This window comes from Nicotiana tomentosiformis, chromosome 6, assembly GCF_000390325.3.
Source record: "Nicotiana tomentosiformis chromosome 6, ASM39032v3, whole genome shotgun sequence".
NCBI classification, from domain to species: Eukaryota; Viridiplantae; Streptophyta; class Magnoliopsida; order Solanales; family Solanaceae; genus Nicotiana; species Nicotiana tomentosiformis.
The window spans coordinates 107,768,418-107,840,506 of NC_090817.1; positions in this window are offsets into that span (position 1 = coordinate 107,768,418).

Here is a 72,089-nt window from a genome sequence, read left to right on the forward strand (position 1 = left end):
AGCTTCCTACCTGAGGACTTCTGCTTCCAATTACTCTCCCAAACTTACGAAGATATAGCCATTGGGCTATTCTTCATAAACTGTTTGGCGAATCAAATGGCCCACATGTTCAGGTTTGACTAAGGTACTGCTGGCAGTCTCATCCAAACAAAGTCAAAAGTCATTTTTTCTTGAGAATGTATATTAACAGCAATAGGAAGAAAAGAAAAGGCAATACAAATGGTCAATCCAAGCAAAACAACTTAAACAACATTTAGAACTAACAAACCAGACATACAAGGCTGAAACACGCAACATGTCACTATGAACGAACTAAATCTGCTCTCAAAAAAAAATATCAGCAATAAGAAACTATTTAAATACATTAGGATTTAAGTCAATACATCGAAAACACAGTGATAAGTCAACAAAGAGAAAATTAGCAATCCCTTTTGAAGCATAACCAATGTATAGAATTGTGATAAATACCTAACAACAAATAGACCAGCTGAAGAGCCAAATAAAGGCCAAGAGAGAAATAAACAACCAGCAGAACTGAGTAGCAACCAAGAAAACCAAGCAACAATCCTAGCCTTAAAGCTGAGCCTCAAAAACAGCTAGTCAACAGCAGCAGCAAACAAAAGAAAAACAGCCTTAAATCTGGGAATTTCCAGTATTCTCTAGAAGAAATCCATCTCAGAAAATGAGAAGAAGATTCAATTTCAAAGAATTCTCCCTAAAATCTGTCTATTCCCGATTGTATTTGAGAGGAATAAAACTCAGTCTAAAAAAATCCACCCTTCGTCTCTGTGTGAAGGGTGTATATATAGGCTATCTAAAACCAGAGAAGGTCTGTTGGGGGGAAGGAATATGTCAGCGTGAATTCAGGGAAGAATAGACAAGGGGAGGGAATCTTTTTCTAACTGAAAAATGCCAACTGTCCCTTCTAGAAACAGACTATCTGCTTAGGCTTGGGCCAAATGTTATGACCTAAATGGCCCAAGACCAAGCCTAGATCCGACATTAAAGAAAACAACCCACAAAAGAAATAAAACAACAAATGCCATATTTCAAATAAAATCAGAGATTTGACTAAGTACTTAACCTTTGATTAATCAGTTTATTAGTTGAACAAATTGAACATGCAATTAACGACGAAGCTTAATCAACCAACTGGAAAAAAAGAAAAAAAAGGAAAAACAACAAAACAAGAAAAACACAGAGCCAGAACAAATGAGGAAAAAGAATACTAATTTAAACGCTAAAGAAATGAGTAAACGAAACAATCCGACGGGCAACGGGAACGATGAACTCTAGCCACGAATCGATGAAAGGACCGGACTCCGGTAACTTCAAAACGGGTCGAGACTAGCCTAGAATAAATGCTCTCAACAAGATTACTCGATGCATATGAGTCTTGAACTAAAATAAACAGAAACACCAAAGTCATTTAGACTAAATTAAAAACCAAACACCAAAGTCACTTACAAATCGGATAACAATTAAATTTGTAAGTGGCTTTAAGGATACGCGGATTAACTTGACATGAAGCGATAAATTATGTTGCTATTGCATAAATAAAGATAAAATAAATTCAAACCACACGCGTTGGATAGTTTCAGCTTTGCTGGAATAATAGCTTTCGAGTCGGGCTCACCACAACCGGTGCCGATCAAAAAGAATAAGAGCTTAAAGACAGAGAAAATATTAATGTATTGCTTTTTAGTGCGTGTTACAGTATGTCAAATAATTTGTTAGACCTCCTTTATATAGTAGGGGAGTCTTATTTTAGGTACAACTCTATAAAAGGTAAAAAGAATCTTCTGATTCGCTGATCGCCGATTCCTTATCGATACGTGTCGAGATTCCCGCCGTAATATTTAGCCGATCACTGATATTTCGGCCTTCTGTTGTCTATGTTGGATCGTCTGACAATATTCTTTGAAGTCGTTCGAGGCTAGGATAGATTCTAAGATTACGGCCTTGATATCTTCGAAGGCAGGCATCATGCCCCCCGGGTTCTAACCCGGTGGAACTTAGGCTCAGTTACGGTCCCTTATTGCCATATCTCGAGCCTGACTTATCTTGTCGAAGGCTAGGATGCACCATGAGCTCGATTTTACGCGTATACAGACTTATTACTAATTTAAATGGAAATGAAACTATATATTACTAATTTAAGGAAGTGAGTATACAACAACAACATACTTATTATAATCCCACAAAGTGGGATCTGAGGGTATTAGAGCTAGATTATCCTTAAAGAGGCTAACACCTTAGGAGAAGATCAAGATGAGTGCACCGCCTGAAAACTAGGAAGGGCAATCCATTGCTAGGCCACCACTCTTTAATGGCCAGTACTACTCTTGGTGAAAAAATAATATCAGAGATCACATTATAGGAGAGGACTATGAGCTATGGGAGATTGTCACCGATGGTCCACTGGCTACCTTGAAGATAAATGCTGAAGGAGTAAACGTGCCAAACACAAGAGCGGATTGCATTGCTGAGGACTTGAAGAAATAGGAGAAGAATGCTAAAGCCAAGAAATGGCTTGTTTGTTTACTTGGTCCAGATGAGTACAGCAGAATCCAAAGTTGTACCACTGCTAAGAAAATTTGGGACACATTGCAAGTGGCTCATGAAGGAACACCTTAGGTGAAGAGATTGATAAGTGGGAATTTTCACTACTTATTAGCTCATTTTATCTTTTGTTTTAGTCTCATACTGAGCAATAATAAATCAGCTCTGGTCTCAAAAAAACTGATAACAATTAAACACGACCGATACACACGGTCCACAACAATAGATTCACCGACGGGTGTAGATATATAAACAGAAGAACTCAAGGCATCACGTGATACGCCCAAATACGGGGCAAAATAAGATGACACATAAGAATAAGTGGATCCTGGATCAAATAAGACTGACGCATCTCTATGAAAGACCAGAATAATACATGTGATAACAGAATTGGATGCCATAGCATCTGTCCTAGCAGGAAGGGCATAATATCTGGCCTGGCCTCCCCCTCTAGGGTGACCTCTACCTGCCCGACCTCCACCTCTAGCTCGATGTGCAGGTGGAGTGGCAACTGGTGCATTAATCATGGCTTGAGAAGCCTGAGGACCCTGTGGAATAGGTGGGGCCTGAGAAATCCGTGGAGGTGCACCCCTCCTAAATCTGGGGCAATACCTCATGATATTACGAGTGTCACCACACTCAAAATAAGCCCTCGGAGTACGTGGCTTCTGGGACTGGCTCGGGCCTGATCGACTAGACTGCCCGCTGAAAGCACCCCGTACCGGAGGTACAGAAGACATTGGTTGTGCATAATATGGAACCTGAGGTCTGGGAGTAGCCGAAATACCACTGGAAGCTAGAAGTGTTGAATGAATAGGACAGCTCACATAACCTCTACCATAACGGGATGTAACTGGGGCACGAGAATTATTATATGTGCCAGAATCTCGGGGTCTCTTAGCTTCTATCTCTTCCCTCTCCCGAGTCTGCATACCTTCCAATCTCCTAGCAATTGACACCACCTGTTGGTATGTGATATCCATCTCTAGCTAGGGCTGCTTATCGAGCGGATTGGGCGGTTAATTAGTCTTAACGATTTGGCTTAACGGTTATCGGCTATTAAATATATTAATCCGCTAGCCACCCGATAAGATATCGGGCGGATTGGTATCGGTTTAGCTCTTATCGGGCGGTTATTGGGCGGTTTATCGGCCTAATTAAATCTATATTGCGTGCATTAATTGTTTGTTGACCGCCTAGCATACAAATTCATAATAGGAAATTACACATTGAGTCCCGACAAATATGTCTGCCAACGCCTACATAAGAATAATGTAGTGTGTCATGTGTTATAGATTGAAAAAAGTAGAACACATTGTAGACTAGATTACATCCCAAAGCAGACTACATATGAGTCCAGACATACATGTATGTTAACGCCTACCATTAAATCCCCAAGCAGACTACATTACATGAGTCCAGACATACATATGTTTGTTAACGCCTAGCATACAAATTCAGAATAGGAAATTCCAGTCTATATTCAAAGTGAGTCCAGGATACATATTTCAAAATGATTAATCCATAAGTGAGCAGAATACACAGAAATGTTTGGCCTGCAACTAACGCCTAACAGAGCTTGAATTTATGTAGCTTCAAAGTTCAAACAACAACTTCAAATTTCTAACTTAAACTCTCAACCAAGCATTTCACGCTATATCATTAACCATACAAACAGCACCGAGCAAAAGGCAGTTATGTATAGAAATAGGTATGGATTATAAGTAGTAAACAATTTACAGGAAACGCAGATGCACTATTTCCCCAGAACATAAGTCAAGACAGTACTATCGTCAATATTGTGGGATAAAAGTTGTGGCAACAACACTGTTGTTCTTCTATTAAACATAGACAACAGATATTAGTTTTAAAAAACAAAAGCAGAGGTGAACCATAGACAGCAGCTTAAACAATCTTACAGTAGGGTGGGAGAATAAACTAAGCAAATAGCTAGAAGAAGTGGAAGAGTTTTTGATATTTAATATATATATGGATAAAAACAAATATTATATATATATATATATATATATATATATATTCTTAACGGGTTAACGGATTATCCGTTAAGAAAATTGAATAATCCGCCCCCAAACCGATAAGCCGTTAATAAAAAAATTTCAATCTGTTCCCCGTCCGTTAAACCGTTAACCCGATACCAATAGGCCATTAAGCTTCGGTTTCGGTTCGGTTTTCGGTTTCGGTTTGGTTTTGAACACCCCTATCTCTAGCTCTCGGGCTATACTGTATCTGATACTAGGGTGGAGACCCTCAATAAATCTGCGAACCCGCTCTCGAACAGTAGCAACTAAGGCTGGTGCATACCTAGCCAAATCACTCAATCGGACCGCATATTCTGACACGGTCATAGAACCCTGGCGCAGCTGCTCAAACTCTGTGCGCCATGTATCTCTAAGACTTTGAGGAACATACTCCCTTAAGAACATATCAGAAAATTGAGTCCAAGTAAGTGAAGCTGCCTCAGCCGGACTATCCAACTCGTATGCCCGCCACCACTAGTAGGCTGCTCCTCTAAACTGGAATGCCGTGAAAGAAACCCCATTGGAATCCACAATACCTATAGTATGAAGGATACGGTGACATTTCTCTAGAAAATCCTGAGGATCCTCTAAAGCTAAACCGCTAAAAGTGGGAGGGTGGTATTTCTTATACCTCTCAAGGATGAGCTGCTCCCTCTCTAAAACTGTTGTCCTAATCTCAGGACGAACTGGGACAACTGGCTACACTGGTATAACCTCTAGGGCACGGTCAACTTAGGCCCGTGGTTCTGGAGTACGAGCGGCGGGAGTCTGTGCTCCTCCCCCGGCTTGAGATGTGGCAGTATGTAACGACCTGGCCAGTCTTTTCGAGAGTTATAACCCCATTTTCCCCATTCCTACTTTTTTTTTGTGTTATTCAGCTATATTAAGTTATATGGGGTTATTTGGTTCGAGTCCGGAAGGAACTCGGAGTAAAATGAGACACTTAGTCTTATAATTGAAAATTTTAAGTTAGAAAAGTGGACCGGATATGGACCTATATGTAAACTACCTCGGATTTGAATTTTGATTATTCTAATAGCTCCGTATGGTGATTTTGGACTTAGGAGCGTGTCTGGAATATTATTTGGAAGTCCGTAGAGGAATTAGACTTGAAATGCCGAAAGTTTTATTTTTGAGAAGTTTGACCGGGGGTTGACTTTTTGATATAGGGGTCAGAATCCGATTCTGAAAATTAGAATACCTCTGTTATGTAATTTAGGACTTGTCTGCAAAATTTGAGGTCAATCAGACGTGATTTGATAGGTTCCGGAGTTGTTTGTAGAAATTAGAAATTTCAAAGTTCATTAGGCTTGAATTGGGGCGTAATTCATGGTTTTAGCATTGTTTGAGGTGAATTGAGGATTTTACTAAGTTCGTATGATGTTTTAGGACTTGTTGGTATATTTGGTTGAGGTCTCGAGGGCCTCGGGTGAGTTCGGATGGTTAACGGATCAAAAATTGAACTAGAACAGCTGCTGCAATGTCCTTCTGTTGGAAATTGCTTCTACCCAGATCGAGCTCAGGGTCGAGGGCCACGACCGAAGCCCAGATCGAGCTCAGGGTCGAGGGCCACGATCGGAGCCCAGATTGAGCTCAAGGTCGAGGGCCATGATCGAGCCCAGAGTCAAGGGCCACGATCAAAGCCATGATCGAGCCCAGAGTCGAGGGCCACGATCGAAGGCATGATCGAGCCCAGAATCGAGGGCCACGAACGAAGGCATGATCGAGCCCAGAGTCGAGGGTCACGGTTGAAGGCTGGGTCAAAGACATAATCGAGGGCCAGGACCAAGAACCAGGATCGAGGACCTCGATCGAAGGCCAAGATCGAGGCAGAACCGAGGATGTCTAGGCAGAATTATAAAAATAGGGACTTCGTCCTATTTCCCATTTTTGACAAATTGGAGCTTGAGAAAAGGCGATTTTTGATATATTTTCAAGAAAAACTTGAGGTAAGTCCCTTGTGATCCTTTCTACTCCATAATATTGAATTATTATCGAATAATCCCACTAGATTACATAATTTTGAGGTGTAAATCGGAGATTGGAACTTAGAAATTTGGAAATAAGATTTGTAGATTTGAGGGTTGAGTTGAGGTCGGATTTTGGTAAAATTGGTATGGGTAGACTCGTGGTTGAATGGGCTTTCGGATTTTGTAACTTTTGTCGAGTTCCGAGACATGGGCCCCACAAGTAATTTTTGAGCCAATTTCGGGTTTGGTCTAATTTTGAAGCTTTTCTTGTGGAATTCATTCCATTAACGTATATTGATCGTATTATACTGATTGTGAATAGATTTGGAGCATTTGGAGGCCGAGTCCAGAGGCAAGATCATTGCGGGTTAGAGATTTGACCGGTTTGAGGTAAGTAACGATTGTAAATCTAGTCCTGAGGGTATGAAACCCCGGATTTTGTATCATTCTACTATTTTTAGTGATGCACATGCTAGGTGACAAGCGTGTGGGCGTGCACTGTTGGGGATTTGTGACTTGGTCCGCCCCATAGAAATTGTAAAGTTGCATACTCTGTTGAAACCATTGATACTTATATGTTTTAGAAAGATTTTTTGTAAATTGGGCTGAATGCCATGTTTGGGCCTTGCGCCAATGCTGTTTGGACCCTTAGGGGTTGTTTCTAACCATCCTCTCACTGTTTTCGATTGAAAATCTATACTCAGTCATATTTATACTTGTTTACCGCTTAACTTAGTTTTATCACTTTATTTTAATGCATATAAATATTTTGGGCCGAATGCCATGTTTTACTGAAATGCCTGAGTGGCCTGATTTGTGAGGATGAGTGTGGATCGGGGCTGCCCGCCTGCAGCATACTTTATGACTGAGTGAGGCCGAGGGCTAGATTTGTGAGGATGAGTGTGGATCGGGGCTTCCCGCCTGCAGCATACTTTATTATTATCGCACGTGAGTTGTCCGTGCAGATTATAGCGCTTGGGCTGAAGGAGCCCCTCCAGAGTCTGTACACACCCTCAGTGAGCGCAGGTACCTACTGAGTGCAAGTGCCGAGTGATGAGTGACTGGGAGGTATGAATGATTGTGAGGTATGCCCGAGTGGCAAGAGTGATTGTGAGGTATGCCCGAGTGGCACGAGAGACTGTGAGGTTTGCCCAAGGGGCTGTATATGAGTGATGTTTTGCCCGAGGGGCTATTTATGATTTCATCATTTTTGCTCACTTTTGCATTGAGCCTTTGTTTGAAAAAACAACTGTTGGAAAAAAATATCTTTAAATGATTTTTACTAGAACTGGGTTTAAACTAGATAATTTGATTCAAATCCTGATTTTTAAAGCATGTGGTATTTTACTGAGATTTCCTTATATGAACGTTATATGCTTTATTGCTCGTCACTACTGCTCAGTCTTTATTTATTGTTGTTACTTACTGAGTTGGCGTACTCACATTATTCCCTGCACCTTGTGTACAGATTCAGATATAGCTGGACACGGTATCGGTTATTGAGTGTTCTGGTTGCAGATTTTCTTGGAGATAGCAAGGTAGCTGTTTGGCAATCACAGCCCCTGCTCTTCTCCCTCTTATCTTCCTCTAGTTGTATTTAGCTCTTTTCCAGGCTGAATTAGCCTTGATATTGTTAGACAGATTGTAGCAGATGCTCATGACTAGTGACACCCCGATGTCGGGCTTTTCTTTTCCGCACTTCTATTTTTCTTTGATTTGAACTCTTAAAATGGAGGTTTTATGTTAAATAACCTTGAAATTATCTTTGAAATGAAAATATCGATTTGTTTTGGAAATGAGTCGGCTTGCCTAGTTCCACGATAGGTGCCATCACGACAGGGGTTAGTTTTGGGTCGTGACACAGGAGCAAGTGGAATTAACCCTGCCTGAGCTCGAGTGTCAAACATGCTAAAAAACTGGGCAAGAGTCTCCTGAAGTGCAGGAGTAGTAACAGGCGCCTCATGTGCCTGTTCTCCAACTAGAGCTACTGGTGGCTCTGGTGCAGCAGCTCATGCAAGTGCTCTGGCTGTACCACGTGGTCTTCCTCGACCTCTGGCTCGGCCTCTGCCCCGACCACGGCCTCTTGCAGCTCTAACAGGGGGCGCGGGTGTCTGATCATCAGATCCAGTTATGCGTGTCCTTACCATCTGTGAGAGAATAGAAAGACAATTGTTTAGAACTTTGAAATCAACAAAGGCGCATGATAAGGAATCAAAGAAGTGAATATTTCCTAACACTTCCATAGCCTCTCGAAGATAAGTACAGACGTCTCTGTACCGATCCGCAAGACTCTATTAAACCTGCTTGTGACTCATAACACCTATGAACCTAGTGCTCTGATACCAACTTGTCACGACCCCAAATTCCCTCCGTATGAGTTCGTGATGGCACCTAGTCTCTAAGACTAGGTAAGCCTATCAAAGCGGAATAATCATAAATATTTAAAATAAATAAACTACAATTCAAATAATTACAACTCCCAAAACCTGGTAGAAATAAGTCACAAGCTTCTAAAATTTTATTCTCAATATTTCTATGTATCAAGGTCTAAAGAAAAATAAGGAAGCAACATAAAAATGATAGAAGGGGACTCCGGAGTCTGCGGACGCTGGTAGATATACCTCGAAGTCTCCGTGCGCAGGTAACTCACTAACGTCTAGACTGGTAAGATGTACTTGGATCTGTACAAAAGATGTGCAGAAGCGTAGTATGAGTACACCACAGCGGTACCCAGTAAGTGCCAAGCCTAACCTCGGTAGAATAGTGACGAGGTCAGGTCAGGCCCTACTGGAGAATAGATAATGACATGGAAAAATGTTTAAATAATTTAATAAGATAAAATGACTATGTAATGAGTTAACTAGTATGTCACATTTAATGACACCAAATAATTGCAAAACAATATCTCGTGGAATCAAAACAAAATTCCTTTCAACTTTATGAAAATTACAACAATTAATCAAAGGCAACTATGACCATAATCAATATCAACAAGGGCATTATCGAGGTACCACCTCGTAGTTCCAAATCATAAATAAATTCACAATATCTCATTTTCTTATCTCACCGCGGAGCCTTCACAATTTATTTGAAAGAAAATATTTTTCTCGAAATAGCATCCCGCGTTTTAGCCATCCTTATCATACCGCATGACTTTTAGTAGTTCGCCCTACTAGCCACACGTATCAAGCCACCCTTATCTCACCGCATGTGTTTCAATACCCAGACCTTATACCACCGCATGCGTATCAATATCACAACATATCACAATTTACACCTCAAGTGCTCAAATAATGTAACTTGCCAAAATAATTCAACAATAATATTTTTCCACAATAAAGAGCTCACGGCTCATGCTAAAATAAATCATCAATAATAAGTTTCCACAATAAAGAGCTCACGGCTCATGCCAAAATAAATCATCAATAATATTTTTCCACAATAAAGAGCTCGCGGCTCCATCACAATGAGTACAAAAATCTTACAAAATATTCAAGAATAAATAATTCAGAAAAATAATATTTCAAAATCTTTAATACGTTGTTTCAATATCAAATTTAAAATATCAAATACTTCATATTAATAATGTTTAATTTAAAGAAAATCACCCTTCAAATAATGCACAGAATAAAAGAAACTAAGTTCCAACTAAACGGGTATAACAATTAGCAGGAAAAGGTCAAACAAATTTAAGGTATATATCTCAGATCAATGATGAAGAATATAACAAGATAAAATAATTTAATAAATGTGCAACAATGATCTACACAATTTTTAAAAAATATAGTCTTTCACATTTACACACTCGTCACCTCGTGTACATGACTTTCAACATATTTTAATAATCACATTAATATCAATTCTTGGGGAAAGTTTCCCCACACAAGGTTAGACAAGTCTCTTATCTCGACTTGCTCCAATTTAACCAAGTATTATATTTTTTTCTCGATTTTCCGATTCCGACCGACTCGTATCTATTTATAATTAATTCGATACAGTTAACAAAAATTATAGAATCAACTCCTTATGAAAATACTATATTTTTCAACAAAAACCGAAATTAACTCAAAACTGGCCCGCGTCTCAGAATCCGATGAAAGTTATGAAATATGAACGCCCATTCAACTACGAGTCCAACTATACCATTTTTACAAAAATTCGACATCAGCTTGACCTCCAAATCTCAGATTCTCATTTTAAAATTCCTAGGCCCAAATCCTCTAATTTCACCTCAAAAACATGTAATCTATTCGAAATATTCAATGATAATCCAATATAATTGACTAACAATGATCACATGTGATTTACCTCAAGTTTTCCCATGAATTCTTTCTGAAAAATCGCCCAAAACCGTGTTGAAAATGTCCAAATGACAAAAATATTGGAACCCCTATGTTTTTGTAATCTGGTCAGTGCTTTCGTACCTGCGGACAAAATTCTCTCACATGCGGTCTCGCATCTGTGGTAAAATACCGTATCTACGAAAATTGATCAACCCACCTGCCTTCGCTTCTGCGAGCTTTGGACAGCATCTGCGCCTATGTAGGTGCGGAAAATTCCATCGCACCTGCAGACCTGCCCGCATCTGTGCCCTTCCTCTCGCTTCTGCGAAACATGAGCCGTATCTGCGGCTCCAACTGGGCAGCCCTTTGTCCGCTTCTGCGAGCCACAACTCGCTTGTGCGAGTCCGCATCTACGGTCAGTCCCTCCGCAGGTGCGATGATACCAGAAGCTGCAAATTTCAGAATTTGCCTAAGTCCAAAAATTGATCCGATGTCGATCCGGATCGCACTCAGGGTACTCGGGACCCCGTCCGAAAATACCAACAAGTCCTAAATCATCATACGAACTTAGTCGAGTCTTCAAATCGCATCCAACAACACTAAAATACGAATCACACATGGATTCAAGCCTAATGAACTTTCAAATTTCTAATTTCTACAAATGACTCTGGAACCTACCAATTCATGTCCGATTTATCTCAAATTTTGCGCATAAGTTATAAATGACATAACGGAGGCACTCAAATTTTCAGAATCGGATTTCGACCCCGATATCAAAAAGTCCACCCCTCGGTCAAACTTTCCAAAAATTCAACTTTCGGCATTTCAAGCCTAATTCAACTACGGACTTCCAAATAAATTTCGATTATGCTCCTAAGTCCAAAATTACCATACGGAGCTGTTGGGATCATCAAAATTTTATTCCGGGGTCGTTTGTACATAATTCGACATCTGGTCACTATTTGAACTTAAACTTTTAATTTTTTATCAAAATTTCATATCTCGGGCTAGGGACCTCGTAATTTGATTCCGAACATACGCCCAAGTCCCAATTTATGATACGGACCTACCGAAACTGTCAAAATACTAATCCGAGTCTGTTTGCTCAAAATGTTGACCAAAGTCAACTCAGTTTAGTTTTAAAGCTCTAATTCATATTTTAATCCATTTTTCACATAATAACTTTCTAGAAAATTTTACGGACTGCGCACGCAAGTCGAGAAATAATAAATAGTACTTTTCGAGGTCTTAGATCATAGAATTAATTATTAAATTTAAAGATAACATTTTGGGTCATCACACTATAGGCTAGAAGAGATAAATGAGACTGTGTTAATTGAAATTATTTTACTCAGTAAAATGTTGGAGAATTATATTTGGGATCCAGGCCCAGTTACCAAGTGGATAAAAAGGAATATGAGGTTTGAAAGAAGGATTATGCGAATTATGTTAAAACTTCGGCTCAAGTGTGTACTTCTCATCTCCTCTTCTGAATCTGTATTTTATCCTTTTTCTTCTTAGTTTCCTATTGCAGTTTCTTTTCTCATCTCATCTCTATTTCCCTCAGTGCTCTTTTATATTCTTCTGTGGACATTTGGTTATTGTAATTCCGTTTGGTGAGTTAATACAAGCAGTTGGTTCGGGTATAATCTCTGGTTCGTTACATATTCCATCTGTTTTAGTTTAAATAATACACTTTATTTATTAGTCCGTTCCATAAAGAATGACATATTTTTATATTTAAAAATGATTTAACTTTAAACTTTTTATTTTACCATCTTACCCTTAATGAGAAGTTTTTATAGTCACACAAATATCATGACCCAACAAAGCTTTTGCCCATTTAGCATTTAGGACCACATATTTCAAAAATCATCTTTTTTTTCTTAAACTTTATGTCAAGTCAAACTACATCACCTAAATTGAAACGGAGGGAGTAGTATGTATCTTTAATCTTTTAGCTTATGAGATAGGAAAATGGACAAAAAAATCCTCAAATCAAACATGTGAAGTTGTCAATATTCGAATCCATCGCTCAAATGGGAAATCTTGGTCCTCGACCAGGAGAGCTGCGGAGCTCTTTTGCCAAGTAGTGTCATTTTAACATTTATTTTGTTTTTGCCGAGATCAAATGGGAAATCTTGGCTCTTTTGATTTTCTTATATCATTACTCTCAGTAAGTCATTGGTTAGCATCTTCAGAGAGCTCATCAAAAATCGCAACAATCTCTTCTGGAGTTTTCTTTATTAAAGGACCTCAAACTGCAGTATTCAGAGTCATCGTGAGGAAGGTTTCACTCCATCCCAAAAGTTCTGAAGTTGTATCCGCAATTCGATTCCATTATGCTGACACTTTCTCACTATTTTCTTGAATCTTTCCCAAGCTTCGAAGACTATTTCAGTGTCCTTCTGGCAGAAGTTGTGAATTTCCGTTATGAATTTCACTGTTTTTGCAACTGAGAAGTACTTGTCAAGAAACTTTTAGTCATATCTTCCCATGTCCTGATCGACCCAGTTGGCCGGGCTGCCATCTAAATGGGCCTTAAAATAGCCAGCCCAACCCAACCCTAAGAGCGTCGCGGGCTAGGGCGGGTCGACCATTCAATTATTTTAGAAAAATATTTCTTTAAATCTTTTAAAAAAAAATCGTGACATAATCTCTTAATCATTTGAATGACTTCTGTTTGTTTAGAGCGTACAAGAATCTTGACAAGGAATCTCGTAATTGAAATGCAAATTCTCTATATCTCTTGCTCTCTTTTTTTAACGTTACATGAATATTTTTTAATACTTTTCCTTCACTTTTCTCAGGTTCAGGAATTGCTTTAAGTTTATGTATTGAGGGTTTTTAATTTAGGTTTAACATCATTTGCTGATTTCATCATTATAATCCATAAAATTTTAAAATTCATGAAATTTGCTAGTGTTGTCAATTTTTTTGTTGTTGTTAAACTTGACCCTTTTCTATACTGAAGTGCAGTTAATTATTAGTAATATATTAAAGTAACCAAATTGATCATTGACCACTCAAAGTAATATTTTTTTTTTAGAAAATAATTATTATTTGCCACTTAAAACTTTCCTAGTTCATTGTTAATTAAGCAAACGAAAAAATAATCTTGTCATACTACATGCATATTAAAAATCTTAATTCTAATTGATATGGAAGAGTAAATGAGCGATCTAAGGTTGGGGAATGAGGATTATAGTTAATAGTTTTTTTAGTTTTTACTTTTTAAAATATTAAATATTTAGATTTGAATTTAATTAATTTTTGGCCCACAGGCCGGCCCAGGCCCAACCTCGATCAAGCCTCAAGAGCCAATGAGTGACTTGGGCTGGTCTTATAAGCCTCAATTTTAAATGGGCTAAAAGAATCCAAACCCAACCCTATCCAAGTAGCGGGCTAGGGGATTGGCCTCGCGGGCCAAGCCCATTTTGGCGGCTCTAATTCCAACTAAGGAGAGAATTCCATTCTTGTAGCTCCAAGTTCAACACGCGTTCATTGGAGAAATTTCCATGTGATATATTCTTCTTCTATTTTCCTTAAGTTAAATAAGTGTATATATATTTATATAATCATGTCACTTATTGAGTAATTATATGTAAATCTCTTGATAAATATTATTAAAAATCCAGTAAAAGGGGTAACTAACATACTATCACTAACTAAAATCAACTAATAATATAAAAAACATTCTTTATTTATATTATCATCGTAAATAACATGAAAGCACCTTAGGCCTCTTCCAAGAGTGCAGTTGTTGAAAATAATACAACAGGAAAGAGTGGCAAATAAGTGCTCAGTAGTATTTTTCCTACTATCACAGTACTCTTCGTCGACAAAACCAATTGTGAGCATTTGAAAAAACTCTTTGCTTCATGCTTTAAGAATAGCTTAAGGAGCTCTTTTTTCTTTTTAACTCCAGTCCAAGTTGTGAAGTACCTCATTTACAACTTATAATTTTTAACTCCAAATTGTTAATAGTTAACCTTTACAATTGTTTTTTCCTTTTATGTTCTTGATCTCTTTATCCATATAGTCTATTTCGAAAAATATTAAAAATTATAATAAATATCTAAAGGAAAATTAGCAAACCATCACAATGCAAACAATGCTCCCCTATAGGAGTATTAAAACCTGTCAAAAGAATATTTCAAAAACTATCCATAATCCAACTATTTTTCTATGAGCAAAGGAGAAGTAAAGAAGTAGTTGCCACATGCCCAATTGATCACTTTATGTAGGAAATACGTTATATTTATATTATTTTTAGAATTATATTACCGTCAAATATAAAATAACAATACAAGCTTAACATAACATAACATAACAACAACAGACCTAGTGTAGTTCCACAAGTGGGGTGTGGGGAAGATAAAGTATACGTTGACCTTACCCCTGTATTTAAAAGGCAAAGAGATTATTTTCGGTATACACTCGGTTCAGAAAGGAAAAAGGGAAGAGGCAATAGCTTTAACATACCACATGGGTAATAAAGTAATGAAATAATGATGGTAAATGCGTGAAGAGGTAAAATTTCACGTTTGAATTAAATAAATATTAAATTGAGGGACCAAAAATACAATAAATTACCAAAAAATATCAAAGACTACAATCAGAATTTAGCAATAATTGAGGGACCAAAAAATACTATTAACCTTTTACCAAATATGTTACAAAAGCAAAATATCAACGTTAAAATGATAGTGCTACTTTGACAAAAAGAGCTCTGTTCCTCTCCTGGTCAAGGGCCCTTAGATTTCCAAGTTGGGCGATGGATTCGAACACCGACAGCTGGTTTGATTTGTTTTAAAGTTTTTCTGTGACTTGTCCTATCCCAAGCGGTCATTGTTTTTCGGAGAGGGTTTTCTCTTTTTTAAATTTAGAAGAAGATCATTTTTTTAGAACGGATAAAAATAAAATAGGTTCACTCGAACGAAGATAATACACGTATTGTTAAATTTGTGGACCTGTTGGATTGTACAGGTATTCTAAACCAATAGGCTAAGAATCAAACTGTAAATTTGCTATACAATACTGTACTTCTTTTTCGATAAAGTTGATTAGACCGTTTGCATAATTGAATTAATGGTGAGCTTTTGAGAGCTTATCACTATCACTATAAGGACACATATTTTTATTAAGACTCGAAATTTTAATAATATAGTTAAAAGTACTTTTTTATTGCTAAAAATATATTTTTTCGAAGTTAAGTGGTTTGACGAAACTTTAGAAGGAAAAATATATATTTTTGAATAGAAACAGAAATAATTTTTTAGAAGTACCAAAAGTAACTTTTTTTATAGTACTTTTGAGAAAAATATACTTTAAGAATTTGATCAAACACTAATTACAACAATAACAATAACAACCCAGTATAATCCCACTAGTGTGGTTTGGGGAGAGTAGTGTATACGCAGACATTACCCCTACCATGAGGTAGAGATGCTGTTTCCAATAGACCATCGGTATCCTTCCCTCCAAGAACTCTCCACCTTGCTCTTGGGGTGACTCGAACTCACAACCTCTTGGTTGGAAGTGGAGGTTGCTTACCATCAGAGCAACCCCTCTGATGGTAAAAATATTTATTGACTAGGCAAACATAAACTCCTACTCACCAAAAATATTTATTGAAAAGCAATTAAAAAAAATAAATCAAAGTAAGCTAATTTTAGAAATACAGTCAAACAACTATTAGTATAAGTTTTAATTAGATTCTCACTATCAAGCCACTTGCTTTTATTAAGTCTCAAAATTTAAGTATTCGCCAATATGTTTCCGATTATACCGAGGCATGTATTATAAACAATAGCATTAGTTTGAGTTTAGACCCTCACTGTCAGGCTGCATCATTTTTATAAGACTCAATTTTTTGAATACAGTAGTCTTATAGCTTTGGCCAAGTTTTTCTAAGGTCAAAAATACTTCTTTTTTTTGTCTAAAAAGATTTTTTTTTCCCTAAAGTTGAAGTGTTTGATCAAACTTTTAAAATTAAAAAAAAATAAAAGTGTTTTTGAGTAGAAGTAGAAAAAAGTAGATTCTTCCAAAATTACTTTTTTGAAAGCACGTTTGAGATAAATACACTTAAATTTTTTTAAAAAGTTTTGTCAAATACTAATTACTACTCAAAAATATATTTTGAATTAATTAGCCAAACACAAACTATTTCTCACAAAAAATATTTTTGAAAAAAAATACTACTCAAAATAAGCCGATTTTAGAAACTTGGTCTATATTTCAAAGAAGCTGGTTTCTAACTATTGAACCGCATAATAAAGCTTTTAGAAATCGTCTAAAATTTCACTACGATCTTCCTTGGATTTTCATTCTTTTTTCCTTTGTATTTAACTTAACAATCACTTCACTTTGGAGTAAAGTTGGATAATGTCCAAATCTCCCCCCCAAAAAAATTACCTTGTGATCTCTATAGTATCAAAAGCATAAATAAAATATTAAAAAATAAAAAGTTTTATTGTCAACAATAAAATCACAAAAGAAGATCTCTCCTTCAATTTTCGTGACTAATGCCAAAAATATAAATAATTACATGAAAGACCAACATGTGATATTAGTCATTGTAAATAAAAATTTAATCAATCAAACTTCGTTAAAATGAAAAATCCAAAAAATAAATACGTAAATTTATATCTTCCTTACCCCCCCCCCCCCCCCGGGTTGCCCTCTTCATTTCTTCTTACCTGAATAAGTATATGTATCTCCATTCATCCACATTGTTTTTTTAAGATGGAAGACAGTAACAGTCTTTGTATTTTTTAAATATCGGAACTACAATAGTACACTACTAAAGTTTCATTTAAATTTTAGAATGAATCAGAAAAAGAGGGTAAAACTGACTCAAATTAGACAAGACTATAGATGCAAATGCAAGAAATTTGTGAGTTTCTAAGAGTTTGATGCCGTAACTCATAATAATAATAATAATAATAATAATAATAAGTATTTGACAAACCATGAATACATTTGAAAAGGCTCATTTAAAGGGAAGAAAAAAAGAAGGCCAAAGACATGTCCTCAAAATTAAACTAGTCCGCCTTTTTTCAACTTGAATTTGTTCCTATTGAATATCTATACCACCTTAAATCTGGACCCATTTTACTCAACCTTCACCAAAGATATAGCGCATGTTGCTAAACGCTGTCTACACTATCAATTTACAACCAGAGGCGGCTCAATATCATTGCTACCTAAAGCTAAACCATAAAGAAAGGCCTTAAGTTTTTGTTACAAAAAAGAAAACACTTCATATATATTTTATAATTGACATTTTTAATGTAGTAAATAATCAAATATACAATATATAGCTATGAAGTAAACTTATCAAAAATAAAATATTTTAGATAAATGTTTGAGTAAAAGTCGAATAATAGAACCTGATTTGATTGATACGTTGATACATAGTGACATTTTGATGGTTCAATATTTGAAAATCTGAAAAACTTAAAATACATGCTATAGCTTTTTATATTCAGTACTCTTCGATCGGGTCGTGCCATCAAAGTGAAGTTCTGAAAGGATTTAAAATTTTGACTCAAATTTATAACGAAAAATTCATTCATGGCCCATCGGCCCAAACATATATCATCCGATATCCCAAAATTGCAATGTGCATTTTATAACCCAAAAGTAATTCTAGTGGCTAGCCACAAGATCTGTTTCGTCGGCGACAGAATAGTCCAAATTGAATCTGATTTTAAATATAAAAAAAAAAAAATTGAATTTTCCTTCATTTCTCAAGCCCCAAACTCTAATCTCTTCTCTCTCCTCCCTCCCTCTCTCTCGCCGTCCTCTCTCCCTACGGCAGCATCACCTTAGCTCCATCACCCGCTTCCATCGACCACCGCCAAACCCCATAAAAATTATATCACAATTCTCATTTCCTCCTTCTCTTTCCATATTTACAATCCAAATCTTTCAAATCCTCACCAATCTCTCAAAATCCCAAATCTGAAAACTTAGGCCCTTTTATTACTTTTGAACTTCACGGAGTTTCAGCCATCACCACCATTCAATATCCACATGAATCGATAGATGTTGACGTTAGCCTCGACCCTATATGCCATTGGCCGGAATCCGACAAAGTCGCCGGTGACCACAGAAGAAGCAACTCCGCCAACCACGACTCTCGTGACCTTGTCTTTTTTCTCTGATTTTCTCTTATAGTTTATGTGAATATGAAGTTAATATTTTGAAGATCTTTGGCTGAAAATTTAAAATTTCGGCGATCTTGTTACCATTTTTGGCGATTGTGAGGCCATGGACCCCGGTGGTTGGTCTCTCAATGAGAGGAAGATGAGAGGAGATAAATATGCATAAAGTTGAAATATATACAAAATAGACTGTCACTATACAAAAATTATAGAGTGTCACTATACAATTTATATACAATAGAGTGTCACTATACAATTTATATACAATAGAGTGTCACTATACAAAATATATACAAAAATAAAATGTCATTATACAAAAAAATATACTAAATAGACTGTCACTATACAAAATATATACAAAATACATTGTCACTATACAAAAATATACTACTAAATAGACTGTCACTATACAATTTATATATAATAGACTGTCAGTATATAAAATATATATAAAATAGACTGTCACTATACAAAATAGACTATTACTATACAAAAGATATACAAAATAGACTATTACTATACATAAAATATACAAAATAGACTGTCACTATACAAAAAATATACAAAATAGACATTTCAGGCTACTAGATGCAATATGTTTGGGCCGAAGGGCCATTTCGTGTCAATGAGAAAAAATATGGGCTATTAAAATTTTGAGGGGCTATAGAGGGTAGTTTTCTCATTTATAACTAGCTTCTATTGTGATATAGTCATATACTCCATATTTAATATTGTAAGTAAATTTAATACGTCGTATAAATATTCTTTTTTGATCCTCCCTTAGCTGACTATCAAAATTAGTCCCAAGAACAATATATAGAGAAAAAGGAATAAGCTTGAAAATATTACGACTCGGAATTTCCACCCTCGGGGCCGTGATGGTGCCTAACATTTCACTTGCTACGCAAGCCAACGTTAGAAATAGTTTTTAGTCATTTTAACAAATCCAATTAATTGATACCAAGAAACCGAATAAAACAGAATAAAACAAGATAACAGCGATGTCTAGATACAATCCCAGAACTGGTGTCACAAGTTCACGAGCGACTAGAGTATTACAAATAATAGTCTGAATGAAAGCATAACTATCTTAAATACAATAAAAAGCTAGAGAGACATCAAAGGTGACTTCAGGGCTGCGAATGCCGAGAAGCTGTACCTTAAGTTTCCGTCAGGCAATCAATCCGATCAATCTACTGACTGTCGCTAAGACCGACTCCAAAATATGCACAAGAAGTACAAAGTCTAGTATGAGTACAACCGAACCCATGTGCTCTGTAAGTTACGAGCCTAACCTTGACGAAGTAGTGACGAGGTTAAGGCGGGTCACTTACAATAATCTGTATGCAGTATAATAATAATAATAATAGGAAAAGAAAACAAAAAATAACGGCGAAGCCGCAAACTAATGAAAACAACTCAATCCTTGAAATCAGTGAATCCAGAAATATCATCCCTCATAAGCTCATATGAAAGTACTCAAAGCTAACATAATACAACAATGAATACATTACACACAATCCGTTGCGGCGCGCAACCCGATCCCACCGTACAAACACAATCCTCCCTTATTTCACCATATAAATATCAAGAATAACAGGTAAAATCCGTTGTGGCATGCAACCCGATCCCACCATATAATCAGAATTAATATCATAATCCTCCCTTATTTCACCATATCAAAATTACATATAACATCCATTGCGGTGTGCAACCCGATCCCACCATATCAATATCAATCCTCCCTTATTCCCCCCATTGTGGCGTGCAACCCAGTCCATAAACAAAATCAATAAAGGTAATCAATTCAACAACTCAATTCACAAGAATCTCTACGATTAAGGAATATGAAAGCAAAATAATAAGGAACCACATACTAAATGAACGAATATTACGATTGATACAAAGCAACAAGACAAGCCAAATATATGACAGTTAAAGTGTACAAGTAAGACAATTAAGGCAAGTAGCAATTAATCATGGAATCATGGAAGAAATGAACATTTTAATACAAGAGTAATAAGTGACAAGTAACAAGTTAAGGCATAGGAAGCAATTAAAGCATGTAATATATAAGACACGGAATAAAATAATTAATGAAATACAGGAAAGCATGGAAACAATTACTTTGACGGTGTATATACACTCGTCACCTCGCATATACGTCGTTACACACGTATTTCACACAACATGTAGTTCACGGGTTCCTAATTTCCTCAAATCAAGGTTAGACCTAATACTTACCTCGCTCTACAAGTAAATCAAAGCTCAACTAGGGCCTTTCCTCTAAAATTCGCCTCTGAACCAACCGAATCTAACCAAAATCGACTTAATAACAACAAAAAATGCTAGAAAAATCAATTACAATACATAAAGTTAAGATCTTTACATTTTTCTCAAAAATCAACAAAAGTCAACCCCGGGCCCGCTTGGTCAAAACTCGAGATTCGTACCACAATCCGATTATCCATTCACCCCCAAGCCCGATTATGTGATTAGTTTCGAAATTCGGCCTCAATTTGAGGTCTAAATCCCAATTATATTAAAAAAAAAAAAACCCAATTATACCCAAATCCCTAACTTCTACCATGAAAATCCTAGATTTAATGTTGAAAATACTTGGAAAGTAATAATGGGTAATTGAAAAGAAATAGATTAAAGTTGCTTACCAATGTTTTAGGGAAGAAAATGCTCTTAGAAAATCGCCTCTAGGGCGTTTAGGGTTGAGGGTTTGTGAGAAATGAGCTAAATCCCGTCTTCTCAGCTTTATCGCAAATGTGACCTATGGTTCGCAAATACGAAGAAACCCACATCTTTGTTGTCATCGCAATAGCGATGATTTGTTCGCAAATGCGAACACTAAACTTCGCAAAAGCGATCAATTGATCGCAATTGTGATCTCTGTTGTTCCCAGACCCTATTCGCAATTGCGAACAAAATGTTTGCAAATGCGATCATGATAGACTTGGCCTGACGTCGCAAATGTGATCCCCCACCTCGCAATTGTGAGGTCTACAAACTACACCAGCAACAAAGGGTCATCAACTATTCTTCTATATCTAAAACAACTATGTAGCCTATCTGAAACTCACTCGAGCCCCTCGGGCTCCAAACTAGACATTAACACAAGTGTAATAACATCATACGAACTTGGTCACGCGATCAAAACATCAAAATAACACCTAGAACTATGAATCGGAATTCAAAATGAATGATGTTTTCAAAGAAACTCAAGAACATGTAACTTTACAACCGGACGTCCGAATCATGTCAAATCAACTCCGTTTTGCACCAAAATTTACAGACAAGTCATAAATACATAAATGAACCAATTCCATATTCCGAAACTGAAATCCAAACTCGGTTATAATAAAGTCAATCTACGGTAAAACTTAGAAATTCTTTTAACCTTCAAATTACCAGTTTTCAACCAAATTACGTTAAATCAAGTAGGGACTTCCGAATTTGATTTAGGGCATAAGCCCATGTCCCAAATCACGATTCGGACCCACCGGGACCGTCAAAATACCGATCCGGGTCCATTTATATAAAATATTGACCGTAGTCAACTCAAATGTGTTTTAAGGCAATATTTCACATTTTTATAAATTATTCACATATAAATTTTCCGAAAAAGGACACAGACTGTGCATGCAAATTGAGAAAGGCTAAACAGAGCTATTCGAGGTTTTGGAACACATAAATGAAGGGTAAAACTATAAATGACCTATCATATCATCACATTCTCCACCTCAAAAATAAATGTTCGTCCTCAAACAGACACAGAAAGGTACATGGACTGGTGAAAAGGTATGGATATCTACTATGCATGTTCGACTCAGACTCCCACGTGGCTATCTCGATCGGCTAACCTCTCCACTGCACTCGAACTGAAGGATAACTCTTAGACCTCATTTGCCAGACCTGTCGAACTAGAATAACCACCGACTCCTCCTCATAAGTCAAAACCTTGTCCAATTGGACTGAGCTGAAATCTAACACATGGGACAGATCACCGTGATACTTTCGAAGCATGGACACATGAAACACTAGATGGACTGTTGATAAACTAGGTGGCAATGCCATCCTGTAGGCCACCTCACCCCACTCTCTCAAGAATCTCAAAGGGTCTGATATACCTAGGGCTCAACTTGCCCTTCTTTCCGAACCTCATCACACCCTTCATGGGTGTAACCTAGAGCAATACCCTCTCTCCAACCATGAATACAACATCACAAACTCTACTATCGGCATAACTCTTCTACGTAGACTTAGAGGTGCGAAGTCGATCCTGAATAATCTTGACCTTATCCAAGGCATCCTGAACTAAATCGGTACCCAACAACCGAGCCTCTCCGGGCTCGAACCATCCAACTGGCGAACAACACCGCTTCCCATATAATGCCTCATAGGAGCCACCTGAATGCTCGACTGGTAGTTGTTGTTATACGCAAACTCTGCAAGCGGCAAGATATACTTAAGATATACTTAACGCAACCGACATGCCTAACTTATATTGTACGGCCCTCCAGAAGTGCGGGGTGAAATGCGCACATCGATCAGAAATGATAGACACGGGCACACCGTGAAGACAGTCGATCTCGCAGGTGTAAATCTTAGCTAACCGCTCTAAAGAATAGGTAACTTCCACTAGGATGAAATGTGCCGACTTGGTCAATCTATCCACAATGACCCTTATTGTGTCGAACTTCTTCTGAGTCCGTGGGAGTCCAACAACAAAATCCATAGTGATACAGGAATCTCTAGCATCTAAAGCAAACCACCAGGCCTCTAAAGCTCGTACTTTACTTGCTGACAATTGAGACACTGAGCTACATATGCAACTATATCCTTATTCATCTTCCTCTACCAATAATGATGCCGTAAGTCCTGATACATCTTGGCGGCACCTGGATGAATAGAATACCGGGAACTGTAGGCCTCTTCAAGAATCAACTCACGAAGCCCATCCACATTGGGCACACAAATACGATCATGCATCCGCAAAACCCCTTCATATCCAACAGTAACCTACTTGGAACCACCATGCCGCACTGTGTCCTTAAGGACAAGCAAATGGGGGTCATTATACTGACACTCTATGATGCGCTCATACAAGGAAGACCGAGAGACTATGCAAGCTAGAACACGATTGGTCTTCGAAATATCTAATCTCATGAACTTATTGACAAAAGCCTGAACATCTGATGCTAGTGGCCTCTCACAACTGGAATGTACGCAAGGCTACCCATACACATAACCTTTCTATTCAAGGTATTGGCCACCACATTGGCATTCCTGGGATGATACACAATGGTGATATCATAGTCTTTCAACATCTCTAACCACCTCTTCTACCTCAAGTTAAGATCCTTCTTCTTGAACAAGTACTGCAGACTCCGATGATCCGTGAATACCTCACATGACACGCCGTAAAGATAGTGCCTCCAAATCTTCAGTGTATGAACAATGGTTGCTAACTCTAAGTCATGAACATGTTAAATATTCTCATGAACCTTCAACTGTCACGATGCGTATGCAATCACCCTGCTATCCTGCATCAATACTACACCGAGCCCAATACGAGATGCATCATAATACACAGTGTAAGATCTTGAACCTGTAGGCAACACCAACACTAGCGACATAGTCAAAGCAGTTTTGAGCTTCTAAAAGCTCAGCTCACACTCATCAGACCATCTGAATATGGCACCCTTCATGGTCAATCTAGTCAATGGGGCAGCTATCGATGAAAACCCCTTCACGAATCGGCGATATTAACTCGCCAAACCTAGGAAACTCCGGATCTCTGTAGCTGAAGTAGGTCTAGGCCAGTTCTGAACTGGCTCAATCTTCTTAGGATCCCGCGTTTATTCCTGGATACTGAATCTCCGCATTTCTAGCCTTCTATCTGAAGTCTGGACTATTCACAACCTTCTGCATTTGAGTATCTCGTACGTTGTTCACCTTTACCTTACTTGCCTTAAAAATCTTACATTATATCTTCTACCTCTTTCATGACCTCCCTTCCACAGAGGTATGATTCACATCCACAACTTGAAGCTCTATTATAATACTTGTACCTCCTTACACAATCCGGTAAGAGCTTCATACTGACTTCTTATGAGGTTGGTACCCTTCTAACTGGCTTTATCGTGGGGTCATTATAGAATATGGTTGTTGTTCTCTCTTGTACCTCTAATATTAAGAGCGATTCTGCAATGTTCTTAATACGATTTCTATAACTGTTTGGGGCCAATAATCAGACTTATGATTCACTTGGTTGATGTAACTCTTTAGTTTCCTCTTCCTTTTGATCAGCCTTTATGTAGGCTTAAGCTATCTTCCGATATGCGGCTCATGGAATTTAGTTATTACTGTAGCCTTTCATGGATGCTATGGAAAACCATGATACAATCTTGTAATGATTCAATCCTTTGTCTATGACTTGGACCCAATTCCTTTTTTTTTTAAACTCATACCAGAGTCTTTTATGGTTGATCATTAATCGAATAATTCATTTCGTTCTATTTGAACTTTCTTTAAATGTAAGCAATTGCTTTTCCTGGTCTTTTTGCCCCCTTGTTGCGTGCATACTTAGCTTATCTGAGCTTAGGTTGAAGCCTTCTTCCTTACTTCCTCAACTAGTCTTTCATTGTAGTATTTAGAGAGGATCCTCTGACTCTTATAAAGCTGTGAGCTTATTCCATTGCATACTCGACGGACCTTTTGATGTCCTTCCTTGCCTATAATTATTCGTAGTTACTTACTTCCACCCCCTTGTGCTTTGGTTGCTTCTGGACTTGATATTTTGACTGACTTCCTAGTGGCACTCTCTTTTATCTCTGTAACACTCATATGGTACCTTTAACTACACCAACTCCTATCTAAATATTTCTCAATGATCACGATATCATAACTGCGAGGCTGAATTCACTATATTGGGTTTTTCTATTTTTATTTTACACGATCTGCTGACTCATCTGTAACCTCCTGTTTAGCCATAACTAGGCTCTTCCTGATCAATTACTAACTACTCGTTGGCCCATTCTCATCTCAATATTTCGCATAATATTTATCGGGTTATTTCCTTTGTCTTAACTTACGTCTCGCACTGGGTCCTTATTTATTAATAACAGCTCGGGCAGGAACCCTTACTTCTTCTCCTTGACGTCGTGCTTGCACAATATTCTGGAATCGTAGCATATCTGTAGGATTTGGGTAAGTGCCATCTCATTCCTTTTTCATTTTTATCGCATTCTTCCTTTACCATTCCATAGTCACTAGAACCACTTAATTCCGACTTAATGCCACATCACTCCATATTATTCCCCCTTTTAGGGGAGTACTAAGACCTGAAACCACGAGGATCTACCTGTAGATATTTTACCTATTCATTTTTGGCATCTTCTCACATCATCGATGACCCTTACTCGCCTTGCGGTAATCCTTCTTTATCAAAGATAATAAAATTCCTTACTCACGAGGGTGACACTTAGCATAACTGGCACATACAGTCCCTTAAGATTAACTTTGCTCATATTACTTGCTTTAGGGAAGCGTCTTCCTGAATGACCATTTTCTGAATTTCTCATGAATCGTCTTCTGTTGTCCATTCTATTATCGCCGGAACGCAAATCTGAAATTCTCATGATACTGACTATTATCAAGTCACTCAGTCCCTAATTCATGTTTAGTTTATCTTGTTCACCGACACATACTGATTTCTATTATTCTAGGGTCTAACGTTTCCTTCCGGTAGTTGTGTTGGAATCACAAACTTATTTTTCGAAGTGAGGATATGACTTTATGGCATGTACTCTTTTGTTGTCTCAAGGCCTGTCACCTCTCGTTTTTCCCTTCACTTGACAATAGACTCTGTAATACTGTCATCTTTTTGATCTATCGTTGTCATCTATGTACCACATTTTACTCATATTGCTTTATTAACTCTCTTCTTATTCTCCTGCTAATATTTCTGTCTATCACTTTATTCTAAAAACTCGAACAAAACATTCTTTTGCTTTTAGCCCCTCTTGCTCCATCCATTGGCTCCTCGAATTGCCTAACATTCTCTTTCTACTAGGGATGGGAGCCACACTAAGGTAATATTTATCCATTCCAGACTTCCAGTGCGTATCTTTGTAGTACTCATATCTAGTTGTACTATTTTAGGGTGCACTATCGAGGTGACTCATAAGGAGATCCATTACCACGTTTGCTCTATCCTTCGAAAACGTCAACTAACTCTACCAATCCATCCACTATTTTGGGTTACTCTATCTGTCACGCCCCAACCTCGGGGAGCGCGACCGGTGCTCAACCGAGTGCACTGGTTGAGCAAGTCTATTAAACCTTTCCTACCCAACTCATTCATAATACAAAAAGGGATCGGAACACCATTTGTAAAACTGGGGGGATCAGTTATATAAATATATAAACATTGCTAGTTTATTTTTCCTTATATACATTATGCCATAGTTGAGTTCCCAAAATACAACTCGATCCAACGACCACCCCAACATAAATACATGACCCACATAAATGTCTACGGAGCCTCTAAGAGTACAAAAGAGCAACATGACAATGCCGGCAACAAGGCCCCGGCTATACCTCAAAATGTGAAAACTTATACTAAAGAAGGACTACATGACCCCTGGGAGAAATGGGGCTCACCAAGACTGCTGTGAGGAGAGAAGGAGAGCAACACCTATCTGCGATGGAACCACCTATATCCATTCAAAGATTTAGTGCCCCCGGCAAAAGGGACGTTAGTTCTGTCGAATAGTACTAGTATGTAAGGCAAACACCAATCTTAGCAGAATGAACAGTGAAACAAAGAGAAGGCAGTCATAATAATCAATAAGAGTTTCATAGAAATACAAAGAAAACACCAAGTAAGGGTCACATAGTTTCCAATTCAATCTTTCCATCTTTTTAGATTAATAATCTTTAGTGCCAAAGCCACAACTCACAATGCCACTATGTTTTTACATGGAGTCCGGTCTCGGCCCAACAGGCTAAGTCATCTCAAGTGAGACATATCTATATCTACAATGAAATTCAATAATCCTAATACAAATGCCACCATGTGTATAGCATGGCGTCCGATCTCGGCCCAATCGGCTAAGCCATCTCACTTAAGACATAACCTCTTTCAACTGTCCACTCAATTCACATCTCTTTCCCATATTTCATTGCATGGCACAAACAGCCTCATTTATTAAATAGTTATTGACACTTGGGCACATTTTTCAAATAACGTCATCATTCATGTCGATAAGCACCATCACATAAGGCCTTGCACGCATAAGGGAAGGAGCTTGGAAAAATCATAGTTACGTTCTCAAATTGCATGATGGCATGGTAAATATCTAAAACAATTAGGGAACATGAATCTTTCAACCCAACACACTAAGGCAAACAATTCTAGTAAGATAAAGTCGGAACTTACACCAATTATTCGGACACCAGGAGTTCGATTCTAGGAAGAAAAGAGTTAGCCATACATACCTCAATTGCGCTTATTTAGACTCTACAATTATCCGTAACCTTTAGCAACCGCAATCTATTTTAGCAATATACAAATTGAACCAAAATTAGGAAAATGTTCATAGTTCTAGTTCACTCTTTATTTTTCCCACACTCTTTATCACATGCATGCAAGATGAACCACTCTCATACCCATGAAGTATTGCCCTAGTACCCCCATTATAGCTATGTTTGAAATTAAGAGCTGGGGTGATGAAATCTTACCTTTTTGGATGAAGAATTTGGTACTCTACTTGAGTATTTCCAAGCCTTGAGTGATGGTTGAAGATCAATTAATGAAAATTAGGCCCTCCCTCTAGAACCCTCTCTCTCTCACATTAGAAATATGAGAAATGAGCTTCAAAATGGTGCCCCGACACGGGTCTGCGGTCGCATATGCGACCGCATAAAGGTTATGCGGTCCACAAAGTGACCGCAAAAATGGCCCTCAGGGGCCTGGACTTACGGCCCTGGTATGCGACCAGTATGCGGTCCGCATACTCGTTCTGCGGTCGCATAATGCACCACAGAACTCCCTCCACAAAAACTCAAGAGGGATTATGCGATCGAGATGCAGTCCGCATATCGATTATGGGGTCACATAATCGACCGCAAAACTGACCTTAAGTTGGCCAAACTTACTGCTTCACTCTGCGACCATTATGCGGTCCGCAGAGTGATTATGCGGCCGCATAATGGGCCGCAAATATGCATTCTTCTGGTTAAAACTTTTACGGGTCCTTACATCCTCCCCCACTTAAGATCATTCATCCTCGAATGAAGATCAAGGTTCACTTAACACAGTTTCAGTTATGCCATATACCATCAACCCCAAATTTGCCTAACTTCCTGAAAATTTCGCTAGAGTTTCCCTTGTATTTAGGCCTATCCACCTGCCAGAGAGCCTCCGAAGCACATCTAAGCAACATATATAGAATTAAATGACACAAAAAATGCAAAATAACACCAACCAAAGCCTCATGGTGGACATATAGCTAGAAAGGAGTGTCTTTATATTAGCCGAACAAGCGATACAAACTTTAAGGTAAACAACTTCATAGAACTATTACATGGCTATTCAAACAAATGAGGGTACTTTTCTTTCATTTCATTCTCGGCTTCCCAAGTAGCTTCTTCGACTTGTTGGTTTCTCCATAACACCTTCACGGATGCAATTTCTTTATTTCTTAACTTTCGGACCTGCCTATCAAGAATAGCAACCGGAATTTTTTGATATGACAATTCTTCACTAACCTCGATGGTCTCAACCGACACAATAGCGGACGGATCTCCAACTACCTTCTTCAACATGGACACATGGAATACCGGGTGTACTAATGACATCTCAGGTGGTAGTTCAAGCTTGTACGCCACCTAACCTATCCTTTGAATGATTTTATACGGCCCGACATACCTCGGACTTAATTTCCCTTTTTTTCCAAACCGCACGATCCCCTTCATGGGAGATATCTTTAAGAATACCCAATCATCTTCTTTGAACTCTAAGTCTCTGCGACGAATATCCGAGTAGGATCTTTGACGACTCTGAGCAATTTTCAACCACTCTTTTATGATCTTAACATTTTCCATAGCTCTATGCACAGGGTCTGGTCCTATTAGTTCAGCTTCTCCAACCTCGAAGCACCCAACCGGCGATCTACATCTTCTACCATACAAGGCCTCAAACGTGCCATTTGAATACTAGCATGGAAGCTGTTGCTATAAGCAAATTCTATGAGGAGCAAATGATCATCCCAGCTATCTTTGAAGTCAAGCACACACGCACGCAACATGTCCTATAGCGTCTGAATAGTCCGCTCTGCTTGCCCGTCAGTTTGTGGGTGGAAGGTCATGCTAAGATTTACCTGCGTACCCAAACCTTGTTAAAATATCTTCCAGAAATTAGCTGTGAATTGGGCCCCTCGATCGGAAATGATAGAATCAGGAGTGCCATGAAGCCTGACTATTTCCTTTATATACAATTGAGCATATTGTTCTGCAGTGTCGGTGGATTTAACTGGCAAGAAGTGTGCTGATTTCGTGAGTCGATCCACGATCACCCAAATTGAGTCAAACTTATGCGGAGTGCATGGTAACCCTACCATAAAATCCATATTGATAATTTCCTATTTCTACATTGGAATTTCTATACTCTATGCTAACCCACCGGGCCTTTGATGCTCGGCCTTCACTTGTTAACAGTTTGAACATTTTTCCACAAAGTCCGCCACACTCCTCTTCATGTCATTCCACCAGTAAACTTCCTTGAGATCATGATACATTTTTGTAGAACCTGGGTGCACAGAATATCTAGAAGTATGAGCTTCTTCCATGATTCTTTCCTGAAGACCATCTACGTTTGGAACACATAGTCGTCCTTGGTACCGTAATGTACCGTCATCTATGCCAAGAGAAAAACACATAGTCTTATGTTTATGAATCCCTTCCTTCAGCTGCAACAATACTGGATCACTGTATTGCTTCTCCTTGTCCTTCGCCACAAGCGATGATTCAGCCCTATTCCGCACAATCACTCCCCCTTCACTAGAGTTCGTAAGACGAACTCCCAAACCGGCCAACTGGTGAACCTCCCGGACCAAGGGCCTTTGACATGCCTCCAAGTGAGCCAAACTACCCATAGATTTCCGACTAAGAGCATCCGCCACCACATTAGCTTTCCCTGGATGATACAAAATATTGTCATAATCTTTGAGAAACTCAAGCCACCTTCTCTGCCTTAAGTTCAATTCCTTCTGCTTAAAAATGTATTGAAGAATCTTGTGGTCCGTGAATATATCTACATGAACTCCATACAAATAATGACGCCAAAGTTTTAATGCAAAAACCACCAGTGCAAGCTCTAAATCATGAGTTGGATAGTTCTTTTCATGATTCTTAAGTTGCCTTGAAGCATATGTTATTACCTTACCATTTTGCATTAATACACACCCAAGACCGATCCTTGAAGCATCGCAATACACCACAAACCCCTCGGTACCCTCTTGTAGGGTCAATACCGGCGCCGAAGTCAATCTTGATTTTAATTCCTGGAAACTCCTTTCACAAGCATTGGACCACTGGAACTTAACCGCCTTCTGCGTCAATTTAGTTAATGGAGAGGCAAGAGTGGAGAACCCCTCCACGAACCTCCTATAATACCCGGCCAAACCCAATAAACTGTGAATCTCTGTTGGAGTAGTAGGTCTAGGCCAATCCTTCACCGCTGTAATCTTTTGAGGATCAACCTTAATTCCTTCTCCGGAGACGACATGACCCAGGAATGTGACAGATTCAAGCCAAAATTCACATTTCAAGAACTTTTCATACAATTGGTGTTGGTGAAGAGTTTGCAGAACTCCCCTGATGTGATCGGCGTGATCCTCTTGACTTCGTGAATACACAAGGATTTCATCAATGAATACTATCACAAAGGAGTTGAGGAACGGCTTGAAGACTCGATTCATAAGATTCATGAAAGCCGCCGGGGCATTTGTTAGCCCGAAAGACATTACCAAAAATTCAAAGTGCCCATACCGGGTTCTAAAAGCTATTTTCGGAATATCCTGCTCCCTCACCTTCAATTGATGGTACCCAGACCGCAAATCAATTTTGGAGAAGAACTTAGCACCTTGTAATTGATCAAACAAATCATCTATTCTAGGCAATGGGTACTTGTTTTTGATTGTGACTTTGTTGAGTTGCCGGTAATCAATACACATCCGCAGCGATCCATCTTTCTGACAAAGAGAACCAGTGCGTCCCAAGGTGACACACTCGGTTGGATGAAACCTTTCTCTAGCAAATCCCTTAGTTGTTCCTTTAACTCTTTTAATTCTGTCGGTGCCATTCTATAAGGTGGAATGGATATAGGCTATGTGCCTGGCATCACATCAATCCCAAAATCAATCTCCCTATCTGGAGGAATTCCAGGGAGCTCATCCGGAAAGACATCGGGGAATTCATTCACAATTGGTACAAATTCAAGGGTAGGCACCTCAGCAGTGGTGTCCGTAACTCGGACCAAATGATAAATATACCCCTTCTTGCTTATCTTTGTGGCCTTAAAGTAAGAAATAAACCTACCTTTTGGCATTACATTATTCCCCTCCCACTCAACAGTTGGCTCGTTAGGAAACTCAAGTCTCATGATTCTGGCTCGGCAATCGAGTTTGGCAAAACATGAATAAAGCCAATCCATTACCATTATTACATCAAAATCAATCATCCCTAGTTCAATAAGATCAGCCATGGTATCCCGACCACGCACCGTGACAACACAATCTCGATAAACCCGCGCAGCCGTAATAGACTCACCAATTGGGGTAGATACAGAGAACGAGTCATGAAGTTGTTCTGGTTCTACCCAGAAGCTCGTAGGAACATAAGGAGTAACATAGTCCAAAGAAGATCCGGGATCAATAAGGGCATACACATCATGAGATTGAACGGTCAATATACCTGTGACGACATCTGGGGAAGCCTCCGCACTCTGTCGACCACTCATAGCATAGAGTCGGCTGGGTCCTCCCGAACTCTGTGCACCACCCCTAGCTGTACCACGCCCTGCGGGTGCTAAAGAGCCTTGAGCTGGAGGGTGTGCTGAAGATGTAGCAGATGTAGGACTGGATGACTGAGTTGTGCCCCTGCCTGCACCCTGACGAAATGCACGACACTCCCTCTAAATATGACCTCTCATTCCGTATCCGTAACATACTGGCATGTCCAGGTAGCAGACTCCCGAATATATCCTCCCACACTTAGGTCATGGGGCCCTCTGCTGCTGCTGGAATCTCCCTCCCGATCGGCCCTGATGGTGGAACCCCCTGCTGCCCTGACCGGGCCTAAAGCAACTCCACTGCTGCTGACCGTGCCCCGATGGCGGGGCACTAGCAGAAGACTAAGCATAAGACTGGGACGACCCTAATGATCCTCCCCAAAAAGCTGATCTCCCACCTCTGAATGAATCCCCAAGGTTGTATGATGATCGGGCCCTACTACTACTTTCCCGTTCCATCCTGAGCTTTAAATTTCAAGCCTCCATAGCTTGGGAAAATGCCACCATACTCCCATAGTTCATGTCAAAATTTAGAGCAGTTGTGGCAGCCTCATTAATAACCAAAGGGCTAAGGCCCTGCACAAATCGACGCACTCTTGCCTCCATAGTCGGCATCATATGAACAACATACTTCGACAGGCACATGAACTCCATGTGATACTCTCATACATTCCTACTACCCTATTTAAGGGTCTCAAACTCCACAGCACGGTCTGCCTTAGTCTCGGCAGGCAAGAAATGGTCTATGAAGGCATCTGCGAACTCACTCCATCTCGCCGGAGGGCTCCCCTCCTCACGGGAATCTTCCCACATCTCAAACTAGGAATATGCCACCCCTTTCAGACGATAAGAGGCCAACTCTACTCCATCTGTCTCCGTAGCACACATAACTCGGAGAGTCTTATGCATCTCATCAATAAAATCATGAGGGTCTGCCCCGGGATCAGTACCTGTGAACACTGGAGGGTCTAACTGAAGGAACCTGTTTACCCAGGAATAAGAAGAATCCTCTTGTGAGCTAAATAAGGTGGGTGAAACATTTGACCTCTGGTCCTGAGAAGCTACTAATTGAGTCAGCATCTGCATAGCTCCCCATCAGAAATACAGGGACCTGGGGCTGGGGCTGTAGGTGGAACAGGTATATCGGCGGGAGGGATTGTGGCATACTCCGCGGGTGTAGGAACCACGGCAGTATATTCTGGAATACACGAATCAGGTAGTGTGATAGAAGGAGGATTATCCTCACCCGCATTATCAAGTAAGGGATCAACAACCACTCTTGGGGTGGTATTGGCTTCTTGGCCAACTCTCGCTCTCTTCTTAGGTGCCATTTACTGAAAGTTAGAACAATGCACGAGTTAGGGAAAAACAACCTCACATTCCCCTCTATCGCGCGATATAGAACAACAATGAAGGGTATCATTCTTAAATGTTCAAGTAGCCCCCTAATTATAGATGTGGTCGACAACACACTGATAAGAAGGGCTCTACTAGACACGGCTCCGAGACATCATAGGACACTTTAAAACCTTAGGCTCTGATACCAAGTTTGTCACGCCCCAACCTCGGGGAGCGCGATCAGTGCTCAACCGAGTAAACCCGGTCGAGCAAGCCTATTAAACTTTTCCTACCCGACGTATTAATAATCCAAAAAGGGATCGCATCACTATTTGTAAAACAGGGGGGATCAGTTATATAAATATATAAACATTGCTAGTTTATTTTTTCTTATATACATTATGCTATAGTTGAGTTCCCAAAATACAACTCGATCCAACGACCACCCCAACCTACATACATGACACACATAAACGTCTATGGAGCCTCTAAGAGTACAAAAGAGCAACATGACAATGCCGGCAACAAGGCTCCAAATACACCTCAACATATGAAAACTTATACAAAAAAAGGACTACATGACCCCTGGGAGAAATGAGTCTCACCAAGACTGCTGTGAGGAGAGAAAGAGAGCACCACCTATCTGGAATCGGCACTCTCTATGATGGAACCACCTACATCCATTCAAAGATATAGCGCCCCCGGCAAAAGGGACGTTAGTACTGTCGAATAGTACTAGTATGTAAAGCAAACACCAATCTTAGCAAAATGAATAATGAAACAAAGAGAAGGAAGTCATAATAATCAATAAGAGTTTCATAGAAATACAAAGAAAACACCAAGTAAGTGTCATATAGTTTCCAATTCAATCTTTCCATCTTCTTAGATTAATAATCTTTAGTGCCAAAGCCACAACTCACAATGCCACCGTATTTTTTCATGGAGTTCGGTCTCGGCCCGGCCGGCTAAGCCATCTCAAGTGAGACATATCCATATCCACAACGTAATTCAATAATCCCAATACAAATGCCACCACGTGTACAGCATGGCGTCCGATCTCGGCCCGATCGGCTAAGCCATCTCACTTGAGACATAACCTCTTTCAACTGTCCACTCAATTCACATATCTTTCCCATCTTTCATTATATGGCACAAACAACCTCATTTATTAAATAGTTCTTGACACTTGGGCACATTTTACAATTCAAGTCTTTCCCTTTTAATTCGTTCAAATAACGTCATCATTCATGTCGATAAGCACCATCACATAAGGCATTGCACACATAAGGGAAGGAGCTTGGAAAAATCATAGTTACGTTCTCAAATAGCATAATGGCATGGTAAGTATCTAAAACAATTAGGTAACATGAATCTTTCAACCCAACACACTAAGGCAAACTATTCTAGTAAGATCAAGTCGGAACTTATAACAATTATTCGGACACCAGGAGTTCGATTCTAGGAAGAAAAGAGTTAGCCATACATACCTCAATTGTGCTTCTTTAGACTCTACAATTATCCGGAACCTTTAGCAACCTCAATCTATTTTAGCAATATACAAATTGAACCCAAAATTAGGAAAATGTTCATAGTTCTAGTTCACTCTTTATTTTCCCCACACTCTTTATCACATGCATGCAAGATGAACCATTCTCATACCCATGAAGTATTGCCCTAGTACCCCATTATAGCTATGTTTGAAATTAAGAGCTGGGGTGATGAAATCTTACCTTTTGTGATGAAGAATTTGGTGCTCTACTTGAGTATTTCCAAGCCTTGAGTGATGGTTGAAGATCAATTGATGAAAATTAGGCCCTCCCTCTAGAACCCTCTCTCTCTCACATTAGAAATATGATAAATGAGCTTCAAAATGGACTAAATGGGTGTTTTAACGGAATGGGGGTCGGGTTTTAAATTAAGAAAAATGGTGCCCCGACACAGGTCTACGGTCGCATATGCGACCGCATAATGGTTATGCGGTACGCAATGTGACCGCAGAAATGGCCCTCAGGGGCCTGGACTTACGGCCCAGGTATGTGACCAGTATGCGGTCCACATACTCGTTCTGCGATCGCATAATGTACCGCAGAACTCCCTCCGCAAAAACTCAAGAGGGATTATGCGATCAAGATGCGGTCCGCATATCGATTATGCGGTCGTATAATCGACCGCAAAACTGACCTCAAGTTGGCCAAACTTACTGCTTCACTCTGCGGCCATTATGCGGTCCGCAGAGTGATTATGCGGCTGCATAATGGGCCGCAGAAATGCATTCTTATGTAATCTATATTGGCACCACGAAACCCCGAGTATTTTGGTTACAATTTTCATGGGTCCTTACACTATCCCCAACTGGATCCTGATAACTCGTCCTTCTCTTAAACTATGTCTGTTAGCTCCCATAGGGCATAACTGAGACCGGTGTGGCCGATTTTACATACATCTGTCACTGTTGAAGGTAACTCAAAATACTTATATCTCCCTTCCTGAATGGTAAATAATAATAATCTTTATTAACTGGATACCTCGTACCCTTTTTCATCTTGCTTCTTTCACTTCTTGAAGCTTGTATTTATCTTCTGAATCTCTCATTGCCTTTCACCATAAAGTTGGATAAATATTCTTGCCTTAAGGTTCCTTATCAAGAGGCTTACACGTCTTACTGTACATATGATCTGCTGAATACCTCATATTTATCCATCATAAGAATGATGCAAAAATTGAGTTCCTCTGACTCGACTCTTTCACAGCTATATCTCTTACCAACCGTCTTTCTGGATATAGGCATCGTTGTATTACGAATAAGATAGAGTTTAGGAAATTGAGTTCTTACAACTCAGCTCTATCACACGATCTAGAGTAGGAAGAAAGAGTGACAATCCTAAATGCCCTGTAGTCTCCTGCTTATAAGTGTGGTGCATAACACACCAATAAACAAGACTCTACTAGACACAGCTTGTAGACTCCCTAGGACAGAACTGCTCTGATACCACTTTTGTCACGACCCAAACCGATGGGCCGCGATGGGCACCCGGTACCTTACTCAACCGAGTACAAACATAACGTATCTTTCTTATTACATAATTATATACATGTGACATATGGGCCTAATAGGCCAATATGATCATTTATAAATTCAAAACATAGGTCGACAAGGCCGTACAACCTTGCACGTACACGACATGTGTCTACAAGTCTCAAAGAATACATAAATGTCATAAATGTCGGGACAGGGCCCCGCCATACTAATCAGGACATGTCCTAATCATACTGACCACATAAGCAACTTCGCAGGAAATGGAGCACACCAACACCTTCCGCTGAGCTGATAGCCTACTTGGAGGACTCTCGACCTGTCTATCAGGACCTGCGGGCATGAAACGTAGCATCCCCAGGCAAAAGGGACGTCAGTACAAATAATGTAAAGAGTGTGTAAGGCACATAAATGATTATATAATAGACATGGAAGAAATATAGAGTAAATGACTCAACCTATAAGTCTGGATAACTCTGTAAATCATGAAATAATTATAATGTCATGCATATGCCTATGAATGTCATGTCGTGCATAGGTACATGTTTCATAACATCATCAGGCCTCTGAGGGCATCCCATCATATCATCTCGGCCACTATGGGCAAAATCATCAACGTATATCAGCTGATCAGGTGGTGGTGCGTATATAACGCCGTAACCTTTTCCCATATCCCATATCCACATAATATACATATATACGCATATATAACGCCATCTGGTCATGGGTCAATGTACATGTATAAATACATAAGAAATACGTTAATAAGATTTTCTTGGAATGCCATAATTCAATATACCTTTCGGCTAAACTTTATCAAATACGTATTTTTCTAAGACCCATGAACAAAAGATATAATAATAATTCACATATAGAATCAAAAATATAGACACCCCTAGTATTTCTATGAATAGAGTCATTTATGAAAGTTGCGTATTTTACTCGTTTCATTTGTATTATTTGGATCATGCCAAAAAAAAAAAGAAGGGATAGCCTTAACATACCTGGAGTAGGGAAAATTCTGTATGATATTGTTGGAAAAGATTGCACCGTACTCCTTTAGAACCATAAAATTTTACGTTGCTACGGTTCCAACAATTCTCGTTGGAATTGTTTGGTTGCAAGAAGTTTGGTTGAAATCTCATAAGAATTGCTTGAAAGAATCACGTTGTTAAGGTAATGTTTTAGAATCTGATTGTAGAGTTTTGGTAAGGAATTTTGTAGGAATCTGATGTAGTATTTTGAGAATGAAAATGTTGTTTTTGTTATTCAAAATCCAAGAATGAAATGTGTCTTGAACTCAATGTATTAAGTTGCCACCTAATCCCAAATGACCAAGAGTCATTGGTTTGGTTAGGGTCTTGCTGCCACGTGGGGGTGGGATTGGGAAATTTTAATCTTTATGGGAAATTTTAATCTTTATCTACTTATTAGATAATTAGGTAATATCCCGTTACCCGGTAATTAACCAATTACCCGCATACTTAAGAAATGTCTCAAATTACTTAAAGTTCTACTTATTTTTAATAAACTTTTATACATCATATTATCATGGTCATATGGTACCTTATATGATACTAGTCCATAAATATCAGGTATTTTAGCTCAAGCCGTATTTTATCCCAAAATGTCAAACTTCGACGAAATTTAATTTCTTTAATTTGCTTACCCTTTCTCCTTCACGAACTTACTCATCATGTGTTTAAAATAGCATAATGCTTATAATCTCAAAATAATCCCATTCACGTACTTATGTTGATTAACTTATGACAAAACTTTAACGTACGAAAATGCGGGATGTAATATCTCATTTCCAAGCTTTCATCAATTTACTATGGCGTATTTTTACGTACGAAAACATAGGGTGTAACACCTTTCTTCTTAGTTTCTTGTTGCAGTTTCTTTTCTCATCTCGTCTCTATTTCCCTCAAGTTGTTTACTATTGTTCTGTGAACATTTGGTCATTGTAATTCCATTTTGTGAGTTAATACAATCAGTTGGTTCGGGTGTAATCTTTGGTTCCTTATATTGGTGCTTTCATTGATTCGGACTCCAATGACAGTATTATTAGATCAATTCAGCGGTGGTGACCCAACGGGTTGGTTTTATTGGGCCGAGTGGTACTTCAATTTTCGTTGCTTCTCAAAGAAGGATTGGTTATCTCTAGCTTACCTCTACCTTGATGGCGCTGCACTTTCTTGGTTTGATTGGTTGTATCGAAACAACTAGTTTTGGGATTGGAAGCATTTTACAGAGAAATTAGTAATGCGCTTCCAGAAACAGACCATTGCCAATTCAGTGGAGCGTCTAGCCTATCTTTCACAGACTCGTTTTCAATATGTACGTTTCGAGACTAGGGTTCCTCTTACACCTCAGGGCCCTATCGTTGCTCCTATACATAATAGCTTCAATTATTCTGATTTGGACGTTGGAGTAGATACGGATGCTTTGGAGGCCAAGTTGCAGGGGTCCCAGATAGATACATCTTTGGGATCGAAGGATGAGTTTGTAGCGAAGGATAAAGAGGACTCTAAGTTGTCTATAACAGCCAAATCCGTTCCTATCTATCAAGATGTCATTTCGGAGTCTGACGAGTTTGTTAAGAGCTCGTCAGCAACTTTTGTGATGACCCAAAATGTCATCTTTAATTAAACATTCATTTTTGTGCTCTAAGACCTTGAAAAGTACTATTTATGATTCCTCGACTTACGGGCGCAGTTCGCAAATTTTTCCGGAAAGTGTTTATGTGAAATATTGATTAAAATGTGAAATGGAGCTTCAAAACTCATTTAAGTTGACTTCGGTCAATGTTTTAAGAAAATGCACCCGGATCAGTATTTTGACACTCTCGGTAGGTCCGTATCGTGATTTGGGACTTAGGTATATGCCCGAAATCGAATTCGGAGGTCCCTACCTCGAATTATCGCCATTTAACGGAAACTAGAAATTTAAAGGCTAAAGATTTCCAAAGTTTGACCATGAATTTGACCTTATCGATATCGGACTCGGGTTGAGATTTCGAGAGTTGGAATAGCTCTGTTATGTCATTTATGACTTGTGCGCCAAATTTGAAATCATTCCGGATTCATTTAATACGTTTCGGCACGGGTTTAGTAATGTGAAAAGTTTGAAACTCATAAGTCTGAATCGAGAAGTGAATTATAATTTTGATGTTATTTGACATGATTTGAGACCTCGAGTAAGTCTGTATTATGTTAGGGACTTGTTGGGATATTTGGTTGAGGTCCTGAGGGCCTCGTGTGAATTTTGGATGGTTAACAGAGTTTAATTTGGATATTCTAGAATGTTTCGACGTCATTTCTTCAAGAATAAGTGGTATACCATTAATCAAATGAGCTCTAAATTTAGTTTTTATTGAAGCAATAGATCCGTATCTAATTTGGAGCCATAGCAAAAAGAATAGTCGAATTCGGACATCGTATGAGAGAGTTATGCCCATTTCCGTGTCGGGAAATATTTTCAGTCACCGTCCAGGGTAGCGTGGGGAACTATCCCTGGGGCTGGGACTTCTGGAGGTACTGGAAACGGCACTACAGGTAGCACACTAGGCCACATGTGGTGCCACAGACATAAAAACCCCATAAAACAGGAAGTTTTGCCATTTTTACTCATTTTTGAGTTTGGGGAGCTCGGTTTAGGCGATTTTTGGGCGATTTTCACGGAAAAATATTGGGGTAAGTGTTCCTTATCCTATATTGATTATATTTCATTATTCCATACTCATTTACATCATGAATCCGTGAATTTATGGAAGAAAAATCAGATTTTTATAAAATTTTCCAAAAATATAAATGAAGATTTGAAGGTCAATCCGATGTCAGAATTCGATAATTTTTCTATGGTTGAACTCGTATCGGAATGGGTGTTCGGATTTCATGAGTTTTTCCGAGATTCGAGATGTGGGTCCCACTGTCAATTTTTAAATTGAATTTCAGATTTTAACCCGAAATATTAGTAAGTTCATATGGAATTAATTCCTACGATTCATGTTGAGTATATTGAATTGTTTGTGACTAGATTTGAAGCTTTCGTACACGAATTCGCGAGGCAAAGGTTTATTGGAATCTTGAAATTGTTTGCAAAATGAGGTAAGTATCGTGGTTAATCTTGACTTGAGGGAATAGAACCCTTGAATTAATTGTTATGTGACTTTCATGTGAATGACGTATAGGCGAGGTGACGAGTGTCTATATGTTATCAAATTAATTATTTGCATAATTATTTAAAAATTATAAATTTTTTTAAATCATGAACTAATTATTATATTAATTATTTCTCTCATATTCCTTGTCTCATATTATGTCTTGAATCCATGCTATAATTGTTACATGTTTATTTGAATTATGTGTCTTAATTGCTACTTGATATTTAGCACAGAAAATATTAAATTGCCTATTTTCTCCCTGATTTCTATAATTATTGCTACTTGTCATTATGTTTCCCAAATAAATTATAATCATTGTATGTCTTGTTGCCTAATAATTTCTTATTTAATGTGATATTTATCGGAATATTTAATTTACATTTAAGAATTTTTAAATTATATTTTTGGAGCCGGTTGCACGCCGCAATAGATCTATTTTAAGTTTATATTGTTGGAGCGGGTTGCACGCCGCAACGGATTTATTAAAAGTTTATATTGTTGGAGCGGATTGCACGCCGCAATGGAATTTAATTGAAAGATTATATTGTTGGATCGGGTTGCACGCTGCAACGAAATTTATGTTAAGTTTATATTATTGGAGCGGGTTACACACCGCAACGGATTTATTGAAAGTTTATATTATTGGAGCGGGTTGCACGCTGCAACGGAATTTAATTGAAAGATTATATTGTCGGATCGGGTTGCACGCCGTAACGGAATTTATGTTAAGTTTATATTGTTGGAGCGGGTTGCACGCCGCAAAGAAATTTAATTGAAAGATTATATTGTCGGATCGGGTTGCACGCCGCAACGAAATTTATGTTACTTTTATATTGTTGGAGTGGGTTGCACGCTGCAACAGAAATTAACTGAGGGATTATGACTGTTGAATTGACTTTAATTATTGATATGATTTAACAGTCTTACTTCTATTCATGTTATTATTATTATTATTATTATTGCGTACAAGTTAATATAAGTGAATCGCCTTAGTCTCGTCACTACTTCGTCGAGGTTAGGCTCGGCACTTACTGGGTACATGGGGTCGGTTGTACTCATACTATACTCTCATATTGTTCCTAAAGGTTTTTGCACGTACTCTGATATGAAGCTAAGCAATAAAGATGAACCCAAGCCCAAAATCCAAGCTACCAACCAAATTTTGATATTGTTCCTAAAGGTTTTTGCATATCGTAGCCCGTGTGTTTATAATACTCTAAATTGCCCAACGAGATTTACTTTCTTGAACCTTGAGAACAAGGTTCTTTTTTAGGGCAGGAGTGTTGTTGTGAACCAAGTTGATTCCATAAGAGCCTATATGTCACGGCCCCAAATTTCCTCCGTAGGAGGTCGTGATGGCACCTAGTCTCTAAGATTAGGTAAGCCTATCAATGAGGAATAATCATAAATATTTGAAATAAATAAACTACAATTCAAATAATTACAACTCCCAAAACCCGGTAGAAATAAGTCACAAGCTTCTAAAAATTTATTCTCAATGTTTCTATGTATCAAAGTCTAAAGAAAAAAAAGAAAGCAACATAAAAATGATAGAAGGGGACTCCAGAGTCTACGGACGCTGGCAGATATACCTTGAAGTCTTTGTGCGCAGGTAACTCACTGATGTCTAGACTGGTAAGATGTACTTGGATCTGCACAAAATATATGAAGAAGCGTAGTATGAGTACACCACAGCGGTACCCAGTAAGTGCCAAGCCTAACCTCGGTAGAGTAGTGACGAGGTCAGGTTAGGCCCTACTAGAGAATAGATAATGAGATGGAAAAATGTTTAAATAATTTAATAAGATAAAACGACTATGGAAATGAATCAAATAGTATGTCACATTTAATGACACCAAATAATTGCAAATAATATCTCGTGGCCATAATCAATATCAACAAGGGCACTACCGAAGTACCGCCTCGTAGTCCCAAATCATAAATAAATTCACAATATCTCATTTCCTTATCTCACCGCGGGAGCCTTCACAATTTATTTGAAAGAAAATATTTTTTCCGAAATAGCATCCCGCGTTTTAGCCATCCTTATCACACTGCATGACTTCTAGTAGTTCCCCCTACTAGCCACACGTATCAAGCCACCCTTATCTCACCGCATGCATTTCAATACCCAGACCTTATACCACCGCATGCGTATAAATATCACAATATATCACAATTTGCACCTCAAGTGCTCAAATAATATAACTAGCCAAAATAATTCAACAACAATATTTTTCCACAATAAAGAGCTCACGTCTCATGCCAAAATAAATCATCAATAATATTTTTCCACAATAAAGAGCTCACGGCTCCACCACAATGAGTACAAAAATCTTACAAAATATTCAAGAATAAATAATTCAGAAAAATAATATTTTAAAATCTTTAATACATTGTATCAATATCAAATTTAAAATGTCAAATACTTCATATTAATAATGTTTAATTTAAAGAAAATCACCCTTCAAATAATGCACAGAATAAAAGAAACTAAGTTTCAACTAAACAGGTATAACAATTAGCAGGAAAAGGTCAAACAAATTTAAGGTATATATCTCAAATCAATGACGAAGATTATAACAAGATAAAATAATTTAATAAATGTGCAACAATGATCTACACAATATTTAAAAAATATAGTCTTTCATATTTAGCCCGTGTACATACTCGTCACCTCATATATACGACTTTCAACATATTTCAATAATCACATTAATATCAATTCTAGGGGAAATTTCCCCCACACAAGGTTAGATAAGTCACTTACCTCGACTTGCTCCAATTTAACCAAGTAGTATGCTTTTTCCTCGATTTTCCGATTCCGACCGACTTGTATCTATTCATAATTAATTCGATACAGTCAACAAAAATTATAGAATCAATTCCATAGGAAAATACTATCTTTTTCAATAAAATTCGAAATTAACTCAAAAAGGCATGTGGGGCCCACGTCTCGGAATCCGGTGAAAGTTACGAAATATGAAGGCCCATTCAACTACGAGTCCAACCATACCATTTTTACAAAAATGCGACATCAACTTGACCTCCAAATCTCAAATTCTCATTTTGAAATCCCTACGCCCAAATCCTCAAATTTCACCTCAAAAACATGTAATCTATTCGAAATATTCAATGATAATCCAATATAATTGACTAACAATGATCACATGTGACTTATCTCAAGTTTCCCTGTGAATTCTCTCAGAAAAATCGTCCAAAACCGGCGTTGAAAATGTCCAAATAACAAAAATATCGGAACCCCTCTGTTTTTGTAATCTGGTCAATGCTTTTGCACCTGCAGACAAAATTCTCGCACCTGCGGTCCTGCATCTGCGGTGAAATACCGCATCTGCAGAAATTGCTCAGCCCAGCTGCCTTCAATTCTGCGAGCTTTGGACCGCATCTGCACCTTCGCAGGTGCGAAAAATTCAATCGCACCTGCGGACCTGCCCGCACCTGTGCCCTTCCTCTCGCTTCTGCGCAACATGAGCCGCATCTACGGATCCAACTGGGTAGCCCTTCGTCCGCTTCTGCGAGCTACAGCTCGCTTGTGCGAGTCCGCACTTGCGGTCAGTCCCTCCGCAGGTGCGATGACACCAGAAGCTGCAAATTTCATAATTTTCCTAAGTCCAAAAATTAATCCGATGTCGATCCGGATCGCACTCAGGATACTCGGGACCCCGTCCGAAAATACCAACAAGTCCTAAATCATCATACGAACTTAGTCGAGTCTTCAAATCACATCCAAAAATACTAAAACACGAATCACACATGGATTCAAGCCTAATGAACTTTGAAATTTTTAATTTCTACAAATGACTCTGGAACCTATCAATTCATCTCCGATTTATCTCGAATTTTGCGCACAAGTCATAAATGACATAACGGAGGTACTCAAATTTTCAGAATCGGATTTCGATCCAGATATCAAAAAGTCAACCCCTCGGTCAAACTTCCCAAAAATTTAACTTTCGGCATTTAAAGCCTAATTCAACTACGGACATCCAAATAAAATTCCGATCATGCTCCTAAGTCCAAAATCACCATACGGAGCTATTGGGATCATCGAAATTCTATTCCGGGGTCGTTTGCACATAATTCGACATTCGGTCACTATTTGAACTTAAACTTTTATTTTTTCATCAAAATTTCATATCTCGGGCTAGTGACCTCGGAATTTGATTCTGGGCATACGCCAAGTCCCAATTCACGATACAGACCTATCGGAACTGTCAAAATATTGATCCGAGTCTGTTTGCTCAAAATATTGACCAAAGTCAACTCAGTTGAATTTAAAACTCTAACTCATATTTCAATCCATTTTTCTCATAATAACTTTCCAAAAAATTTTACTGACTGCGCACGCAAGTCGAGGGATGATAAATAGTGCTTTTTGAGGTCTTAGAGCACAGAATTAATTATTAAATTTAAAGATGATATTTTGGATCATCACATTCTCCACCTCTAAAACAAACGTTCGTCCTCGAACGGAGTTACAAAAAGTACCTGAGCTGGTGAATAAGTGTGGGTGACGGCTGCGTATATCATGCTCGGTCTCCCAAGTCACCTCCTCGACCGGATGACCCCTCTACTGAACCGTCACAGAAGCATTGTTCTTTGACCTCAGCTTTCGAACCTGCCTATCTAAAATAGCCACTGGTTCCTCAACATAAGATAGATCCTTGTCCAACGGAACCGAACTGAAGTCTAACACATGAGATAGATCGCTGTGATATTTTCGAAGCATAGAAACATGGAATACCGGATGAACCGCAGAAATACTAGGTGGCAGTGCAAGTCTGTAAGCCACCTCTCCAACTCTCTCAAAAATCTTAAAAGGCCCAATATACCTAGGGCTCAACTTGCCCTTCTTCCTGAACCTCATCACACCCTTCATAGGCAAAACCTAGAGCAATACCCGCTCACCAGCCATGAATGCAACATCATGAACCTTTCGATCCGCATAACTCTTCTGTCTGGATTGGGCTGTACGAAGTCGATCCTGAATCAACTTAACCTTTTCCAAGGCATCCTGAACCAAGTCTGTACCCAATAGCCTAGCCTCTCCTGGTTCGAACCAACCCACTGGAGACCGGCACCGCCTACCATACAAGGCCTCATACGGAGCCATCTGAATGCTCGACTAATAACTGTTGTTGTAAGCAAACTCTTGAAGTGGTAAGAACCGATCCCAAGCACCCCCAAAATCTATCACACACGCACGAAGCATATCCTCCAGTATCTGAATAGTGCGTTCGGACTGCCCGTCCGTCTGAGGGTGAAATGTTGTACTCAACTCTACCCGAGTACCTAACTCACGTTGTACTGCCCTCCCAAACCGTGAGGTAAACTGTGTACCCTGGTCAGATATGATAGATACTAGTACACCATGAAGTCTGACAATCTCGTGAATATATACATGAGCCAGCTGCTCTGAAGAGTAAGTAGTAATCACAGGAATGAAATGAGCTGATTTGGTCAGCCTATCCAGAATCACCCAAACTGCATCAACCTTCCGTTGAGTCCGTGGGAGCCCAACAACGAAATCCATAGTGATCTGCTCCCATTTCCATTCTGGAATCTCTAACTTCTGAAGTAATCCACTCGGTCGCTGATGCTCATATTTCACTTGTTGACAATTTAGACACCGAGATACATACCTCACTATGTTTTTCTTCATCTGCCTCCACCAATAGTGCTGTCTCAAGTCTTGATACATCTTTGCAACACCCAGATGAATGGAGTACCGCTAACTGTGAGCCTCCTGGAGAATCAACTCACACAAACCGTCCACATTAGGCACACATAGCCTACCTTGCATCTGTAATACATCGTCATCTCCAATAGTGACTTCCTTGGTATCACCGTGCAGAACTGTATCCTTAAGGACAAGCATATGGGGGTCATCATACTGACGTTCCTTGATACGATCATAAAGAGAAGACTGAGAAATCACGCAAGACAAAACTCGACTCGGCTCGAAAATATCCAATCTAACAAATTGGTTGGCCAAGTCCTGAACATCCAAGGCTAAAGGCCTCTCTGCTTACCGGTAAATATGCTAAGCTGCCTAAACTCTCTGCCTTACGACTCAAGGCATCAGCCATCACATTGGCCTTCCCAGGATGATAGAGAATGGTGATATCATAATCCTTAAGCCACTCCAACCATCTCCGCTGCCACAAATTAAGATCCTTCTATTTAAACAAATGTTGTAGACTCCGGTGATTGGTGTAGACCTCACAATGGACACCGCACAAATAATGCCGCCAAATTTTTAAGGCATGAATAATAACTGCTAACTCCAGGTCATGTACAAGATAATTCTTCTCATGCACCTTTAACTGCCTGGACGCATAGGCAATCACCCTACCATCTTGCATCAACACTACGCTGAGACCAATACGCGACGCATTACAATACATAGTATAAGATCCTGTACCTGTAGGTAATACCAATATTGGTGCTGTAGTCAAAGTTTTCTTGAGCTTTTGGAAGATCTCCTCACATTTCTTGGTTCACTTGAACGGAGCACACTTCTGGGTCAATTTGGTCATAGATGCAGCAATAGAAGAGAAACCCTTTACAAATCGGCGATAATAACTAACCAAACCAAGGAAACTCCGAATTTCCGATCTGGACCAACTCTGCACTGCTTCAATCTTCTTTGGATCTACCTTGATCCCCTCGCACAAAACTATATGACTCAAAAATCCCACTGAATCAAGCAAGAATTCACACTTTGAAAATTTTGCATATAACTTCCTTTCTCTCAAAATCTGAAGCACAATCCTCATGTGTTGTTCATGATCTTCCCGACTCCGGGAATACACCAGAATGTCGTCAAAAAACACAATGATGAAGAAATCAAGATAGGACTGAAATACACTATTCATTAACTGCATAGATGTTGCTGGGGCATTGGTCATCCCAAAAGACATCACAAGGAACTCATAATAACCGTACCGAGTCCTGAGAGCAGTCTTTGGGATACCTGACTCCCGAATCTTCAATTGATGATAGCCTGAACATAAGTCGATCTTAAAGAATACTCTGGCACCCTAAAGCTAATCAAATAGGTCATCAATACGTGGAAATGGATACCTGTTCTTCACGGTAACCTTGTTCAGCTGGCGGTAATCAATACACATCCGCATAGAGCCATCCTTCTTCTTTACAAATAAGATAGGAGCACAGCAATACACTAGGCCGAATGAAACCCTTATCAAGCAACTCCTGTAACTGTTCTTTTAATTCTTTCAACTCTCTTGGGGCTATACAGTATGATGACACATAAGAATAAGTGGAGCCTGGATCAAATAAGACTGACGCATCTCTATGACAGACCGGAATAATACATGTGATAACAAAATTGGATGACACAACATCTGTCCTAGAAGGAGGGGCATAATATCTGGCCTGACCTCCCCCTCTAGGGCGACCTCTACCTGCCCGACCTCCACCTCTAGCTTGATGTGCAGGTGGAGTGGCAACTGGTGCATTAATCATGGCTTGAGAAGCCTGAGGACCCTGTGGAATAGGTGGGGCCTGAGAAATATGTGGAGGTGTACCCTCCTAAGTCTGGGGCAATCCCTCATGATATTCCGAGTGTCACCACACTCAAAACAAGCCCTCGGAGTACGTGGCTGCTGGGACTGGTTCGGGTCTGATCGACTAGACTGCCCGTTGAAAGCACCCCGTACCGGGGGTATAGAAGACATTGGTGGTGCATAATATGGAACCTGATGTCTGGGAGTAGCCGGAATACCACTGGAAGCTGGAAGTGTTGAATGAATAGGATGGATCACATAACCTCTACCATGACGGGCTGCAACTGGGGCACGAGATCTATTATATGTGCCAGAATCTCGGGGTCTCTTAGCTTCTATCTCTTCCCTCTCCCGAATCTGCATACCTTCCAATCTCCTAGAAATTGACACCACTTGTTGGTATGTGATATCCATATCTAGCTCTCAGGCTATATTGTATCTGATACTAGGGTGGAGATCCTCAATAAATCTGCGAACCCGCTCTCGAACAGTAGCAACTAAGGCTGGTGCATAACTAACCAAATCACTAATCGGACCGCATATTCTAACACGGTCATAGAACCCTGGCGCAGCTGCTCAAACTCTGTGCACCATGCATCTCTAAGACTCTGAGGAACATACTCCCTTAAGAACATATCTGAAAATTGAGTCCAAGTAAGTGAAGCTGCCTCAGCCGGACTATCCAACTCGTATGCCCGCCACCACTGGTAGGCTGCTCCTCTAAACTGGAATGCCGTGAAAGAAACCCTACTGGAATCCACAATACCTATAGTACAAAGGATACGGTGACATTCCTCTAGAAAACACTGAGGATCCTCTAAAGCTAAACCGCTGAAAGTGGGAGGGTGGTACTTTTTATACCTCTCGAGGATGAGCTGCTCCCTCTCTGAAACTGTTGTCCTAATCTCAGGCCAAACTAGGACAACTGTCTACACTGGTATAACCTTTAGGGCACGGTCAACTTGGGCCTGTGGTTCTGGAGTACGGGCGGCGGGAGTCTGTGCTCCTCCCCCGGCCTGAGATGTGGCAGGATGTAACGACCCGGTCGGTCGTTTCGAGAGTTATAACCCTATTTTATCCATTCCTACTTCTTTTTGTGTTATTCAGCTATATTATGTTATATCGGGTTAGTTTGTTTGAGTCTGGAAGGAACTCGGAGTGAAATGAGACACTTAGTCTCATAATTGAAAGTTTTAAGTTAGAAAAATGGACCGGATATGTACCTATGTGTAAACGACCTCGGATTTGAATTTTGATGATTCCAATAGCCCCGTATGGTGATTTTGGGCTTAGGAGCGTGTCCGGAATATTATTTGAAAGTCCGTAGAGGAATTAGGCTTGAAATGCCGAAAGTTTTATTTTTGAGAAGTTTGACCGGGGGTTTGACTTTTTGATATAGGGGTCGGAATCCAATTCTGAAAATTAGAATACCTCTGTTATGTCATTTAGGACTTGTGTGCAAAATTTGAGGTCAATCGGACATGATTTGATAGGTTTCGGAGTTGTTTGTAGAAATTAGAAATTTCAAAATTCATTAGGCTTGAATTGGGGCGTAATTCGTGGTTTTAGCGTTGTTTGAGGTGAATTGAGGATTTGACTAAGTTCGTATGATAATTTAGGACTTGTTGGTATATTTGGTTGAGGTCTCGAGGGCCTCGGGTGAGTTTCGGATGGTTAATGGATCAAAAATTGAACTAGAACAGTTGCTGCAATTTCCTTCTGTTAGAAATTGCTTTTACCCAGATGTAAGCTCAGATCGAGCTCAGGGTCGAGGGCCACGACCGAACCCCATATCGAGCTCAGGGTTGAGGGCCATGATTGAAGCCATGATCGAGCCCAGAGTCGAGGGCCATAATCGAAGGCATGATCGAGCCCAGAGTCGAGGGCCACGATCGAAGGCATGATCGAGCCCAGAGTCAAGGGCCACGATCGAAGGCATGATCGAGCCTAGGGTCGAGGGTCACGGTTGAAATCCGGGTCAAAGACATAATCGAGGGCTAGGACCGAGAACCAGGATCGAGGACCTCGATCGAAGGCCAAGATCAAGGCAGAACCGAGGATGTCTGGGCAGAATTATAAAAATGGGGACTTCGTCCCATTTGCCATTTTGACAAATTGGAGCTTGAGGAGAGGCGATTTTTAATATATTTTCAAGGAAAACTTGAGGTAAGTCCCTTGTGATCATTTCTACTCCATAATATTGAATTATCATCGAATAATCCGACTAGATTACATCATTTTGAGGTGTTAATCAAAGATTGGAACTTAGAAATTTGGAAATATGATTTGTAGATTTGAGGGTCGAGTTGAGGTAGGATTTTGGTAAAATTTGTATGGGTAGACTCGTGGATGAATGGAATTTCGGATTTTGTAACTTTTGTCGGGTTTCGAGACGTGGGCCCCACAGGCGAGTTTTGAGCCAATTCCGGGTTTGGTCTAATTTTGAAGCTTTTCTTGTGGAATTCATTCCATTAACCTATATTGATTGTATTATATTGAATGTGAATAGATTTGGAGCATTTGGAGGCCGAGTCCAGAGGCAAGATCATTGCAGGTTAGATATTTGACCGGTTTGAGGTAAGTAACGGTTGTAAATCTAGTCCTCAGGGTATGAAACCCCAGATTTTGTATCATTCTACTATTTTTAATGATGCACATGCTAGGTGATGGGCGTATGGGTGTACAATGTTGGGGATTTATGACTTGGTCCGCCCCGTAGCAACTGTAAAGTTGCATACTTTGTTGAAACCATTGATAGTTATATGTTTCAGAAAGATTTTCTGTAAATTGGGCTGAATGCCATGTTTGGGCCTTGCGCCAATGCTGTTTGGACCCTTAGGGACTGTTTCTTACCATCCTCTCACTATTTTTGATTGAAAATCTATACTCAGTCATGTTTATACTTGTTTACCGCATAACTCAGTTTTATGACTCTATTTTGATGCATATAAATATTTTGGGCCGAATGCCCTGTTTTACTGAAATGCTCGAGTGGCCTGATTTGTGATGATGAGTGTGGATCGGGGCTGTCCACCTGCAGCATAATTTATGACTAAGTGAGGTCGAGGGCCTGATCTCGGAGGATAAGTGTGGATCGGGGCTGCTCGCCTACAGCATACTTTATTATTATCGCACGTGAGTTGTCCGTGCAGATTTTAGCGCTTGGCTGAAGGAGACCATCCGGATTCTGTACACACCCCCAGTAAGCGCAAGTACCTACTGAGTGCGAGTGCCGAGTGCTGAGTGACTGGGAGGCATGAGTGATTGTGAGGTATGCCCGAGTGGCAAGAGTGATATTGAGGTATGCCCGAGTGGCACGAGTGACTGTGAGGTTTTCCCGAGGGGCTGTATATGAGTGATGTTTTGCCCGAGGGGCTGTTTATGATTTCATCATTTTTGCTCACTTTTGCATTGAGCCTTCGTTTGAAAAAAAAACTGTTGGAAAAAAATATCTTTAAATGATTTTTACTGGAACTGGGTTTAACCTAGATAATTTGATTCAAATCCTGATTTTTAAAGCATGTGGTATTTTACTGAGATTTCCTAATATGAACGTTATATGCTTTATTGCTCATCACTACAACTCTGTCTTTATTTATTGTTGTTACTTACTGAGTTGGCGTACTCACATTACTCCATGCACCTTGTGTGCAGATTCAGGTATAGCTGGACACGGTAGCGGTTATTGAGTGTTCTGGTTGTAGATTTTCTTGGAGATAGCAAGGTAGCTGTTTGGCAATCGCAGCCCTTGCTCTTCTCCCTCTTATCTTCCTCTAGTTGTATTTATATATTTTCTAGGCTGAGTTAGCCTTGATATTTTTAGACATATTGTAGCAGATGCTCATGACTAGTAACACCCCGATGTCGGGCTTTTTTCTTTTCCGCACTTCTGTTTTTCTTTGATTTGACTCTTAAAATGGAGGTTTTATGTTAAATAACCTTGAAATTATCTTTGAAATAAAAATATCGATTTGTTTTGGAAATGAGTCGGCTTGTCTAGTTCCACGATATGTGCCATTACGACAGGGGTTAGTTTTGGGTCGTGACAGAATGGTATCAGAGCCTAGGTTATATAGGTCTCACGAGTCACGAGCTGATTTAGTAGAGTCTTGCGGATCGGTACAGAGACATCTATACTTATCTTCAGGAGGCTGTAGAACCTTTAGGAAACTTCACATTCTTGGATTCTTGTCGTGCGAATTTGTTGATTCTAGTAATTAAACATCTGTTGTTTCACTCTCTCATAGATGGTGAGGACTCATACTACCGGTCAGGAGGGCCAGCTACCAGTACCACCAGCCAGCGCCGTGAGAGGCCGAGGCCGCGGTAGAGGGCGTGGTAGGGGCAGAGGTGCAGCCCGTACAACAGTTGGGACAATACCTATAAATCCACCGATTGTCCCAGATCAGGACCAAGTTCCAATTGTTGATGCACCAGCTTAGGCACCACCTGTGCCTATTGTGATTCTAGGCCTTCAGGAGGCCCTAGCCTAGATTCTGACAGCGCTACCACCAGCCCAGCTGGTTACTGTTGCTCAGGATTATGTGTTTCCTGCTATGCCTGAGGATGATCAGTGCAAGTTGGAGAGGTTTGGGAGACTTCAGCCACCACCTTTCAGTGGCACAGAGAGAGATGATGCTCAGGACTTTTTGGACAGGTGTCACAGGATACTCCATACTGCTGGTATTTTGGAGACTTGTGGGGTCTCATTCACTACCTTTCAGTTTTCTGGGGCTGCACTCAGATGGTGGGAGACTTACAAGAGGCGTATGCCTATTGGCACAACACCCCTTACTTGGCAGCAGTTCTCCATGGACTTTTTGGAGAAGTTTGTGCCTTAATCTCGCAGAGAGGAGCTACGTAGACAGTTTGAGTGGCTACGCCACGGTGATATATCTATGACGCAGTATGAGATGTGGTTCTCTGAGTTGACCCGTCATGCTATCTGGTTGGTTTCTATGGACAGAGAGAGGATCATGAGGTTTATTGATGGCCTCACTTATCAGCTACAGTTGCTTATGACCTGGGAGCGGGTTTCGGGTGCTACCTTTGATGAGGTTGTCGACATTGCTCGGCAGATTGAGATGGTTCGCGGTCAGGAGAGGGTTGAGCGGGAGGCCAAGAGGCCTTGTGGTCAGGGTGGATTCAGCGGTGCTCCTTTTGGGGGTCAGTTCCAGCACGGTAGAGGTCGTCATTTCAGAAAGGCTCAGTCAGCTCGGCCATTTCATCGGGGTGCATCATCTAGCCATAGTCCTCACAATTCTCAACACGGCCACTCATCACTTAGCTCCCTTCCAGTTCAGAGTCCGTCCTGTGCCCCACCTGTTCAGGGCTCTTGCATGCCAGGTTCTTCTACTAGTCATCCCGGTTCTAGGGGCTCCCTTCAGTTTCTGCCGCCAGCACCAGGGAGTTGTTTTGAGTGTGGGGATCCTGGGCATATGTGGAGGCAGTATCCTCGTCGTCATGGAGGTGTATCTCAGCAAAGGAGTCAGCCTCCGACTACAGCACCAGCTACCTCACCACCCGCCCAGTCAGCTCGGGGTGGAGGTCAGTCAGCTAGGGGTCGCCCTAGAGGGAGAGGCATATCAGGGGGTGGTCAGGCCTGTTTCTATGATCTCCCTGCTAGACCAGATGCTATTGCTTCAGATGCTGTGATTACAGGTACTGTCTCAGTTTTCCATAGAGATGCCTCAGTATTATTTGAACTTGGTTCCACGTATTCATATATTTTCTCGTATTTCGCCCATTTTTTGGATATGCCCTGTGAGTCCTTAGTTTCATATGTAAATGTATAAACTCTTGTGGGCGATACTATTATTGTGGACCGCATATATCGGTCATGTGTGGTGACTATTGGGGGTCTGGAGACCCGAGTAGATCTATTGTTGCTCAGTATGGTTGACTTTGATGTGATATTGGGTATGGATTGGTTATCTCCATGTCATGCTATTCTAGATTGTCACGCTAAGATAGTGATGTTGGCTATGCCAGGAATTCCGAGGGTTGTGTGGAGCGGTTCTGTAGATTATGTACCAAGTAGGGTAATTTCATATTTGAAGGCTCAGCGCATGGTTGAGAAGGGTTGCCTATCTTATTTGGCTTTTGTGAGGGATGTTAGTGCAGAGACTCCTGTCATTGATTCTGTTCCGGTGGTATGTGATTTTTCGGATGTGTTTCCTGCAGACCTGCCGGGCATGCCGCCTGACAGGGATATTGACTTTGGTATTGATTTGGTGCCGGGCACTCAGCCCATTTCTATTCCATCGTATCATATGGCACCGGCGGAGTTGAAGGAATTGAAAGAACAGCTTCAGGAACTCCTTGATAAGGTGTTTATTCGGCCTAGTATGTCACCTTGGGGGTGCACCGATTCTATTTGTGAAGAAGAAAGATGGTTCCATGAGAATGTGTATTGATTACAAGCAGTTGAACAAGGTCACAGTCAAGAACAAGTATCCTTTGCCTCGCATTGATGATTTATTCGACCAGGTTCAGGGAGCGAGGGTGTTCTCCAAGATTGATTTGAGGTCCGGTTATCACCAGCTGAAGATTCGGGATTCAGATATTCTCAAGACAGCTTTTAGGACCCGATATGTCCATTATGAGTTCTTGGTTATGTCTTTTGGGCTGACCAATGCCCCAGCAGCGTTCATGCATTTGATGAACAGTGTATTCCAGCCCTATTTGGACTCATACATCGTTGTATTCATTGATGACATCCTGGTGTACTCTCGTAGCCAGGAGGAGTACGCTCTGCATTTGAAGATTGTATTACAGAGATTGAGGGAGGAGAAGCTTTATGCAAAGTTCTCCAAATGTGAGTTTTGGCTCAGTTCAGTAGCATTCTTGGGGCACGTGGTGTCCAGTGAGGGTATTCAGGTGGATCCGAAGAAGATAGAGGCGGTGCAGAGTTGGCCCAGACCATCCTCAGCCACGGAGATTAGGAGCTTTCTTGGTTTGGCGAGTTACTACCGTCGCTTTGTAGAGGGATTTTCATCTATTGCATCGCCCTTGACCAAATTGACCCAAAAGGGTGCTCCATTCAGGTGGTCGGATGAATGTGAGGAGATCTTTCAGAAGCTCAAAACTACTTTGACCACAGCTCCAAGGTTTGTTCTGCCATCAGCTTCAAGTTCTTATACCGTGTATTGTGATGCCTCGAGGATAGGCATTGGTTTTGTTTTGATACAGGAGGGTAGGGTGATTGCCTATGCCTCGCGCCAGTTGAAGACCCATGAGGATAACTATCCTGTCCATGATCTTGAGCAAGCAGCCATTGTTCACGCCTTGAAGATTTGGCGTCATTATTTGTATGGAGTTCATTATGAGATCTATACTGATCACCAGAGTCTGCAGTATCTGTTAAAGCAGAAGGATCTTAATTTACATCAGCGGAGATGGTTGGAGCTTCTTAAGGACTATGATATAACTATTTTGTACCATCGGGGGAAGGCCAATGTGGTGGCCGATGCTTTGAGTCGCCGAGCAGAGAGTTTGGGGAGTTTAGCATATCTTCCAGTAGCAGAGAGACCTTTGGCATTAGATGTTCAGACCTTAGCAGGCCAGCTTGTCAGATTGGATAATTCAGAGCCTAATTGGGTATTGGCTTGTATGGTCTCTAGGTCTTCTCTTTATGACTGTATCAGGGAGCTTCAGTATGATGACCCTCACTTGCTCGTTCTTCAGGATAGGGTTTGGAGAAGTGATGCTAAGGATGTGACTATTGGTGATGACGGCGTGCTGAGAATGTAGGGCCGGATATATGTGCCTAATGTAGATGGGCTTGGAGAGTTGATTCTTGAAGGAGGCCCACAGCTCGCGGTATTCCATCCATCCGGGTGCCGCGAAGATGTACCAGGATTTGAGGCAGCACTATTGGTGGAGGCGGATAAAGAAGGATATAGTTGGTTTGTGGCTCGGTGTCTAAACTATCAGTAGGTTAAGTATGAGCATCAGAGACCGGGTGGCTTGCTTCAGAGGATAGAGATCCTAGAGTGGAAGTGGAAGCGGATTACTATGGACTTTGTAGTTGAGCTCCCACGGACTTTGAGGAAGTTCGACGCTATTTGGGTTATTGTGGATCGGCTGACCAAGTCCCCGTGCACTTCATTCCAGTTGGTACTACTTACTCTTTAGAGCGGTTGGCTGAAATTTACATCCGAGAGATCGTTCGCCTGCATGGTGTCCCAATTTCCATCATTTCAGATAGGGGTACTCAGTTCACATCGCAGTTTTGGAGGGTCATGCAGCGTGAGTTGGGTACTCAGGTTGAGTTAAGCATAGCTTTTCCCGCTCAGACGGACGGGCACTCCGAGCGCACTATTCAGATATTGGAGGACATGTTGCGTGCTTGTGTCATTGACTTTGGGGGTACATGGGACCAGTTTCTGCCACTCGCGGAGTTTGCATATAACAACAGTTATCAATCGAGCATTCAGATGGATCTGTACGAGGCTTTGTATAAGAGGAGATGTAGATCTCTGATTGGATGGTTTGAGCCGGGTGAGGCTAGGCTCTTAGGTACAGACTTGGTCCAGGACGCATTAGATAAGGTGAAATTGATTCAGAAGCGGCTTCGCACGACGCAGTCCAGGCAGAAGAGCTACGCGGATAGGAAGGTCTGTGATGTGTCTTTTATGGTTGGGGAGAAGGTTTTGCTGAAGGTATCACCCGTGAAGGGTGTTATGAGGTTTGGGAAGAGGGGCAAGTTGAGCCCCCGGTTCATTGGGCCTCTTGAGGTGCTTCAGAGGATAGGAGAGGTGGCTTATAAGCTTGCCTTGCCTCCCGGCTTTGCATCCAGTGTTTCATGTTTCCATGCTCCGGAAGTATATTGGAGATCCATCCCATGTTTTGGATTTCAGCACGGTTCAGTTGGAGGGTGATATGACTTATGATGTGGAGCCGGTGGCTATTTTGGATCGGCAGGTTCGAAGGTTGAGGTCAACGGATATAGCTTCAGTGAAGGTGCAATGGAGAGGTCAACCTGTGGAGGAGGCCACCTGGGAGACCAAGCGGGATATGCGGAGTAGATATCCACGCCTATTCGAGTCTACAGGTATGTTTCTAGACCTGTTCGAGGACGAACGGATGTTTAAGAGGGGGAGGATGTAATGACCCGACCGGTCGTTTCGAGAGTTATAATCCCGTTTTCCCCATTCCTACTTCTTTTTGTGTTATTCAGCTATATTATGTTATATCGGGTTAGTTGGTTCGAGTCCGGAAGGAACTAGGAGTGAAATGAGACACTTAGTCACATAATTGAAAATTTTAAGTTAGAAAAGTGGACCGGATATGGACCTATGTGTAAATGACCTCGAATTTGAATTTTGATTATTCCAATAGCTCCGTATGGTGATTTTGGGCTTAGGAGCATGTCCGGAATATTTTTTGGAAGTCCGTAGAGGAATTAGGCTTGAAATGCCGAAAGTTTTATTTTTGAGAAGTTTAACCGGGGGGTTGACTTTTTGATATCGGGATCGGAATCCAATTCTGAAAATTGGAATACCTCTGTTATGTCATTTAGGACTTGTGTGCAAAATTTGAGGATAATCAGACGTGATTTGATAGGTTCTGGAGTTGTTTGTAGAAATTAGAAATTTCAAAGTTTATTAGGCTTGAATTGGGGTGTAATTCATGGTTTTAGCGTTGTTTGAGGTTAATTGAGGATTCAACTAGGTTCGTATGATGTTTTAGGACTTGTTGGTTTATTTGGTTGAGGTCCCGAGGGCCTCGGGTGAGTTTCAGATGGTTAACGGATCAAAAATTGAACTAGAACAACTGCTGCAATTTCCTTCTATTGGAAATTGCTTCTACCCAGATGTAAGCCCAGATCAAGCTCAGGGTCGAGGGCCACGACCGTAGCCTAGATCGAGCTCAGGCTCGAGGGCCACGACCGAAGCCGAGATTGAGCTCAGGGTCGAGGACCACGATCGAAGCCATGATCGAGCCCAGAGCCAAGGGCCACGATCGAAGCCATGATCGAGCCTAGAGTCGAGGGCCACGATCGAAGGCATGATCGAGCCCAAAGTCGAAGGCCACGATCGAAGACATAATCGAGCCCAAGGTCGAGGGTCACGATCGAAGGCCGGGTCGAAGAAATAATTGAGGGCCAGGACCGAGAACGAGGATCGAGGACCTCGATCGAAGGCCAATATCGAGGCAGAACCGAGGATGTCTAGGCAGAATTATAAAAATGGGGACTTCGTCCCATTTGCCATTTTTGACAAATTGGAGCTTGAGGAGAGGCGATTTTTGATATATTTTCAAGGAAAACTTGAGGTAAGTCCCTTGTGATCATTTCTACTCCATAATATTGAATTATCATTGAATAATCCGACTAGATTACATGATTTTGAGGTGTAAATCGGAGAATGGAACTTAGAAATTTAGAAATAAGATTTGTAGATTTGAGGGTCGAGTTAAGGTCAGATTTTGGTAAAATTGGTATGGGTAGACTCGTGGTTGAATGGGTTTTCGGATTTTGTAACTTTTGTCGGGTTCCGAGACGTGGGCCCCACATGCAATTTTTGAGCCAATTTCGGGTTTGGTCTAATTTTGAAGCTTTTCTTGTGGAATTCATTCCATTAACGTATATTGATGGTATTATACTGATTGTGAATAGATTTGGAGCATTTGGAGGCCGAGTCCAGAGGCAAGATCATTACGGGTTAGAGATTTGACCGATTTGAGGTAAGTAACGATTGTAAATCTAGTCCTGAGGGTATGAAACCCGGATTTTGTATCATTCTACTAATTTTAGTGATGCACATGCTAGGTGACGGGCGTGTGGGCGTGCACTGTTGGGGATTTGTGACTTGGTCCGTCCCGTAGCAACTGTAAAGTTGCATACTCTGTTGAAACCATTGATACTTATATGTTTTAGAAAGTTTTTTTGTAAATTGGGCTGAATGCCATGTTTGGGCCTTGCGCCAATGCTGTTTGGACCCTTAGGGGCTGTTTCTTACCATCCTCTCACTGTTTTCGATTGAAAATCTATACTCAGTTATGTTTATACTTGTTTTTCGCATAACTCAGTTTTATGACTCTATTTTAATGCATATTAATATTTTGGGTCGAATGCCCTATTTTACTGAAATGCCAGAGTGGCCTGATTTGTGAGGATGAGTGTGGATCGAGGTTGCCCGCCTGCAGCATACTTTATGACTGAGTGAGGCCGAGGGCCAGATTTGTGAGGATGAGTGTGGATCAGGGTTGCCCGTCTGCAGCATACTTTATTATTATCGCACATGAGTTGTCCGTGTAGATTATAGCGCTTGGGCTGAAGGAGCCCCTCCGGAGTTTGTACACACCCCTAGTGAGCGCAGGTACCTACTGAGTGCGAGTGCCGAGTGCTGAGTGACTGGGAGGCATGAGTGATTGTGAGGTATGCCTGAGTGGCAAGAGTGATCGTGAGGTATGCCCGAGTGGCAAGATGATCGTGAGGTATGCCCGAGTAGCACGAGATACTGTGAGGTTTGCCCGAGGGGCTGTATATGAGTGATGTTTTGCCCGAGGGGTTGTTTATGATTTCATCATTTTTGCTCACTTTTGCATTGAGCCTTCGTTTGAAAAAAAAAATTGTTGGAAAAAAATATCTTTAAATGATTTTTACTAGAACTGGGTTTAAACTAGATAATTTGATTCAAATCCTGATTTTTAAAGCATGTGGTATTTTACTGAGATTTCCTGATATGAACGTTATATGCTTTATTGCTCGTCACTACTGCTCAATCTTTATTTATTATTGTTACTTACTGAGTTGGCATACTCACGTTATTCCCTACACCTTGTGTGCAGATTCAGGTATAGCTGGACACGGTAGCGGTTATTGAGTGTTCTGGTTGCAGATTTTCTTGAAGATAGCAAGGTAGTAGTTTGGCAATCGCAGCCCCTGTTCTTCTCCCTCTTATCTTCCTCTAGTTGTATTTAGCTATTTTCCAGGCTGAGTTAGCCTTGATATTGTTAGACAGATTATAGCAAATGCTCATGACTAGTAACACCCCGATGTCGGGCTTTTCTTTTCCGCACTTCTGTTTTTCTTTGATTTGAACTCTTAAAATGGAGGTTTTATGTTAAATAACCTTGAAATTATCTTTGAAATGAAAATATCGGTTTGTTTTGGAAATGAGTTGGCTTGCCTAGTTCCACGATAGGCGCCATCATGACAGGGGTTAGTTTTGGGTCGTGACACAGGAGCAAGTGGAATTAACCCTGCCTGAGCTAGAGTGTCAAACATGCTCAAAAACTGGGCAAGAGTCTCCTGAAGTGCAGGAGTAGTAACAGGAGTCTCAGGTGCCTTTTCTCCAACTGGAGCTACTGGTGGCTCTGGTACAGGCGTCTCAGGTACTCGGGCTGTACCACGTGGTCTTCCTCGGCCTCTGCCTCTTGCAGCTCTAACAGATGGCGTGGGTGTCTGATCATCAGATCCAGTTGTGCATGTCCTCACCATCTGTGAAAGAATAGAAAGACAATTGTTTAGAACTTTGAAAATCAACAAAGGTGCATGATAAGGAATCAAAGAAGTGAATATTTCCTAACACTTCCATAGCCTCTCAAAAATAAGTACAGACGTCTCCGTACCGATCCGCAAGACTCTATTAAACCTGCTTGTGACTCATAACACCTATGAACCTAGTGCTCTAATACCAACTTGTCACGATCCCAAATTCCCTCTGTAGGAGGTCGTGATGGCACATAGTCTCTAAGACTAGGTAAGCCTATCAAAACGGAATAATCATAAATATTTGAAATAAATAAACTACAATTCAAATAATAACAACTCCCAAAACCTGGTAGAAATAAATCACAAGCTTCTAAAAATTTATTCTCAATGTTTCTATGTATCAAGGTAAGAAAAATAAGGAAGCAACATAAAAATGATAGAACGGGACTCCAGAGTCTGCGGACGCTGGCAGATATACCTCGAAGTCTCCGTGCGCAGGTAACTCACTGACGTCTAAATTGGTAAGATGTACCTGGATCTACACAAAAGATGTGCAGAAGCGTAGTATGAGTACACTACAGTGGTACTCAGTAAGTGCCAAGCCTAACCTCGGTAGAGTAGTGACGAGGTCAGGTCAAGCCCTACTGGAGAATAGATAATGACATGGAAAAATGTTTAAACAATTTAATAAGATAAAATGACTATGGAATGAATCAAATAGTATGTCACATTTAATGACACCAAATAATTGCAAAAAAATATCTCGTGGAATCAAAACAGAATTCCTTTCAACTTTATGAAAATCACAATAATTAATCGAAGGCAACTATGGCCATAATCAATATCAACAAGGGCACTACCGAGGTACAGCATCGTAGTCCCAAATCATAAATAAATTCACAATATCTCATTTCCTTATCTCACTGCGGAGCCTTCACAATTTATTTGAAAGAAAATATTTTTCTCGAAATAGCATCCCGCGTTTTAGCCATCCTTATCATACCGCATGACTTTTAGTAGTTCCTCCTACTAGCCACGCGTATCAAGCCACCCTTATCTCACCGCATGTGTTTCAATACCCAGACCTTATACCACCGCATATGTATCAATATCACAATATATCACAATTTGCATCTCAAGTGCTCAAATAATGTAACTTGCCAAAATAATTCAACAACAATATTTTTCCACAATAAAGAGCTCATGGCTCATGCCAAAATAAATCATTAATAATAATTTTCCACAATAAAGAGCTCACGGCTCATGCCAAAATAAATCATCAATAATATTTTTTCACAATAAAGAGCTCACGGCTCCATCACAATGAGTACAAAAATCTTACAAAATATTCAAGAATAAATAATTCAGAAAAATAATATTTCAAAATATTTAATACGTTGTTTCAATATCAAATTTAAAATGTCAAATACTTCATATTAATAATGTTTAATTTAAATAAAATCACCCTTCAAATAATGCAAAGAATAAAAGAAACCAAGTTCCAACTAAACGAGTATAACAATTAGTAGGAAAAGGTCAAACAAATTTAAGGTATATATCTCAGATCAATGATGAAGAATATAACAAGATAAAATAATTTAATAAATGCGCAACAATGATCTACACAATTTTTAAAAAATATAATCTTTCACATTTAGCCCGTATACACACTCGTCACCTCGTGTACACGGCTTTTAACACATTTTAATAATCATATTAATATCAATTCTTGGGGAAATTTCCCCCACACAAGGTTAGACAAGTCACTTACCTCGACTTGCTCCAATTTAACCAAGTAGTATGCTTTTTCCTTGATTTTCCGATTCCGACCGACTCGTATCTATTCATAATTAATTTGATACAGTCAACAAAAATTATAGAATCAATTCCTTAAGAAAATACTATATTTTTCAATAAAATCCGAAATTAACTCAAAAATGGCCCACGTCTCGGAATCCGACGAAAGTTATGAAATATGAACGCCCATTCAACTACGAGTCCAACCATACCATTTTTACAAAAATTCGACATCAGCTTGACCTCCAAATCTCAAATTCTCATTTTGAAATCCCTAGGCCCAAATCCTCTAATTTCACCTCAAAAACATGTAATCTATTCGAAAATATTCAATGATAATCCAATATAATTGACTAACAATGATCACATGTGACTTACCTCAAGTTTTCCCATGAATTCTTTCTGAAAAATCGCCCAAAACTGTGTTGAAAATGTCCAATGACAAAAATATCGGAACCCCTATGTTTTTGTAATCTGGTCAGTGCTTTCATACCTGCGGACAAAATTCTCGCACCTGCGGTCCTGCACCTGTAATAAAATACCGTATCTGCGGAAATTGCTCCGCTTATATGAGCCATAGCTCGCTTGTGCGAGTCCGCACCTACGGTCAGTCCCTCCGCAGGTGCGATGACACCAGAAGCTGCAAATTTCATAATTTGCCTAAGTCCAAAAATTAATCCGATGTCGATCCGGATCGCACTCAGGATACTCGGGACCCCGTCCGAAAATACTAACAAGTCCTAAATCATCATACGAACTTAGTCGAGTCTTCAAATCACATCCAAAAATAATAAAACACGAATCACACATGGATTCAAGCCTAATGAACTTTGAAATTTCTAATTTCTACAAATGACTCTGGAACCTATCAATTCATGTCCGATTTATCTCGAATTTTGCGCACAAGTCATAAATGACATAACGGAGGTACTCAAATTTTCAGAATCGGATTTCGACCCCGATATCAAAAAGTCAACCCCTCGGTCAAACTTCCCAAAAATTTAACTTTCGGCATTTCAAGCCTAATTCAACTACGGACTTCCAAATAAAATTCCGATCACGCTCCTAAGTCCAAAATCACCATACGGCACCGTTGGGTTCATCAAAATTCTATTCCGGGGTCGTTTGCACATAATTCGACATTCGGTCACTATTTGAACTTAAACTTTTAATTTTTCATCAAAATTTCATATCTCGGGCTAGTGACCTCGGAATTTGATTCCGAGCATACGCCCAAGTCCCAATTCACGATACGGACCTACTGGAACTGTCAAAATACTGATCCGGGTCCGTTTCTCAAAATGTTGACCAAAGTCAACTCAGTTGAGTTTTAAAGCTCTAATCATATTTTAATCCATTTTTCACATAATAACTTTTTAGAAAATTTTACGGACGCAAGTCGAGAAATGATAAATAGTGCTTTTCGAGGTCTTAGAATATAAAATTAATAATTAAATTTAAAGATGACATTTTAGGTCATCACACTATAGGCTAGAAGAGATAAATGAGACTGGGTTAATTGAGATTATTTTGCTGAGTAAAATGTTGGAGAATTATATTTGGGATCCAGGCCGAGTTAGCAAGTGGATAAAAAGGACTACGAGGTTAGAAAGAAGGATTATGCGAATTATGTTGAAGCTTCGGCTCAAGTGTGTACTTCTCATCTCCTCTTCTGAATCTGTATTTTATCCTTTTTCTTCTTAGTTTCCTATTGCAGTTTCTTTTCTCATCTCGTCTCTATTTCCCTCAATGCTCTTTTCTATTCTTCTGTGGACATTTGGTTATTGTAATTCTGTTTGGTGAGTTAATACAATCAGTTGGTTCGGGTGTAATCTCTGGTTCGTTACATATTCTCTCTATTTTAGTTTAACTGACACACTTTATTTATTAGCCCGTTCCATAAAGAATGACATATTTTTATATTTAGAAATGATTTAACTTTAAACTTTTTATTTTACCATCTTATCCTTAATGAGAAGTTTTTATAGTCACACAAATATCATGACCCAACAAAGCTTTTGCCCCTTGAGCATTTAGGACCACATATTTCAAAAATTATCTTTTTTTTCTTAAACTTTATGTCAAGTCAAACTACATCACCTAAATTGAAACGAAGGGAGTAGTATGTATCTTTAATCTTTTAGCTTATGAGATAGAAAAATGGACAAAAAATCCTCAAATCAAACATGTTAAGTTGTCAATATTCGAATCCATCGCTCAAATGGGAAATCTTGGCCCTCGACCAGGAGAGCTGCGGAGCTCTTTTGCCAAGTAGCATCATTTTAACATTTATTTTGTTTTTGCTGAGATCAAATGGGAAATATTGGCTCTTTTGATTTTCTTATATCATTACTCTCAGTAGGCCATTGGTTAGCATCTTCAGAGAGCTCATCAAGAATCGCAACAATCTCCTCTGGAGTTTTCTTCATTAAAGGACCTCAAACTGCAGTATTCAGAGTCATCGTGAGGAAGGTTTCAGTCCATCCAAAAAGTTCTGGAGTTGTATCCGCAATTCGATTCCATTATGCTGACACTTTCTCACTAATTTCTTGAATCTTTCCCAAGCTTCGAAGACTGTTTCAGTGTCCTTCTGGCAGAAGTTGTGAATTTTCCTTATGAATTTCACTGTTTTTGCAACTGAGAAGTACTTGTCAAGAAACGTTTAGTCATATCTTCCCATGTCCTGATCGACCCAGTTGGTCGGGCCTCCATCTAAATGGGCCTTAAAATAACCAGCCCAACCCAACCCTAAGAGGGCCGCGGGCTAGGGCGGGTCGACCATTCAATTTCTTTAGAAAACTATTTCTTTAAATCTTTAAAAATAATTTCGTGACATAATCTCTTAATCATTTGAATGACTTCTGTTTGTTTAGAGCGTACAAGAATCCTTACAAGGAAACTCGTAATTAAAATGCAAATTCTCTATATCTCTTGCTCTTCTTTTTTAACGTTACATGAATATTTTTTAATACTTTTCCTTCACTTTTCTCAGGTTCAGGAATTGCTTCAATAAGTTTATGTATTGAGGGTTTTTAATTTAGGTTTAACATCATTTGCTGATTTCATCATTATAATCCATAAAATTTTAAAATTTATAAAATTTGCTAGAGTTGTCAATTTTTTTTGTTGTTAAACTTGACCCTTTTCTATACTGAAGTGCAGTTTAATTATTAGTAATATATTAAAGTAACCAAATTGATCATTGACCACTCAAAGTAATATTATTTTTTTAGAAAATAATTATTATTTGCCACTTAAAACTTTCCTAGTTCATTGTTAATTAAGCAAACGAAAAAATAATCTTGTCATACTACATGCATATCAAAAATCTTAATTCTAATTGATGTGGAAGAGTAAATGAGCAATTTAAGGTTGGGGAATGAGGATTATAGTTAATAGTTTTTTTTTAGTTTTTACTTTTTAAAATATTAAATATTTAGATTTGAATTTAATTAATTTTTGGCCCACATGCCAGCCCAGGCCCAACCTCGATCAAGCCTCAAGGGCCAATGGGTGACTTGGGCTGGTCTTATAAGCCTCAATTTTAAATGGGCTAAAAGAATCCAAACCCAACCCTATCCAAGTAGCGGGCTGGGGGATTGGCCTCGCGGGCCAAGCCCATTTTGGCGGCTCTAATTCCAACTAAGGAGAGAATTCCATTCTTGTAGCTCCAAGTTCAACGCGCGTTCATCGGAGAAATTTTCATGTGATATATTCTTCTTCTATTTTCCTTAAGTTAAATGAGTGTATATATATTTATATAATCATGTCACTTATTGAGTAATTATATGTAAATCTTTTGATAAATATTATTAAAAATCCAGTAAAAGGGGTAACTAACATACTATCACTAACTAAAATCAACTAATAATATAAAAAATATTCTTTAATTATATTATCATCGTAAATAACTTGAAAGCACCTTAGGCCTCTTCCAAGAGTGCAGTTGTTGAAAATAATACAATAAGAAAGAGTGGCAAATAAGTGCTCAGTAGTAATTTTCCTACTATCGCAGTACTCTTGTGAGCATTTGAAAAAAATCTTTGCTTCATGCTTTAAGAATAGCTTAAGGAGCTCGTTTTTCTTTTTAACTCCGGTCCAAGTTGTGAAGTACCTCATTTACAATTTATAATTTTTAACTCCAAATTGTTAATAGTTAACCTTTACAATTGTTTTTTCCTTTTATGTTCTTGATCACTTTATCCATATAGTCTATTTCAAAAAATATTAAAAATTATAATAAATATCTAAAGGAAAATTAGCAAACCATCACAATGCAAACAATGCTCCCCTATAAGAGTATTAAAACCTGTCAAAAGAATATTTCAAAAACTATCCATAATCCAACTATTTTTCTATGAGCAAAGGAGAAGTAAAGAAGTAGTTGCCACGTGCCCAATTGATCACTTTATGTAGGAAATACGTTATATTTATACTATTTTTAGAATTATATTACCGTCAAATATAAAATAACAATACAAACTTAACATAACATAACATAACAACAACAAACCTAGTGTAGTCCCACAAGTGAGGTGTGGGGAGGATAAATTGTACGTTGACCTTACCCCTACATTTAAAAGACAAAGAAACTGTTTTCGGTATACACTCGGTTCAGAAAGGAAAAAGGAAAGAGGCAATAACTTAACATAACACATGGGTAATTAAGTAATGAAATAATAATGGTAAATTCGTGAAGAGGTAAAATTTCATTTTTGAATTAAATAAACATTAAATTGAGGGACCAAAAATACAATAAATTACCAAAAAATATCAAAGACTACCATCAGAATTTAGCAATAATTGAGGGACCAAAAAATACTATTAACCTTTTATCAAATATGTTACAAAAGCAAAATATCAACGTTAAAATGATAGTGCTACTTGACAAAAAGAGCTCTGTTCCTCTCCTGGTCAAGGGCCCTTAGATTTCCAAGTTGGGCGATGGATTCGAACACCGACAGCTGCTTCATATGTTTGATTTGATTAAAAGTTTGTCTGTGCCTTTCCTATCCCAAGTGGTCATTTTTTTTTTTTTCTTGGAGAGGGTTCTCCTTTTTAAATTTAAAAAGGGATTACTCTTTTTAGAATGGACAAAAATAAAATAGGTTTACTCGAACAAAAATAATTTATGTATTGTTAAAAATCACGTGGTAACGGGGCTTGAAGTTGTGGACCTGTTGGATTGTACAGGTATTCTAAGGACCCGTTTGGCCATGAGTTTTGCCAAAATAAATTTGGAATTTATTTGGCAAACACATGTTTGGCCATAGATTTTGCCCATATTTTAGCAAAATTCCAAATCTCAAATCCCAAAATCACCTCAATTGGTGATTTTGGGCCAAAACATGATTGTTACATTTTTAATTTTTTTTAAATATTACCCCAAACTTTTATAATTTATAAAAGAGCCCACATTTATTATGACCAACTAAATATTTGATGAATATGTTCCCTTATCAGCTCAATCCTTTGTGCATCTTACTTTTGCTTCTGATTTGAAGGCTAAATGACTTTCTGAACACTCATATCAGTTAACTTTTTCTTCTTAATTAGGAGTCGTAATTTTCTAATAGGATTTCACTGTAATTAATGATTTATATAGTTCATTACAAAAATAATAATTCTGTACCAAACTTATTTAAGTTCAGGGCTATGGTTTGTGATAATGATACTATTGGGTATTTGTGATAGTTTTTAGAACTTGTGGATATAAGTAATGTTTCATGTTTTTTCAAATAAAAAGTGAAATATGTTTTGAAAAATCATGTCCAAACACATTTTCATCTTCAAACCAAACTTCACCCAAATCAGATTTTTCAAAACAAATTTGAAAATTTATGGCCAAACGCTAGCTAAACCAATAGGCTAAGAATCAAACTGTAAATGTGCTATACAATACTGTACTTCTTTTTCGATAAACTTGATTAGACCGTTTGCATAATTGAATTAATGATGAGCTTTTGAGAGCTTATCACTATCACTTTTTCTAAGGTCAAAAACAATACAGTAGTCTTATAGCTTTCGCCAATTTTTTCTAAGGTCAAAAATATTTTTTTTTCTTTCAAAAAAGGTTTTTTTTTTTTTAAGTTGAAGTATTTGATCAAACTTTTAAAATTAACAAAAAAAAGTATTTTTGAGTAGAAATAGAAAAAAATAGCTTCTTCCAAAAGCACTTTTTTGAAAGTACGTTTGAGAAAAATACACTTAAATTTTTTTTTAAAAGTTTTGCCAAACACTAATTACTACTCATAAGTATTTTTTGAATTAATTAGCCAAACATAAATTATTTCTCACCAAAAATATTTTTGAAAAAAAATATACTCAAAATAAGCCGATTTTAGAAAATTGGTCAAACTATGTATATATTTCAAAGAAGCTGGTTTCTAACTATTGAACCGCATAATAAAGCTTTTAGAAATCGTCTAAAATTTCACTACGATCTTCCTTGGATTTTCATTATTTTTACCTTTGTATTTAACTTAACAATCACTTCACTTTGGAGTAAAGTTGGATAAGGTCCAAAAAAAAATTACCTTGTGATCTCTATAGTATCAAAAGCATAAATAAAATATTAAAAGATAAAAAGTTTTATTGTCAACAATAAAATCACAAAGAAGATCTCTCCTTCAATTTTCGTGACTAATGCCAAAAATATAAATAATTACATGAAAGACCAACATGTGATATTAGTCATTGTACATTAAAATTTAATCAATCAAACTTCGTTAAAATGAAAAATCCAAAAAATAAATACGTAAATTTATATCTTCCTTACTTCCCCCCCCCCCCCCCCCAACTTGCCCTCTTCATTTCTTCTTACCTGAATAAGTATATGTATCTCCATTCATCCACATTGTCTTTAAGATGGAAGAAGTTTACAGTAACAGTCTTTGTATTTTTTAAATATCGGAACTACAATAATACACTACTAAAGTTTCATTTAAATTTTAGAATGAATCAGAAAAAGAGGGTAAAACTGACTCAAATTAGATAAGACTATAGATGCAAATGCAAGAAATTTGTGAGTTTCTAAGAGTTTGATGTCGTAACTCAAGATAATAATAATAATAATAATAATAATAATAATAATAATAATAATAATAATAATAATAATAATAATAATAATAATAATAATAATAATAATAAGTATTTGACAAACCATGAATACATTTGAAAAGGCTCCTTTAAAGGGAAGAAAAAAAAAAGGCCAAAGACGTTCTCAAAATTAAACTTGTCCGCCTTTTTTCAACTTGAATTTGTTCCTATTGAATATCTATACCACCTTAAATCTGGACCCATTTTACTCAACCTTCACAAAAGATATAGCGCATGTTGCTAAACGCTGTCTACACTATCAATTTACAACCAGAGGCGGCTCAATATCATTGCTGCCTAAAGCTAAACCATAACGAAAGGCCTTAAGTTTTTGTTACAAAAAAGAAAACACTTCATATATATTTTATAGTTGACATTTTTAATGTAGTAAATAATCAAATATACAATATATAGCTATGGAGTAAACTTATCAAAAATAAAATATTTTAGATAAATGTTTGAGTAAAAGTCGAATAATAAAACCTGATTTGATTGATACGTTGACACATAGTGACATTTTGATGGTTCAATATTTGAAAATCTAAAACTTAAAATACATGCTATAGCTTTTTATATTCAGTACTCTTTGATCGGGTCGTGCCATCAAAGTGAAGTTCTAAGGATTTAAAATTTTGACTCAAATTTATATCGAAAAATTCATTCATAGCCCATCGGCCCAAACATATATCATCCGATATCCCAAAATTGCAATGTGCATTTTATAACCCAAAAATAATTCTAGTGGCTAGCCACAAGATCTGTTTCGTCGGCGACAGAATAGTCCAAATTGAATCTGATTTTAAATATAAAAACAACAAAAAAAAAAAATAGAATTTTTCTTCATTTCTCAAGCCCCAAACTCTAATCTCTTCTCTCTCCTCCCTCCCTTTGTCTCACCGCCCTCTCTCCCCACAGCAGCATCACCTTTGCTCCATCACCCGCTTCCATCGACCACCACCAAACCCCACAAAAATTATATCACCGTTCTCATTTCCTCCTCCTCTTTCCATATTTACAATCCAAATCTTTCAAATCCTCACCAATCTCTCAAAATCCCAAATCTGAAACCTTAGGCCCTTTTATTACTTTTGAACTTCACGGAGTTTCAGCCATCACCACCATTCAATATCCACATGAATCGATAGATCTTGACATTAGCCTCGACCCTATACGCCATTGGTCGGAATCCGACAAAGTCGCCGGTGACGAAGTAATGACGAGATTAAGGCGGATCACTTACAATAATCTGTACGCAGTATAATAATAATAATAATAATAATAATAATAATAATAATAATAATAATAATAATAATAATAATAATAATAATAATAATAATAATAATAATAATAATAATAATAATAATAATAATAATAATAATAAAATAATAATAATAATAGTAGGAAAAGAAAACAGAAAATAACGACGAAGCCGCAAACTAATGAAAACAACTCAATCCTTGAAATCAGTTAATCCAGAAATATCATCCCTCAGAAGCTCATATGAAAGTACTCGAAGCTAACATAATACAACAATGAATACATTACACACAA